At 48.1% G+C, this 70,671-nt stretch overlaps 2 protein-coding genes across 2 annotated transcripts; both read left to right on the plus strand.

Annotated features, from left to right (window-relative positions):
• The first annotated feature begins 26,733 nt into the window (after nucleotides 1–26,733).
• TMEM242 (transmembrane protein 242) lies at nucleotides 26,734–52,037 on the plus strand. The gene is made up of 4 exons (XM_007516737.3): nucleotides 26,734–26,879; nucleotides 28,142–28,242; nucleotides 31,357–31,494; nucleotides 51,422–52,037. Exons 1-4 carry the CDS (start codon nucleotides 26,801–26,803, stop codon nucleotides 51,518–51,520), a joined length of 417 nt encoding a protein of 138 aa, XP_007516799.1. The 5' UTR covers nucleotides 26,734–26,800; the 3' UTR covers nucleotides 51,521–52,037.
• Nucleotides 45,833–46,879, plus strand: LOC132542458 (L-lactate dehydrogenase A chain-like). The gene has a single exon (XM_060205055.1). It carries the CDS (start codon nucleotides 45,833–45,835, stop codon nucleotides 46,877–46,879), a length of 1,047 nt encoding a protein of 348 aa, XP_060061038.1.
• Nucleotides 52,038–70,671: the final 18,634 nt, after the last annotated feature.

Below are 70,671 nucleotides of genomic sequence, written 5' to 3' on the forward strand. Positions count from 1 at the left end.
ACACACACACACATACACACACGCCATGCTACTTAAAGATAGAAACAGGCTGGGGGGTATGAATCAACCTGCCAGTGCCAATGGCCAATGGAGAAACAATTACAGAAGCCAGAACTCCCACCTTTTATAGCCCATACAGAATTTTGGTCCATACTCCCAGAGGGGGAATAACTCCAACTCCATCAGAACCCAGAGAGAGAAGAGAAAAAAGGGAGGGACCTTTGGATGTAGTTATAGGTGTGTGTATGACTTGGGAAGGAAGAGAAGATGGGACCATGTGAAGAAAAATGGGCAAATATAGACAGATAGTTGTAGAAATAATAATTAACCCATATCTACAATTTTAAGGGAACTGCTGTAAATTCTGAATGGGGATTCAGAACTTTGGTGGTGGGAATGGTGCAGAGTTGTCTTCTAATTTTGTAAATCAGTATTAAAGCACTAAAAAAATTAAATAATAAAATAAAGAATAAAATCACAAATACAGGGCAGGGGAGACAGCATAATGGTTATGCAAACAGACTCTCATGCCTGAGGCTCCTAAGTCCCAGGTTCAATCCCCCGCACCACCATAAGCCTGAGCTGAGCAGTGCTCTGGTGTTTCTCTCTCTCTCTCTCTCTCTTCTCTCCCTCTCTCTCTCTGCATCTCTCTCAAAAATAAAATTAATAAAAATAAAATAAAATCACAAATACAAATAACTATATGAAAAAAAGTAATGGATTTGGAGCTATGTCTAATGCTATTTTGGAACTAAAGCTAGTCCGTCAAGCCATTTTTTTGATTGTTATCTCTTCTTTGAATTCAGTGAAATCAAGTCCAAGAGAAATCTTTTCTTGGCATCCTGGATATTTCTGGGAAATCAGATCTCCTTGGAATTAGTAACTCAGTCCCACTGAGCTCAAAGGTGGGTTGCTAGGTCTGAATCAACCCTGAAAGGGCTTTTGGCACAAGTCAACCCAACACAGCCATTAATTGCAGTCTGAGTACTGACTGGCTTTTTTCTCTGTGTTTCTCACTGCTTCGACCATCTCATTTCAAAAGGACATTGGCATCTTGGTAAGCTTGTCTACTCACTCTGGAGAATTTCTCCTGTTTCTGTGGCTGTGACTGCCAGCTTAGAAAAGCTGTGTTCCTGTTCTCCAGCAAACAGCTGCATCATGAAACTAAAGGACATTGGCATCTTGGTAAGCTTGTCTACTCACTCTGGAGAATTTCTCCTGTTTCTGTGGCTGTGACTGCCAGCTTAGAAAAGCTGTTTTCCTGTTCTCCAGCAAACAGCTGTATCATGAAACTTTAGTCCGATCTGGATTTGATTCCTATTCTCGGGGGAAAGGTCTTGATGAGTCTGAATCACAGATGATTCAATAAGATGCAGGGCACAGATAAAGTTACTAGAGACATTCACTTACATAATTTTCTGCTGCTCCTATAATAAAATTTCATCTTAAGAGACATGGTAATTTGTTCTTGTATAGACTTCCCACTGGGTGTAAAATCTTTCCAAAACATAACATAGTAACATACACGTTAGCTATCTCACATCTTTTTCCAGAATACAGAGACGTCTGTTTCTTGACTAAACCTTATCCTTTTCTCATTAAGAAATGTTGAGGACAAATCAGTGTACGCCTTTTGTGAGGATTAGCAGAGATGTTCTGTTTTCTCGGCACCAGATCAAAAGATCGAAGATATTCTTCAACTGGTAATGTTTGCTTTTCTCATTGAGTGAGGGGATTCTTCTGGACTTTCTCCAACAAAAACTTTTCGTATGTGATGAATAGTTACAAGATAAATATTTTTTTCTCATCAGACTCTCACCCACTAATTTTACTGTCTGTTGATGGTTTCCTGAAGCTCCTCTCCTCTCTCCTCCCCTGCCCTCCCCTGCCCTCCCCTGCCCTCCCCTGCTCTCCCCTCCCCTCCTCTCCCCTCCTCTCCTCTCCTCTCTCACTACCGCTTTTCTTGCTATATTATGGTATTATAGTCAGGAAGAACTTTTCCCACATCCCCATTTGTAAATCCACTTATGTGTGCATTCTGCCATGTAAGCCACCACCTGACCCCTGCTTTTTTAAATCAGGCTTTAGTTTCTCTTGGTGGTATTATTATTATTATTATTATTATTTTAACTTGATCAATACTCATCTCTGGCTGATTGTGGTGTGGGTAATTGAACCTGGGGCTTTGGAGCCTCAAGCATGAAAATCTCTTTGCATAACCATGATGCTATCTACCCCCAGTTTCTCTTGGTCTCATAAAACACAGGATGAACTCTGGTCATTTATTTTTCTAAAATAGTGTTGTAGACAGGGCATGATTTTTTTTTCTCAAATGTTTGGTAGAAGTCATTAGCCAATTCATCTGGCCTTGAAATTCTATCTGAGTGAACATTTATGATAAAAAAGAAAAGGGGGCGGGAGTAGATAGCTTAATGGTTATGCAGAGACTCTCATGCCTGAGGCTCCAAAGCCCCAGGTTCAATCCCCCACATCACTATAAGCCAGAGTTGAACAGTGGTCTGTCAGGTAGGAAAAAAAAAAAAGGAAAGAAAGAAAGAAATTCAATATATCCAAAAGATCTAGACTGCCTGAGGATTTGAAGGCTCAGGTTCAATCCCCTGCCCCATTAAAAAACAGAACTGAGCAGTGCTCTGGTAAAACATATATATATATATATATATATATATATATATATATATATATATATTATATGTGTGTATATTATATATTTATATATATTCCTTATGTTCTATTTCCTCTATGTCAGTGTAGGTGAGTTATGATCATCAAAAATTTTTTCAGACTGGGAATATAAAGTCTTTTGTGCACCAGACTTTCATGCCTGAGGCCCCAAAAATCCAGGTTCAATCCCCACAGCCACATAAACAAGAGCTGAACACTGCTCTCATCTTTTCTTCTCCTCCTCCTCCTCTCTCTCTCATGAAAAATAAATCAAAAAATCTTTTTTAAAAGGGAATTTTTCTCTTTCCTTTAAATTGCTGGATATGCTCATAGCATTCTAATATTATTCACTTAACATCTATACACTCATGTTATGGAACTTGGTAGCTGTCTTAGTCTTACTAGGGAGTTACCGATTTCATTATTTTAATCAAGCCACCTGTTTGCCTTGTTAATTGATTGTGTGCTTTCTAGATTATCTAGATGAGCTCTGACCTTTATAGAGCTATTTCCATTTATTTGGGGCGAGGTTAATTTGCTCATCTTTTTCCAGATTCTTAAGTTAAAGTCTCAGGTTGGCTTTAAGTCTTTTTCTTTCTGGATATTGGTATTTGGAAACAGAAATTTCTCTCTCTGGACCATCTTAGCTGCACTCTGCCCACTCGCATCTGTTGTATGCTCATTAATTAGCAGGGTGCAAAGTCTTTGCTAATTTTCTGAGCTCTTCTTTTATCCCGGCTTAATCCAGAAGTAAATGGGCTGATTTCTACATATCTCATAGCAACTGATTTCTAATTAAATTGTTCATGGTCCAAGAACCTACTCTGGAAGATTTCAGTCCTCTTAAATTCATTGAAACACACTTGCTTTTCAGCCCTCTGATCTATCATTGTTTTCAAAAGAATGAGGTTTCTGTAGTTCTTGGATGTGGGCTTTGTTAAATTTAAATCAGGTCCAGGTAGCTGAATGGCTTTTTCTTCTTTTTTTGTCAACTACCTTACATTCTTTTTTTTATTTTTATTTTTTTTATTTAAGAAAGGATAGATTAACAAAACCATAGGGTAGGAGGGGTACAACTCCACACAATTCCTGCCACCCAATCTCCATATCCCATCCCCTCCCCGATAGCTTTCCCATTCGCTATCCCTCTGGGAGCATGGACCCAGAGTCATTGTGGGTTGCAGAAGGTGGAAGGTCTGGCTTCTGTAATTGCTTCCCCACTGAACATGGGCGTTGACTGGTCCATACTCCCAGTCTGCCTCTCTCTTTCCCTAGTAGGGTGGGTCTATGGGGAAGCTGAGCTCCAGGACACATTGGTGGGGTCTTCAGTCCAGGGAAGCCTGGCCAGCATCCTGATGACATCTGGAACCTGGTGGCTGAAAAGAGAGTTAACATACCAAGCCAAACAAATTGTTGAGCAATCATGATTGCTCAACTACCTTACATTCTTATTAATTTCTTCTTTACTTGTTCTCAGTTACTGAGAAGTATTAAAATGGTCAACAACTGGGGGTCAGGTGGTAGCGCAGCGGGTTAAGTGCACTTGGTGTGAAGCGCATGGACCGGCGGAAGGATCCCGGTTCAAGTCCCCAGCTCCCCACCTGCAGGGGAGTCGCTTCACAGGCGGTGAAGCAGGTCTGCAGGTGTCTATCTTTCTCTCCCCCTCTCTGTCTTTCCCTCCTCTCTCCATTTCTATCTTATCCAACAATGATGACATCAACAACAACAATAATAACTACAACAACAATAAAACAACAAGGGCAACAAAAGGGAAAATAAATAAGAAAAAAAATTTAAAGTAAATTTTAAAAAGGCAACAATAAATTTGTCTATTGTCCCCTCCTTTTTTTGCTAAATTTTTCTTTATTGGGGGGTATTAATGGTTTAGACAACAGTAAAATACAGTAGTTTGTAAATGCATAACATTTCCCAGTTTTCCACATAAGAATTTAGCCCCACTAGGTCCTCCTCTGCCATCATGTTCCAGGAAAACATTTTTTTTTCATTATCTTTATTTACTGGATAGAGACAGCCAAAAATCGAGAGGGGAGGGGGTGACAAAGAGGGAGAGAGACCGAGAGACCCCTGCAGCCCTGCCTCACCACTCATGAAGCTTCCCCCTGCAGGTGGGGGGCCAGGGGCTTGAACCTGGATCCTTGAACATTGTTAACATGCGCCCTCAACCAGGTGTGCCACCACCTGAACCTATTGTCCCTTTAATAGTGTCAGTTTTTGCTGCTTGTTTTGTGTGTGTGTGTGTGTCTTTCTCTCTCTCTCTCTGTATGTATGTGTGTGTGTGTGTCTTTCTCTGTGTGTGTGTCTGTGTCTTTCTTTCTCTGTGTGTGTGTGTGTCTTTCTCTCTGTCTCTCTCTATATGTATGTGTGTGTGTCTTTCTCTGTGTGTGTGTCTGTGTCTTTCTCTGTGTGTGTGTGTGTGTCTTTCTCTCTGTCTCTCTCTGTATGTATGTGTGTGTGTGTCTTTCTCTGTGTGTGTGTGTCTGTGTCTTTCTCTGTGTGTGTGTGTCTTTCTCTCTGTCTCTGTATGTATGTGTGTGTGTGTCTTTCTCACTGTCTCTGTGTGTCTTTCTCTGTGTATGTGTGTGTGTCTTTCTCTGTGTGTGTGTGTGTGTGTGTGTGTGTGTGTGTGTGTGTGTCATGGGAGAATGAACCCAAGGCCTCACGCAAGTGTGATGCCAAGGCTGACTGCTTTCCTGCCTCTTTTTTTCATTTTTTTAAGTTTTTTTTAAAAATTGTTTTAATTATTGGACAGTGACAGAGAGAAATTGAGAGAGGAGGGGAGAGTAGAGAGGGAGAGAGGCAGAGAGATACCTGCAGCCCTGCTTTACTGCTTGAAGAGCGACTCCCCTGCAGGTGGGAAGCAGTGGCTTGAACCCGGGTCCTTTGTGGACTGTCTTGTGTGCGCTTAACCAGGCGCCACTGCCTGGCCCCCTCATTTTTTTCATTCTTTACTTCTGAGACAGAGGAGAGAGCAAGAGAAGTTAATATTCCTTTTTAAATTCCTCTTCTGGCTTTTCAGCTATTTTTCTTTGTCTTACATTTTAAGCAGTTTCTCAAGAACTTATACTACACCTACTTCACCTGTCAAAGTTTTTAAAGTTAATATAGTCTAATTTTCAGTGCTTCATATAGTGTAGCTCTGTTGATCTCATTTGTTTATTCATTTGATGTTGTGTTATGGACATTACAAACCATAAAACAACTGCTCACCCAATTTTCGCAAACTAGGACTTTTTAAAAAAATGAATACATCAGGAGTCCCGTGGTGGCGCAGCGGGTTAAGTACATGTGGCGCGAAGCACAAGGACCGGCATAAGGATCCGGTTCGAGCCCCCGGCTCCCCACCTGCAGGGGAATCACTTCACAGGCGGTGAAGCAGGTCTGCAGGTGTCTGTCTTTCTCTCCCCCTCTGTGCCTTCCCCTCCCCTCTCCATTTCTCTCTGTTCTATCCAACAATGGCAACATCAGTAACAACAACCATAATAATAATTACAACAATTAAAAACAACAAGGGCAACAAAATGAAATAAGTAATAAATAAAAAAAAAACAGGGCAACAAAAGAGAAAATAAATAAATGAATATTAAAAAATAAATACTTCAGGGAGTCAGGTGGTGGCGCAGTGGGTTAAGCGCACTTGGTGCAAAGCACAAGGATCCCGGTTCAAGCCCTCGGCTCCCCACCTGCAGGGGAGTCACTTCACAGGCGGTGAAGCAGGTCTGCAGGTGTCTATCTTTCTCTCCCCTTCTCTGTCTTCCCCTCCTCTCTCCATTTCTCTCTGTCCTATCCAACAACGACGACATCAGTAATCACAACAAGGGCAGCAAAAGGGAAAATAAGTAAATATTTAAAAAAAGAAAAATAATAAATACATCAATAACAGTAACAGTAATACCTACAACAATAAAACAATAAGGGCAACAAAAGGGAATAAATAAACATTGAAAAATAAATAAATACATATCTAGCTATTTTGGATTGAGACAGCTCGAAATTGAGAAGGAAAGGGGAGACAGAAGGAAAGAGACTTGCGGCATTATTTCACCGCTCAGGGAGCTTCCCCACAGCCCACGGGCGCCACGCCCCACTCAACTGTGGGGCATGATGGGTCTGACAGGGTCAGCACCCAGGAAAACTCTCTTCAAGGAAGAAGAATTCTGGGAGTGGGTCTTGGCATCCTGAGCAGATCTAAATTGGAAACTCTGATTATTGTTTTCATTATGTACATGGTAATAATGCCGTGTAATTGGGGACGAACAGCTCCTGTTCCCAGATTAGATACAGATAAACAGGGAATGAGGTGGATGAAGTTATGGGTCATCAAATACATAGTTTTAGGAAAAATTCTTAATAATACTTACCTCCTCTTATGAAATATGTTAAAACTCTACGTAAAATACTATCTGCTAAGCCTATTACTCAGAAATACATCACCCCATGAAGTACGACATTACTGTGTAAAACTGCAAGGCCATCTAATCAAAAAGTGAGCTTTGTTCCAGATATTGTTTATGTAAGACTGAAAGATATATAAACTCTCACTGGCTGAATTCCACTGCAGTATACTGTGCCCCAGTATGGTTCCGTAGCCCCCATGTCCACTTGGTCGATTCCAAATTAAATTCCTCCATAAGGATAATTTCTGGAACCATCCATTCCACCCCAGTTCCATGGCTGCCAGTTCTTAGCAACATCACCCCGCCAGATATTCGTTGGGATGCGGCATCATCTAAGTTCATTTCCCACGTCTACGCTCGACCAGACCTGCCAATATATGCGGATATCTTCGCCCACCCTGTCCAACGCTTGACGTCTCGTCACCCAATCTGGTCCCCTACGCCTACACTGAACTTCTCTGTTCCAGACTCTTGGAAACAGAGCTGGCAGTCAGCTGAGGTCAAGAACAAACACCTCATCACAGACCCCTGCGAGTGTCAACCCGGCTTTGACCTGGCACATTATGATTGGGCCCTCCTCAGTCGCTATCGAACAGGCCATGGCCGGTGCGCCGCTATGTTCCATCGCTGGGGAGCCAGAGACGACCCGAACTGCCCCTGCGGCTCCAGACAGACTATGACCCACATAGTCAACGACTGCCACCTCTCCAGATTCAAAGGAGGTCTCGAAACTTTACATCAGGCTCAACCTGACGCTGTTGACTGGCTACGGAAGAAGGGCAAACGCTAGAAGAAGAAGACTGGCTGAATAAAAATTGAGCTCAGATTCACCCTCCAACAGAGTGTGGTGTTCTGTTCTCCCTTGCGTCGACTCCTGACCCACCCGGTGGTGACCTTCGGAGTTCCCTGATCCTTCCTGCTGCTCTTCCACTGTAGCTGTAGCGGTCCGTCCGTCGCACACAGGGACTGGCAGCTTGGGATAGGTGCTTGAGGACTAGCCTTTTACATTCAGCCACACAGTCAATATGTCTGATCTTTCTTCTTCTGTTGTTAATTCATTTCAGTTTACAATAACTGGGGGGGGGGGGAGAGATATTCTTTATCTTAATTTACTTCCACTTTCTGGGGATATTTGTCTGCTTGCTTTTTATTTCTTTCTTTATTTATTCATGAGAATGATAGGAGGACAAAGAGAAAGAGCCAGACATCACTCTGGTACATGTGCTGCTGGGGATTGAACTTGGAACCTCGTGGTTGAGAATCCAATGCTTTATCCACTGCGCCACCTCCCAGACCACTCTGCTTGCTTTTAAGTAGGTTTTATTTATATATTTATTATTGGACAGAGATTAAGAGAAATCTAGAGGGAAGGAGGTGGTAGACAGGGATAGAGGCAGAGAGATACCTGTAGCACTGCTTCACCACTCACAAAGCTTTCCCCCTGAAGATGGGAGCTGGGGGGCTTGAACCTGAGTCGTTGAGCATTGTAACATGTGCACTCAACCAGATGTGCCACCACCTGGCCCCCAGAAAATGGATTTAGATTTCTTATTCAGTGCTTATGCAAAGAAAGTGTCTGGGCACGGTTCCTATTCTCATTTCTGCCTATGAATAAATATCTTCTGAGTATTTTGATATCCTTATTTAAAGATGAGATTTAACAGTTTGTGTCTTCCAGTCTTGAGTTCAAGCCCCTGTTCCCTACCTGCAAACCTGCAGATGTCTTTCTTTATCTCTCTCCTTCTCTCCTCTCCCCTCTCAATTTCTCTCTGTCCTGTCCAATAAAATGAAAAAAAAAATGCCAATTTTTTTTTTTACCACTAGGAACAATGGATTATCACCATTTTTAATCACCAGGAGCAGTGGATTTGTAGTGCCGGCACCAAGCCCCAGTGACTGGAGGCAAAAAAAAAAAAAGAAAGAAAGAAAAGAAGAAAGAAAGGAAGAAAGAAGCTCAGTGCCAGTCAAGAGGTGCATCCACAGAAGTTTCTGGTGGTCAGAGAACTGTGCCGATGGGTGCAGTATGTAACTGGATTTACATACACCCAAGCTCTTGTATATGGTTTTAATCCTATAGTCATAGATGCCTGTGATCTTATAAACTGTTATTAGTATTAATATTATTAGCCTTCAGGATTATCACAGGGCTCAGTGTCTATACCACAAATCCACTGCTGCTAGAGGCCATCTCTCCCCCCTCCCCCATTGTCATTACTGCTGCTTCGGTTGTTGGATGGGAGAGAGAGAAGTTGCAAGAGGAGGGGAAGATAGATAGATAGATAGATAGATAGATAGGGAGAGAGAGAACTGCTTCACCACTCCCCTGCAAGTGAGGAGTCAGGGCTCCAACCCTGATCCTTGTGCCAGTCCTTACACCTTGCTCTATGTGAGCTTAACCCAGTGTGTTATCACCCGGCCCCCTTGTAAACCACTTTAAATCACTAATTTAAAAATAGTAAAGAGAGAACTGCCCTATTATGTCCACTCAGCTCTTTAGAACTACCAGAAGAAGAAGGAAACAAGAAATTTCGCTGAAGTAAACTGTTTTCTTAAAATTTAATTAATTTTTTGTCCACTCAGGCTACGACTGGGGTGTGCTAGTGTGCACAGCTGCACCATTCTTGGCAGCCATTTTTTATATTAGCGATTTAATAATGATTAGCAAGATTGTAAGATAACAGAGGTACAGTTCCATACAATTCCCACCACCAAAGGTCTCCCCAACCCCTCCATTGGGTGGAGCTTAAGGCAATAGCTTCCCTGTTCTTTATCCCTCTGGGAGTATGGAATAAAATCCTTTATTGGGTGCAGAAGGCGAGAGTTCTGGCTTCTGTCATTGCTTCTCTGCTGGACATGGGCGTTGGCAGGTGGATCCATACCCCCAGCCTGTTTCTATCTTTCCCTGTAGGGCAGGGCTCTAGAGAGGTGAGACTTCAAAACATATTGGTGAGGTTGTCATTGGCAACCATTTTTAATAGTGGGTGAGAGAGAAAGACAGAGAGAGAGAGAGAGAAAGCGGGAGAGAGAGAGAGAGGAGAGAGAGGCCTGTGGCACTACTTCATAATTCATGAAATTTCCCCTGCATGTGGAGACCAGGGGCTTGAGCCTGGGTCCTTCTGCATGGTAACTAACATGTGTCCTCTATCAGGTGAGATGACAACTGCCCCCGGGAAGCATTGCTTTTAAATAATAAGAGCAATTTAAACCAGAAACAAACTGTATGTCCCCTAGTAAGTAAATAAATCGTGAGCTCTTTATACTATAGGGCAGTGTACAGGGGGAGAAAAGGCCCCAGGTTCAATCCCTAGCACCACCATAAGCTGTAGCTTAGAAGTGGTCTGATGAGAGCAAAAGAAAAATCTGCAGAGGGAAATAGAAGAATTAGAACTAAAAGTACTGCTTCTCATTCATATCCTCAGGGCTGGGGGGCTCAGTTCACATGTAAATTCATCACCTCCAGGAATCCTGCCAGGGCACTTGATCTCAATCAACTCTTTCAGATGAATATTTACTATCTTCTCATAAAAAGGGAACATGGGCAGTAAAAGTTGCATCTTCTTTGCTTTGGCTTTTAAACAGTGAAAGGAATTTCACTATCTAGGTGTTTGTTGAGCTTAAGGCAAAGATCTCAAAATCTTTTTGCAGGATGAAAATAAAAGAGTGTGTAAGGAGAGAGGAGAGAGAGAGAGAGAGATTGGAGTCTAAATGACTTGGAAAAAGAAAGACTAGTTATAAAAGGCTTGGGTACCCAAGTTAAATCTGAGTAATAGTGATGAGTAATATTCCATCCACCCATCCATCCATCCACTCTTCCATCCATCCACTCTTCCATCCATCCATCCACCTATCATCTGCCTGTCCATCCATCCATCAAGCCATCCAGCCATCCAATCATCTATCCACTCTTCCACCCATCCATTCATCCACCTCTCCACCCCACCATTCATTCACTTATCATCATCCGTCCATCCATCCATCCATCCAATATCCATTCATCTACTCTTCCATCCATCTACTCACCCATCCATGTATGTATCCATGAATCCATCCATCCACCCATCCATCCATCCATCCATCCCTCCCTCCCTCCATCCATCCATTCATCCATCCATCCATCCATTCATTCATCCATCCTTCCATCTATCCATCCATCCATCCATCCATCCATCCATCCATCCATCCATCTCTCCCTCTCTCCCTCCATCCATCCATCTACCCTTCCATCTATCCATCTACCCATCTATCCATCCACCCACTCATCCATATACCTGTCTATAAATCTATCCACTTATCCATCTATCATCCATCCTCAGAGTCCAGGTATGTGTGATAGAACACAGGGTGTAGAGGTGGGTCAGAATGAGTGCCTGGTGCTAAGTGTGGTGACCATCATGTAACTAAGGTCCCTCTCATGGGACAGAGTGGAACCAATGTCATAATGTTGGTGCTAGTGGCGTCAGTCCTGGAGATGAAAAGTAAACCCACTATAGTCTGTTTCACAGAGAAGGAGGCATTTTCTGGAGTTTTACTAATTCACTGCTCATCATCCATAGAAAGAGAGGAAAAGGGGGCTGGGCGGTAGTGCAGTGGGTTAAGCACACATGGCACAAAGTGCAAGGACCGGCATAAGGGTCCAGGTTTGAGCCCCAGCTCCCCATGTGGGGGGGGTCCCTTCATGGGCAGTGAAGCAGGTCTGCAGTTGTCTGTCTTTCTCTCCTCCTCTCTGTCTCCCCTCCTTTCTGGATTTCTCTCTGTCCTATCCAACAACAACAACAGCAATGACAACAACAACAACAACGAAAAAGGGCAACGAAAAAATCAGAAAAATGGCCTCCAGGAGCAGTGAATTCATAGTGCTGGCACTGAGCCCCAGCAATAACCCTAGAGGCAAAAGACAGAGAGAGAGAGAGAGAGAGAGAGAGAAAGAGAGGAAGAGAGAGGAAGAGAGAGGAAGAGAGGAAAAGGAAAGTCCAAAAACAGAGGCTAAAATACCAACTACTTGAAAACAAGAATGTGGTGAATCATAAAAATATCATCATTGTTACTATTTTGCAATTCAGGGAGCACTAAGGCACACCAGGCACAGCACCCAGGGGGCTACATGGAGGGTGGGCAGGGCTGTGGGGTCTCTCCTCTCTCAGCACCAGGCACAGCACGCAGGGGGCTATATGGATGGTAGAGCAGGGTTGTAGGGTCTCTCCTCTCTCAGCACCATGGACAGCACTTGGGGGGGCACATGGAGGGTGGGCATGGCTGTGGGGGTCTCTCCTCTCTCAGCACCATGCACAGCACCCAGGGGTCTACATGGAGAGTGGGCAGGACTGTGGGGTCTCTCCTGTCTCAGCACCATGCACAGCACCCAGGGGGCTATATGGATGGTAGAGCAGGGTTGTAGGGTCTCTCCTCTCTCAGCACCATGGACAGCACCGGGGGGGGGCACATGGAGGGTGGGCAGGGCTGTGGGGTCTCTCCTCTCTCAGCACCCTGCACAGCACCCAGGGAGCCCCATGGAGGGTGGGCAGGGCTGTGGGGTCTCTCCTCTCTCAGCACCAGGCACAGCACCCAGGGAGCCCCATGGAGGGTGGGCAGGGCTGTGGGGTATCTCCTCTCTCAGCACCCTGCACAGCACCCAGGGAGCCCCATGGAGGGTGGGCAGGGCTGTGGGGTCTCTCCTCTCTCAGCACCAGGCACAGCACCCAGGGAGCCCATGGAGGGTGGGGCAGGGCTGCAGGGTCTCTCCTCTCTCAGCACCAGGCACAGCACCCAGGGAGCCCATGGAGGGTGGGGCAGGGCTGCAGGGTCTCTCCTCTCTCAGCACCAGGCACAGCACCCAGGGAGCTCATGGAGGGTGGGGCAGGGCTGTGGGGTCTCTCCTCTCTCAGCACCATGGACAGCACCCAGGGAGCCCCATGGATGATGGGGCAGGGCTGTGGGGTGTCTCCTCTCTCAGCACCAGGCACAGCACCCAGGGAGCCCCATGGAGGGTGGACAGGGCTGTGGGGTCTCTCCTTTCTCAGCACCATGCACAGCACCCAGGGAGCCCAAGGGAGGGTGGGCAGGGCTGTGGGGTCTCTCCTTTCTCAGCACCATGCACAGCACCCAGGGAGCCCAAGGGAGGGTGGAGCAGGGCTGTGGGGTCTCTCCTCTCTCAGCACCAGGCACAGCACCCAGGGAGCCCATGGAGGGTGGGCAGGGCTGTGGGGTCTCTCCTCTCTCAGCACCCTGCACAGCACCCAGGGAGCCCATGGAGGGTGGGCAGGGCTGTGGGGTCTCTCTTCTCTCAGCACCATGCACAGCACCATGCAATAATCAAGGACAGATTATTTCTTTTCTTTCTTTTTCTTTCTTTCTCTTTCTTTCTTTCTTTCTTTCTTCCTTCTTTCCTTCCTTCCTTCCTTTCTTTCTCTCTTTCTTTCTTCCTTCCTTTATTTCTAACAGATTATTTCTTATAAGAAGAAATAAGCCCCTGACAACTAATTGATAACTCAGTTGACTAGAAGCAACTCCATGCACAAAAAGACATTTCAACAACAGAAAGATGCCGACGCTTGACTGCTGTGCTCAAAGCCCTTTCTGACCAGAAGAGAAGGAAAGAAAGGAAAGGAAAAGATAAGGGTTGTTTCCAAAGTTCTTTGAAGCACATACAAAGAGAAGAACTACTTCTCTGCCTCTCTGGGAGAAGCGATTTGTTTTAAGGACAGTTTGGATTACATAATTAATGTGGGGAAAATTGATCTCTAGAACGGTGATGGGAAAATAAGAAATGAAAGTGACCGTCTGTAATAGCAGGTATAAGATGCACATCCCACCCCACCCCCACACGCATACACAGAACTTTTAAAATGAACACTGGTTCTAGGTCCGCTTAGCACTCCTAGGTACAAAGCCATGGCTGAATTTCTTGACATTTACTCTGCTCTTTTACCTTATTTTTAAATCTGGATACCTAAAATGCCATTTCTTCTCAGCTTAAAAGGATTGCTATTTTTATGATGGTTTCCTAGGGAAACAACTTCCCCAGCATGACAACAGTCATGGTTTCACAGGGAATTTGTTGATTTAAATCTGTCTCCCTGGCTGAGCTGTGGATGACACCACCCTGCGTCTTACCCTAGAGGTTTCTGCAGAGCTCACTATGCTGACGCTACCATGACTGCCCTCCCAGCTGGGAGGCAGCCAAGGAAAATCCTTCCGTTTCCCTCTAGAGATTGGTCTGAGGAACTCTGGATCCATGGAGACCAATCTAAGCTACAAAAACGATGGCCACATTGTCAAGAGACTCCTTGAGTCAAGTGTCACATAAAACTGTGAGACCCAAGAGACACATGGTGTTATAACAAGCCTCCCATGATGGCAAGGGAGAGAGCCAATTTTCCTTGACATGGTGTATATGTGTCTTTCCTTTTAATATTTCATTTTATTTATTATGCATAGAGACAGAGAAGTTGAGAGAAAAGGGGGGGTTAGAGAGGGAACAAAGAATGCACCCAATACCACCTCAGCATGCTTCACTTCGACTGTGTCCTGAGATAGCAGGTGTGGAATGTCAACTCTTCAGCTTTATCACTCTGGTGAGAGCGTTCCTAGCTCACAGGACTCCTTAACTCCATTTCCAGTGGCGCACTTCTTTTTTTTTTTTCCCCAAGGATAACTGTAATATTTACTGTAATATTTCTGTATTTTAACCTTTTGATGCTCATACAACTATGTTACTGTTCCTGTCAATTTATTCTCTTTATTTAATGTGTCACTGAGTTTTTGTTTTTTTAATTTTTACTTATAAAAAGGAAACACTGACAAAAACCATAGGATAAGAGGGGTACAACTCCACACAATTGCCACCACCAGAATTCCATGTCCCATCCCCTCCCTGATAGCTTTCCTATTCTTTATCCCTCTGGGAGTATGGACCCAGGGTCATTGTGGGATGCAGAAGGTGGAAGGTCTGGCTTCTGTTATTGCTTCCCCACTGAACATGGGTGTTGACAGGTCGATCCATACTCCCAGCCTGCCTCTCTCTTTCTCTAGTGGGGCAGGGCTCTAGGGAAGCAGGGCTGCAGCACACATTGGTGGGGTCATCTGCTCAGGGAAGGCTGGTTGGCATCATGGTAGCATCTGAAACCTGGTGGCTGGAAAAAAAAAGAGTTAACATATAAAACCAAACAAATTGTTGACTAATTATGAACCTAAAGGCTGGAATAGTTCAGATGAAGAGTTGGGGGTCTCCATTTTGTAGATAGTTAGTAGGCCTATTTTAGTTATATTCCAAAGGGCCCATGACTTTACTAGGGTTTTTTTTTTCTTTTTCTGAGCCTGACATCTGGTATGCAGGTGGATCCAAGTTATTGTCTGGGGAGATGATGTCATGATTGGAAAAAGGACCAGAAAGCTGGATCAGGGAAGAGAATAGCTCCCAAATACCGTAAAGGTGTATCTCTTTCTATCTGAAAAAGTCAGCACTGAGTGATGAAGATCACATAAAAAAAATTCCACTGTAACAACAATAAGAACAATGGTTCCCTGGAAAGGAACTGGGGGGTGAGGGAGATTCCTGGTCCTGTGCTGGAGTCCTCAGTTTGATTATTTTACACACTTATCTAAAAACTACATTGTTCCAGCTTTTCAGCTACCATGTGAAGTGCTGGAGAAACAAGGAAAGAAGACATTGTTTTTGGGCTGGGGGGTGGCTCTGAGGTCAAGGGCAGGACTTGCCTCTGTGAGGTCCTGGGTTCAAACCTCAGCACCACAAAGACAAACAAACCAAGCTATTCTTCTTGCCCCAAGGACTCCTGGTCTAGAAAAAGAGAGCAGGGGTCACAGGACACAGTGGGGATGGTGGTGGGAAAGGCTTGCATGCTGCTTATCCAGACATGGAAGGGGCGGGTGTTTCTCGGCTCAGGAATGAGGGGTCTTTCCCGGAAGAAGCCTGGATATGTTCCCGCACCTTTGATAAGATCGTTGCCTTTGTCTGAAATGGATCTTTCATCCCAGTCTCATAAAAATTGCATGAAAGAACTCACTCGTGAGTCTCAGCAGTGAGAGGTTGACTGAACTTCCTACTACTAGAAGAAGGCTTTTTTCTTTCTATCTGGTAAGCACATTTTTGAGAAATTAAGTGAATGTGTGTGGGGTGGGGGTGGGAGGTAGCTCATCCATCAGCTGATAAAGTGTAGACTTTGCCCTGTGTGAGAACCCGGGTTCAAGCTCCCACCGGCCATATGAGAGCACAAACGGCACAGGGGAAACTTCACTAGTGGTGGTGTGGTCTCTTCTTATCTGCCTGCCTCCCTCTCTGTTCACCTGATAAGGAGAGAGAGAGAGGGAGAGAGAGACTCCAGAAGCAGTGAGACTGTGCAGGCGAAAAAACTCCCAGCAGCAAAATATGAATAGACTATGGTTAGACCTATGGGGTTTACAGTTAACAGTATTTATATACTCTTCCCATATTTGGGAGCTAACCTCTGCCCTGATCCAGCTTTCTAGTCCTATTACCAACTTTGACACCATTTCCCCAGACAATACTGTTAGCCCACCTGAATGTAGTTGTCCAGCTCAGGCAAAATTAGTAAAGTCGTGGAATATACCTAAAATGGACTTCCTAGCTTCTTCCAACATGAAGACACCAACTCTTATCTGCTATAGTCTTACTTTTTGGTTCCTGATTATTAAACAGCTTGTTCTGCTTTGTATCTTAATGCTTTTCAGACACAAAGTTGCAGATGCTACCATGATGCCAACCTGACTTCCCTGGGCAGATGACCTCCTGGAACACCACCTCCCCTGAGCCCTACCCCTCTATGGAAAGAGAAACAGGCTGAGGGTATGGATCGACCTGCCAACATCCATGTTCTGCAGAGAAGCAATTACAGAAGCTAGGCCTTCCACCTTCTGCACGCCATGAAGAATTTTGGCCCCTACTCCCAGAGGGATAAAGAACAGGGAAACTCCCAACAGATTAACAGGAGAAGGATGATTCCAGAGACAACCCGAACTGCTCCTGCGGCTACAGACAGACTATGACCCACATAGTCAATGACTGCCACCTCTCTAGATTCAAAGGAGGTCTAGAAACTTTACTGACGCTGTTGACTGGCTACGGAAGAAGGGCAAACGCTAGAAGAAGAAGAAGAAGATTCCTTGATGAAGGAGATACATAAAGGTGGAACTTAAGAAACAGGGACAGGGGGAGTCGGGCTGTAGTGCAGCGGGCTAAGCGCAGGTGGCGCAAAGCACAAGGACCGGCATAAGGATCCCGGTTCGAACCCCGGCTCCCCACCTGCAGGGGAGTCGCTTCACAGGTGGTGAAGCAGGTCTGCAGGTGTCTATCTTTCTCTCCTCTCTGTCTTCCCCTCCCTCTCTCCATTTCTCTCTGTCCTATCCAACAACGACAACAACAATAATAACTACAACAATAAAACAACAAGGGCAACAAAAGGGAATAAATAAATAAAAAAAAAAAAAAAAAAAAAGAAACAGGGACAGAAAGGTAGAGAGTACAAAATGAAACCCAGACTGCGTGGGTGTATTGCACCCAAGCAAAGAACTCTGGGGAAGGAGGGGTGGAGATGGTACTAGAGCCCCGGGGCAGGATAGTGCAAAAGGATGTAAGTTGGGGGAAAGAGTATTTTGCAGACCCCTGTCATGGGGTGAGGAGAGATTTTACCCATGTCAAGTGAAAATAAAATAAAACAAAATAAGATAAAATACTGTCATGTCTAGAATTAGGATTTGAATTCCGTAAGGGATACGAGGTGACCAAGACAAGGGGTCACAAGAAGTCCCTGAAAGTGACTTCTTCTCTCTCTCTGCCATCATCCTGAATCTCCATGAAATACCACCAAATAAGGCTACATATATAGCAAGGCTGGGGATAGCTTGTCTAAAAGACTGTAAGATGGCTGGGGATAGCTTGTCTAAAAGACTGTAAGACATCTGTTTTGGTCTTTTATTGACACTAATTCAGAATGTGCCTTAGGGACTGCATTCCTCTACCTAATTGACTGGAATGAAGTTGATTATTCATGCCCCCCCTGGGGCTTCCCTGCAAACCCCCCTTCCCCTAAAACCAACAGCTCCCTTTCTTCTCTCAGAATAGGAAAGAGAACTCTACATTGGACAGGGGGGAGTCTTTTTTTTTTTTTTTTTTTTTTTGCTGAAGTAGAAGTAAAACTTTGGTCCTAACTTGAAATTTGGTCTGTGTGATTCCCTCCATGCTTCAAGTGCAGACTGAGTCCAGGGGGAGGGAGAGACTGAGGTGGAGATCTTACCTGGGACTTCAGGTAAAAATCAAATCAATGGGGTTTACAGTCAACAATATTTATACACCTTTCCCATGTTTGGTAGCTACTCTCTTCCCTGATGCAGCTTTCTGGTCCTTTTTCCAATTATGACATCATCTCCCCGGACAATAACTTGGATCCACCTGCATATCCGATATCAGACTCAGGGAAAACAAAACAAAACAAAACAAAAAACTAGTATAGTCACAGGCCCTTTGGAGTATAACTAAAATAGGCCTACTAACTATCTATAAAACTCTTTGTCTGAACTATTCCAGCCTTTAGGTTCATGATTAGTCAACAATTTGTTTGGTTTTATATGTTAACTCTTTTTTTTTTTTTCTAGCCACCAGGTTCCAGATGCTACCATGATGCCAACCAGCCTTCCCTGAGCAGATGACCCCACCGATGTGTCCTGGAGCCCCACTTCCACAGAGCCCTGCCTCACTAGAGAAAGAGAGAAACAGGCTGGGAATATGGATCAACCTGTCAACACCCATATTCAGTGGGGAAGCAATTACAGAAGCCAGACCTCCCACCTTCTGCATTCCACAATGACCTTGGGTCCATACTCCCAGAGGGATAGAGAATAGGAAAGCTATCAGGGGAGGGGATGGGATATGGAGGTCTGGTGGTGGGAATTGTGTGAAGTTGTACCCCTCTTATCCTATGGTTTTTGTCAGTGTTTCCTTTTTACAAATAAAAATTAAAAGAAGAAGAAGGAGGAGAAGGAGGAGGAGAAGGAGAAGAAGAAGAAGAAGAAGAAGAAGAAGGAGAATTCCTGATGGAGTTGGAGTTCAGAGCCCTCTGGTCAGCTTTCCCTATTGTTTCTCCCCCTCTGGGAGTGTGGACCAATGTTCTTTATGGGGAGCAGAAGGTGGGAGTTCTGGCTTCTGTAATGTCTTCTCTGCTGGACATGGGCATTGACAGGTCATGGCTCAGATTATCTATTTATCTGCTGGTTGGGGCTCACATATGCAGGATCCCCCACCCCACCCCGGCGGCTGTTCCATTTAGGCGAACTCCTGGGCATCACAGCCTCTGCCCTTCCCGCATGGAGCTCGGGGCTCCAACCTGGGCTACCTGCACATTGTAAGGTGTGCACCTCACCTGGTGCCTCTCCCTGGCTCAGGCACATCTAGGGCTCGTGGGAGGAACTCAGAGTCCCTGGAGAAACTCGTGCAGATATGGGCAAATGTGACAGCTCTACCCACCCAGCAGCCCCAGCATAAAAAACAAACAGACAAAAAAAGAACTTGCTTTTCCCTCATCAATGTGAAAATGAGCGGTCTGGGAGGTGCAGTGGACAAAGCATTGGACTGTCAAGCATGAGGTTCCAAGTTCAATGCCCGGCAGCACATCTCCCAGAGTGATGTCTGCTTCTCTCTCTCTCCCTCCCCCTCTCCTGTCTTTCTCATTAATAAATAAATAAAATCTTTTAAGACAAATGTGAAAATGAAGTGTCATTGAACAGAAGGATGTGACTTGAGGACCTACTGTGTATAATAGCTGACACTCAGAGAACTGACCAGAAGCACCACAGATGTTGCAAGTGAGAAGCAGAAATGTTCCTTTAGAAGGGGCCTGGTGTGGTGCACATGTTACCATGTGTGAGGGCCTGGGTTCAAGTCCCCAGTCTCCATCTGCAGGGGGAAGCTTCAGGAGTAGTAGAGCAGTTCTGCAGGTCTCTCTCTCTCTCTGTTTTTTTTTTTTTTTTTTTGGTGGGGGAATTAGTGTTTTACAGTCAACTGTAAATACAATAGTTTGTACATGCATAACATTTCTCAGTTTTCCACATGACAGTACAACCCCCACTAGGCCCTCCTCTGCCATCCTGTTCCAGGACCTGACCCCTCCCCCCCACCCCAGAGTCTTTTGCTTTGGTGCCATACACCAACTCCTGTCCAAGTTCTGCTTAGAGTTTTCCCTTCTGATCTTGTTTTTCAACTTCTGTCTGTGAGTGAGATCATCCCACATTCGTCCTTCTGCGATTACCCTGGAGGCGAAAAAAGAAGAAGCAGGACCATAGAAAAAAGTGGGCAAATATATATGTGGAGAGAGAGAGAGTTATAGAAATAATAGTCAACCCATATGTGTGACCTTGGGAGAACCACTGCAATTTCCAATGGAGGGAGTGGGGACACAGAGCTCTGGGGGTGGGAACAGTGTGGAATTACACCCCTGTTACCTTATTGGAAACCAATATTAAACCACTAATGTAAAAAAAACTGGGGAAAAAAGTATTTTTTTTTTCTCCAGGGTTATCATTGGGGCTTGGTGCCTGCACTATGAATCCACTGCTGCTGGGAGGCCATTTTTCCCATTTTGTTGCCCTTGTTGTAGTTGCTATTGTTATTATTGTCATAGCTGTTGTTGTTGTTGGATAGGACAGAGAGAAATGGAGAGAGGAGGGGAAGACAGAGAGGAGGAGAGAAAGATAGACAACTGTAGACCTGTTTCACTGCTTGTGAAACAACTCCCCTGCAGGTGGGGAGCCGGGGTTTGAATCAGGATCCTCACGCTGGTCCTGCGCTTTGCACCACCTGCACTTAACCTGCTGCGCTACTGCCCAGCTCCAGCTCCTGTTTTTTTTTTTTTAAGAGAGAGAAAGGACCTGCAGGAATGGTGGAGTGGTGTAGGCGCGGAACCCTAGCAATAACACTGGTTGCAAACAAACAAAAATATTGTTTTTTAATAAGTAAAAGAAACATGTCTCAGGCATAAATCTAACTCACAGTGTAGCTCACAATGTCCACCTCCCCTGTCTGGTCCTGGGAGCCTCCGTGCAGGATTCCTGGCGGATGCAGTGGGTCATTTCTCGCAGACACACCCTCAGTTAGGCAGCACCTTTGAAAGGTGGAGGCCCTGGATTTTTGTCAGCCGTCTTCTATAGAGCAGTGAGGATGGCCAGCACGGGAGTCTTCTCAGACTCTAGGAAGAATTCAACATGGCTGGGTGGTGGCACAAGTGTGGACATGCGTCATAACATGTAAGAATGCAGGTTCAAGCCCCCAGAACCCACCTGCAGGGGGGAAGCTTCACAAGCAGTGAAACAGGGCTGCATGTGTCCCTTCCCCTCTCGATCTCCCCCTCCCTTCTCAATTTCTCTCTATTCTATCAAATAAGGGGGAAAACTAGTATCTGGACAGTGATGCACCTGGTTAAGCGTACACATTGCAATGTTTAAGGACTCGGGTTCAAGCTCTCGTTCCCTGCCTGCAGGAGGAATGCCTCACAAGTTGTGAAGCAAATCTGCAGTCCTCTCTCTCTCTCTGTATCTCCCTCCTACCTCTCAGTTTCTCTCTGTCCCATTAAATAAATAAATAAATAAAATTTAAGGAGAAAAATAAGTATTCAACTCCATCCTTTCAAATGGAGAAATTTAGCCAAAACCTGGGAGCAACTCATGTGTACAACAGCTGAGTGGCTGAGAAAGCTGTGGTCTATACGCACGATGGAATACTGCTCAGCTGTGAAGAATGGTGAGTTCACCTTCTTCACCTCATCTTGGATGGAGCTTGAAGGAATCATGTGAAGTGAGATCAGCCAGAAAGAGAAGGTTGAGGATGGGATGATCTCACTTGTGGGCAGAAGTGGAGAAATCAGAACAGAAGGGGAGACACAAAGCAGGACTTGGACTGGGTTTGGTGTCTGGCACCAAAATAAAGGACTGGGGTGGGGGCGTGCTTCAGGTCCTGGAACATGATGGCAGAGGAGGACCTAGGTGGGGGTGGTGGTGGCGGATGAGTGTTTTGCAGAAAACTGAGAAGTTTAGAAAAGCCGAAATGAGAAGGACGAATACCAAATAATCCCACTTAGTAGCGGGACTTGAAGTAGGACGGACGGGGAGGGAGAGCAGAGTGAAACATGACTGGACATGGTGTACTGCACCAAAGCAAATAACTCTGGGGAGGGGGGGAGAAAACTTGGGGGGCCTCGTACATAATGAAACTGTACCCATGTGCCAATGACTGCAGTGTGAAGCATTGAGCCCCACAATAAAATAAAATAAACTTCCCTCAAAAAAGAAAGCTGGGAGATTTTACACATATAACCAACAACTGTAGTTACTGTTGACTGTAAACCATTAATTGCAAAAAAAATTTTAAATAGATAAGGGACAGGGCAGGGGGAGGGGTGAGGGAGAAAAGAAAAGCTGTCCGGGTGTTTGGGAGCTGGGAACTAACAGGTTCATAGCTGTCAAAATGCAAAATAGGGGGTCACAGGGTTACTGTGAGCTTGGCGGAGCTGGGCCCGGCTCCCAGCACCAAAATAGTCTGCCTCCCTGGAACTTGCTCCCCCCGGCCAAGACATTTCAGCGGCATTTTCCTAAAAGGGAAATAAATGGTGGAGCTTCTGGTGGTAAAACGGACCAGCCAGCTGTGCAGGATGCAGACGGGGCTTCTGGGGGCAGTTCCCAGGCTGTTGGGGCTCTTGCTCCGGATGTCTGCAGGCAACCTGCTGGCTAATTGTCCCAGACTGGTTCTGGATGGGTCCTGGGGCTTCTAGAACAGGCCAGTGAATGGGGTCACCCCCTGCCACCCCCCCCCCCCCCACGCGCCACCCCACTACCTAACTGTGTGCTCTCTGCTCACACAAAACAGCTCGGGAAGCTTTGCATTTCAAATGTGTTTTTCTTGAAACCGTCCTGGCTGGGCTGCATGGAATGTGGCTCTAATCTCAAGGTCAAGGCCACTCTGTCCTTGAGTTCTGCAGATTCCCTCTGGCACTGAAGCCACTGTCTCCTGGGACAGAGCAAGTCAGAGAATCTGGGGCCAGTCCCCAGGCCCACCCCCTACTCTCTGAGTTCTTCTTCTCTCTGGTGTTTCCAACAGGGTCTTCACAGTGTCAACTATTACAGTCAGAGCAGTAGATTGGTAGGCGCAGCATGAGGGCCTGGTTTGACCCCTGAGTGGTGTGCTGCTTTCTCTCTTTCCCCCTCTCATTGAATAAACAATTTAAAAAAAAAAAAAACATTTTATTGTGGGGGGCTAATGGTTGTTGACATATGGATAAAATTTTTTATCTCCCTGTGACAGGTGTCTGCAAAACATGTTTCCCCCCAACTTTGGTCCTTTTCTACCATCAGGCAGCAGTACCCCAAAACCCTCCTCCCTAATTGGGCTTCTCCCTTCCCTTCTCTCCCCAGAGTCCTTTGCTTTGGTCCAAGACACCACTCACAGTCCACATTACAAATAAAGCTCTTTGCCAGTGGTGAAGCAGTGCTGCATCTCTCTCTCTCTCTCTTTCTTTCTCTCTCTCCCTTCCCTTTCCCTCTTGATTCCTGGCTGTCTCTATCCAATAAATAAATAAAGATTAAAAAAAGGAATTTTGGCTCTGTCACAGGCAGGCGAGTCTCTATGTTCACGGTGAGAAATGGAATGAGATGATGGATTTGAAGCTGTTGGTGCCAGGTAAGAAAATGCTTGGTGTTTCTGCTACTGTCACCATTATGTAGAGAAGAGAGCAGAAAGAAGAAAGAAACACTCACACATGGTTATTTTTTTTCTTTTTTCTTTCAGAACTGAGGGCTCACACATGAACAAATTCACTGCTCCTGGACCTTCTTTCCAGAGAGAGAGAGAGAGAGAGAGAGAGAAAATCTGGGAGAGACAGAAACAGAGAGACACCACAGTACCAGAGTTTTATCCTAGTGCCATGTCATCATCATAGTGGTGCCAGGGTTCAGACAGGGACCTCACACACAATAAGATACATGCCCTACCCAGTGAACTATTTACCCCCAAACCAAGTTTAACAAGTTAGCACTGAATTTATCTGACAAGGGGGTCAGATGGTGGCCCACCAGGTTAAGTGCCCGTAGTGTGAAGTGCAAGGACCAAAGATACTGTTTGGAGCATCCAGACCCCCACCTGCAGGAGGGTAGCTTCCCAAGTGGTGAAGCAGGTCTGCCGGTGTCTGTCAGACTCACATATCATGCCTCAAGGAACCCCAAAGGTTTTTTTTTGTTTGTTTTTCAATTCATTTACTTTTTTAATGAAGGGAAGGGGGGAGAGAGAGATACCAGAGCAATGTTCAATCCTGGCATATGGTAGTGCCAGCAATTGAATCTGGGGCCTTTCTGCTGCAAGTTCTGTGTGTGAACCACTAGGTTCCCCCCCCCCCCAGCCCCAAGGAATATAAAATTTAAGCAAATTCTGTGTAATCACCTGCACAGAAATGTGTACTGTGTTTAAAAAACACAGGGCTAGGGGGCCAGGCAGTGGCATACCTGGTTAAGCGCTGACACTGCAGTGCAGAAAGACCCAGGTTCAAGTTCCCACCTGCAGGGGGAAAGTTTCTTGAGTGGTGAAGCAGGGATGCAGGTGTCTCTCTGTTTCTTTCACTCTCTATCTCCCTCCCCTCTCTCAATCCATTTCTGTCTCTCCTCTGCTGGGATAGCCTGAGGGTGCTTCTTCCCGAGCAAATGCTCTCTGGGTTGGAGAGAACTCAACTGGAGCCAATCTAGGCTGCTGCGTGGGGGAGGGATCAGGAACTCGTGCCGCACGTCACAGGAGATAGACTCTGGAACTCTCAGAACTGGAAAGCAATTCCAAGTGTGTTTACTCGGAAAAGCAGCTTGTATATATACTAGCCAAGTAGGGTGGAAACAGGGTGTGACATAGAGAGGGTGGAGCGAAAAAAGAGATTGGTGAAAATCAGGGTGTGACAAGGAGAGGGGGGGGAGCAAAAAGACATCGTGAACCAGTGGGGATTAAACCAATGCCCTGGAGGGAGGGTGGTGCTTAGTTAACAGTGGTTTATGTAAATAGAACACAGCTTTAAGTGGGATCAAACCAATGCCCTGCAGGCATGCTGGTGCTTAGTTAAGCAGGATTAGAGACAGAAGCTTTAAACTGGGGGAGCTGGCATACTACCCAACACTCCTCAATAAATACTACTAATAATAAACACAGGGCTTGTAACTTTTCATGCCTGGATATTATGAGCCTTATTCTTGGATGGTAAGCTCTAGGCATCTATGATTGTTACATTTCTCATAGGTGATACTGAAAAAAGCTTCTGGAGTTGAGTGGGCTAATACTTAGAGCTGAGTATTTATGGCAAGTGCTCTCCTGCTTCTTTTACCTTCATTTCCTTGGTTGACTCTTACAAAATCTCTCAGGGAGGTCCTCTGTTTGATAGACAAGGGAACTAAGGTTTAGATGGTCTAAATAACTCAACTGAGTTATTAGAGCTGAAACATAGTTTAAGGTCTGACCCAAGATCTGAGTTATTAATTGCATTTAAGACATGTACTATGTGTATTCAATAATCATGGTTATGCTTGAGAAGGCATGTAGCGAGAACCAGAACATCTAAGCAAGAGTAAAGGTCTTCATCCTTACTCCTCAGGAAGTTTGCGGGTTTTTTTTCCCTTTCTCTTTTTTTTTTTTCTAATTAATATTTTGATTTATTGGTGGAGAGAGACAGCTGCAGCCCTGCTTCACCACTTGTGAAGTTTCCCCTGCAGGTGGGGACCTGGGCCTTGAACGCGCGTCCTTGTACACTGTGCACAGCCAGGTGCACCCTTGCCTGTCCTCCTCCACCCCCATGGACTTTTCTTTCAATACAGGATGAGATGGCCTGTAGATGACACTATTTGAAAACATGATGTCAGATGTCTAAGCTGGAAGGTCTAGAAAGATTCTTTTTTTAAGGCTAAAAAAAAATCCTGTTATATTTTTAATCGTTTGCTTTACTGGGAGAAGTGTTGATTTGCAAGACCCTTGCTGGCTCAGGGGCACAATTCCACACCTGCCCACGGGAAGTGTCAACCCACCACACCCTCCACCAACTTGTCCTCATCCTCTCTCAGAGGACACTGGGCCCTCATCACCATTCCCCACTCTTCCAGGCATAATGGATCACTTATGATGACTGTTTAGAAATTTCCCAGCGAAACAAAGAGAAAAGACGGCGGTCTGCTTTAAAAAAAAAAAAATCATTTTTGAGGGGAGTGTGATTCAGGTCCTGGAACATGATAGCAGGGGGGCAGGTAGAGTGTTCTGTGGAAAACAGAAATGTTACACATGTACAAACTACTGTAGTTCACTGTCGACTGTAAACCATTCATCTCTCCAATAAAGAAAAAAGGGAAAGTTGTTATTCTCATTATTATTTTTGTCATTGTTAGTCAGCCTGGGTCCAGGTTTCCCGCGCACCTGCGACCCCTCAGCGCCCCCCAGAGGCTATAGGTTGGGCAATGCAGCGCCCCTCCTCTGGGTGCAGGTCGGTGGGGCTCCCGGGGACAGACTCCGGTGCTGGGCTGCGCGGGAGGAGGGAGGCAGGAGGGCAGCGGTCACTCCCCGGACCTTTATGCAGGTTGCACAGGGAAGTGACCGCGGAACCTTTCTCCTCTGTCTCGCCTACTTTCCAGCCGGAGCGCGTTGCTTCCGCACGCGCTGGGACAGACTTTTAAACATGGCGGGCGCGGGCGGGGAGCGGAGGGCCCCGGGGCTGGAGGCTCAGGCCGCGGAGGACCGGCTCTTCCTGGTTAAAGGCGAGCAGCGGCGGCGGGGCAGCCCGCGGGGTCCGGGGCGGCGATCGCGCACACACGCCGCGTCCTCGAGCCCTGGGGTGGGGAGTGAGGTTGGGGTGTCCCGGGCCGGGATCGCGCTTGGGTGGGGGTCTCCCCATGGCCGGGGTCTGCCCTGGGTGAGATTGGGGTCTCCCCGGTGCTGTGATCTCCCTGGATTGGGGGTCTCTCCAGGGCTGTGATCTCCTTGGGGTTGGGGTCTTCCCAGGGCCGCCGCCCCTGTGGATTGGGGTCTCCCTGTGAGTGGGGTATCTTCGGGGTCACTTGGGTCTCTCCAATGTGGGGGGATTTCCTTAGGGTCTCCTGGGGGGGGGCTGGGGGCTCTCTACAGGACCAGAGTCTCCCTGGGAACGGGGTTTCTCCAGGGTTGGGGGTCACCCTAGGGCTAGAGTCACTGCAGGGCCATGATCGCCTATGGGTGGGTATCGGCTGGGGTCTCCTTGAGGTTGGGGGTCTCTCCAGAGCCGGGGTCCCCCCTGGGTATGGGGGTCTCTCGGGGACGGGTGCATTTTTCTAAGGGCTTAGGGCCTCCCTAGCGATGGGTCTTCTCGGGGTTGGAGTCTCCCAAGAATGGGGTCTCTCCAGGGTGAGGTTATTCCCCTAGGGTTTGGGGTCTCCCCCGAGTTTCGCTATTTCTTGGACTGGGATCTCCCCTGGGCTATTCTGTCAGCGCCAAACTGCCCCACCCTTTCTGCAGTGTCTTTGGTATCTTGTTTTTCTTAACCCTCAGAAAGATTTCTTTTCTTCTCCCTGGAGAAAATTCACTCCGCTGCTTTGGGGAAGGGGAGTCAGAGACCCTACTCTGCCTGGTCTCTGCACTGTGGTTGGATGCTTTAGCGTGACGGGAGGACCCGGAGGGCGAGAGGTCCCACAGATTTCACACCTGCTGCCGCTTGCCATTGACCAGAGTTGCTTAGTTTCTCGACTTTTCACAAGACACTTTAGATGTAATTTATGTTGTACCGGAAACTGGCTTGTGTTTTTTTTATTTTTTTTTAAATATTTTATTTATTTATGAGACAGATAGGTGGAGAGTGAGAAAGAACCAGATATCACACTGGTACATGTGCTGCCGGGGATTGAACCCAGGACCTCATGCTTGAGAGTCCAATGTCTTATCCACTATGCCACCTCCCGGACCACTGTGTTTGTTTTTTTTTAACTCTTTGCTCCCTTCTTCTTTGATCTCTTCTCACCCTCCACTCCCTCTTTCCCAAACCTGACAGGTGGAATCTTCCTTGGTACTGTTGCTGCCGCTGGGATGTTGGCAGGATTCGTCACAACGCTGTCATTGGCGAAGAAGAGGAGTCCGGAGTGGTTCAGTAAGGTCTGTGGTACCCATGTCCCTTCATAACTTTGTTGCCTTTCACAAATAAGTGACAGCTGGTTTGCATAGGGAAAGTAGACAAGGCCAGTCTTTCCTACTGCTTTAAGAAGTGACTTCGGTGGGCAGACAACCTCACCAATATATCCTGCAATCCCACCTCCCCAGAGCCCTACCCCACTAGGGAAAGACAGGGAGTATGGATCCACCTGCCAACGCCCATGTCCAGTGGAGAAGCAATTACAGAAGCCAGAGCTCCCACCTTCTGCACCCCATAAAGAGTTTTGGTCTATGCTCCCAGAGAGAGATAAAGAACAGGGACGCATCCAACAAAGGAGATGGGACATGGGACTGGTGATGGGAACTGTGTGGAATTGTGTCCCTGTTATCTTACAATCCTGTTAATCATTATTAAATCACTAATAAAATTTTTTTTTTTTTTAAGTAAGCCTGTAGGACCAGACAGTGATACACCTGGTTGAGCGCACATGTTATAATGCACAAGGACCCTGCTTCAAGCCCCTGGTCCCCACCTGCAGGGAGGGAAGCTTCATGAGCAGTGAAGCAAGGCTGCAGGTGTCTGTCTGTCTCTCTCCTCTATGGCCCCCCTTTCCATCTCAGTTTCTGCCTGTCTGCTTCCAAAATAAATACATTAAAACAAAACAAAGATATAAGCTTCTTCACAGCCCGTAGATTCATGAGGTTTACAAATTAATCAGCGGTCTTTTTCATTTCCAGAAGCACTTTAGTAGTCCCTTCACCTCTTTCTGCTCTCTCTATTTTAGCAGCTGCAGCTGCAACATTACCTGCAATCAGATGTTTTGAGAAAGAAGACATTCACATGGCTTTCATTGTAGACTACTGCTGTCATGGTCCTGTTTTCATACTAGTCACTGATAGTCCCTTACAATGCCCAATGTACAAATTAAAACCTTGGGGCAGCTAGGCAGTGGTGTACCGGGTTAAGCGCACATAGTACAAATCACAAGGAGCCATGCAGGGAACCCAGTTCGAGCCCCTGGATCCCCACCGGCAGGGGGTTGCTTCACAAGTGGTGAAGCAGGTCTGCAGGTGTCTGTCTTTCTCTCTTCATCTCAGTCTTCCCCTCCTCTCTCCATTTCTCTCTGTCTTATCCAAAAATTCAAAAAAATGGCCACGGGAGCAGTGGATTCATAGTGCAGGCACCAAGCCCCAGTGATAACCTTATAAGATATACACGTATGGGGGGGGGGGCACTGTATATCTAGAGACAGATACTGTGTGTGCTTTTCAGGCATCCACTGGGGGCTTGGAATGGGTCACCTCCCCCTACAAGGATTCAACAAAGTGCTTTCTTGTGCGTCAACAGAGCGAGAGTGAGCGAGAGTGAAAACACATCTGGAGCATACTCTAGTCACAGCAGAACTTTAAATCTGAATCAGCCTTCAGGGACCCCAGAGCCTTGTAGACCACTGGGGGAAAAATGATGTTAATTAATTCTTGATACAACCCTGAGGCATTTCTATCTTAAAATGTTGGGAGGCTGTTCAATTTTTTTTTTTTTAATAGTAATTTGCTACTTAAATAGACTTCTGTCCACCACCCTGGGAATCTTGCTTTTCATTATAACACAGACTAAACTTGCAACCCTAAAGGGCTGGGAACTGATTGACTTGGATGAGGCCAACCCTCACTGCTGTTTTAGGAAAGTGTCATCATTACCAGATGTCCTGTTGGAATGCATCGGGCCGAGTCTCAGGAGAGACAGCTGGAAGTAAGACTAAGTTCTAAACAGACATTCACTTTTCAGTCAGGGGAGACAGGGTAATAGTTCTGCAGAAAGACTCTCATGCCTGAGGCTCAGAGGACCCAGGCTCTATCCCAGGCATCATCATAAGCCAGAGTTGAGCAGGACTCTAGTAAAAAAAACTACAACAAAGAAACTGTGTTGGTATGCATGAGACCCCTTCTGTTTCATTTGGTTTAAATCCCCCCTGCTTAACACTATTCTATTTACATAACCACTTCATTCTATTTACATAACCGCTGTTAACAAGCACCTCCCTCCAGGGCATTGGTTCAATCCCCACTGTTTCATGATATGTTTTTGCTCCACCCCCCCTCCTTGTCACACCCTGATCCCTTCTTTATCACACCCTGATTTTCACCAGTCACTTTTCTCTCCACCCTCTCTATGTCACATCCTGTTTCCACCCTACTTGGGAAGTATATATAAAGACAGCATTATGAGTTTTAGAGTACTGTACTTTGAGTTTTACTTAGCTCGTCTTAGATTGTGCTGCATCCTGCATGAATAAAGAGATACTGCCTACAGCTCAACCATGAGTCCCTGGTCGTCTGTTACCCACTTGTGAAGCCAGCCCGGCGAAAACAACATAACCCGTCGAAAACAACAAAACTGTATGACTGTGAGATTGAAGAAAAAAAAAAAAAAAGGACAGCAGACACATTTTGCATTTGTATAGAAAATGTCAGTCTCAGAAAGGCTGTGGGAGCAAGCAAAATGCCAGGAGAGAACCGGCTGTACACAGTATATGTCTGTGTGGCTAAAATAGCAGCAAAAATATAGATCTACATCGATATATATATATATATATATTTAATATTTATTTATTTTCCCTGTTGCCTTTTTTTTTTATTGTTGTTGTTATTAATGTCGCTGCCAGATAGGACAGAGAGAAATGGAGAGAGGAGGGGAAGACAGAGAGGAGGAGAGAAAGACAGACCCCTGCAGCCCTGCTTCACCGCTTGCAAAGCTTACCCCCTGCTGGTGGGGACCAGGGGCTCAAACCCAGGTCCTTGTGCGTAACGTGCGCTCAGCCAGGTGCACCACCACCCGGCCCCTAGTTTATCTAAAATAATCTGCTACCCTGCTTATTTTAATGTTGTAGCATGGCAGAAGCCCTACAAAGAGTGGTTATTTAAAGGTCCATCTATGTAACAGATATTGAAACAAAACCTTGCCACTGTAGAGACACACACACACACACACACACACACCCTCAGGTGGCCCCAGCTTCCCAGTATATCTGCTCAGAGTCATTAACTGCTAGCGTCGCCCTAACGGTTACTACTTCCATGCAGAGGACTCACCGCAGCCTTTCTGTCTCCTTGCAGGGGAGCATGGCCACCGCCGCCTTGCCGGAGAGCGGGTCTTCCTTGGCCCTGCGAGCCCTGGGCTGGGGCTCCCTATACGCCTGGTGTGGGGTCGGTGTCCTCAGCTTCGCCATCTGCAAGGCCCTCGGCGTCCACAGCGTGAGTAACTAGTGGTCTGTCCTGGACAGATGTAGGGTGATGATTCTGCCTCTGCCAGATGTGCAGACAGCTTGTCAGCTGGCAGGGGATCGGTGGCAGAGACCCATGACTAAATTCTGACTGAATAGCAGAAGCAGCTTCTCTTTGTTGGGAGCTCAGAGAAGTAACTCAAATAACTGAACTCGGTGCATCTTCAATGAGAAATGACAGATCCATCACAGCTCTGTATGAACTGGTGTTCACTCCTCGATCCATAAGATCACCAACTTAGTATGTTGCTTGTCATATGTCATAGGTATACTCGTAAAACCCTTACAATGTTTTTAAAATTATGAAGTTATTTTCCGTTATTGGAAAAAAGCCTAAGAAGCCTGTGTGTTTAATTTATATTCCAAGCTAAAAAAAAAAAAAAGTCACAAATTCAGAATGATTGGTTGTTTTTCTTCTTTCTTTTTTTATTAGTCACTTAAGATTGATTTATGGGAGTCAGGCTAAGCACATGTGGCACAAAGCACAAGGACCGGTGGCTTAAGGATCCTGGTTCGAGCCCCCGGCTCCCCACCTGCAAGGGAGTCGCTTCACAAGTGGTGAAGCAGGTCTGCAGGTGTCTGTCTTTCTCTCTTCCTCTCTGTCTTCCCCTTCTCTCTTCATTTCTCTCTGTCCTATTCAACAACGACATCAAAAACAACAATAATAATTACAACAATAAAACAATAAGGGCAACAAAAAGGAATAAATAAATATTTAAAAAATTGATTTACAAAATCATGAGATAACAGGGGTATAATTCCACACCCTTCCCACCACCAGAGTTCTGTGTCCCCAGTCCCTCCATTGGAAACTATAGTGGTTCTCCCAAGGTCACAGATATGGGTTGACTATTATTTCTGTGACTACTCATATCTATATCTATATGTCACCTTTTCTCCCCTATGACCCTGCCTTCACTTCCTTTCTAAGTCACACCTCCACCTTTTACTACTAAGTGTCCTTTCTTTTATCCTCTTCTCTCTCTGCGTCTTGATGGAATTAGAGTTCAGAGCCATTTGGTCATGGGTTATTTTGTCTTGTTTGTTTTTTAAACAGCTGGTAGGAACTGCAGTGAACCTAACCTTTTTTATTTTATTTATTTATTTTTTATTGCCACCAGGGTTATTGCTGGGGCTTGGTGCCTTCACTGCGAATCCACCACCCCCGGCAGCCATTTTCTCCTTTAATTACAGGACCTGGTGGTCCTCAGAACTTAGGAGATATATCTGTATGTTTTTCCATCTCTGCCCCCATGGCTCAGATGAGGAGTTAAGTGGCATTGGGTGGTTCTTGGTAACTCAGCAAATCCTTCTGAGTATTTTCAGTGTGGGCCTCATCTCCTAACATTATGATGGGCGTGTCAGTGAGCATCACGTCTTTAAAAAAGAGGATTCGCACTGTCCCTCACAGTAGAGCCCGCGGACAGATCTCCAACACCGAGAAGCCTTGCAGAATAATGAACCACTGCTGTTGGGTTGTTGGAAAAGGCAGGAAAAACTCTCTCTATGCAAAAATGCATCGTGATTTCCCTGACAGTGATGTTTGGTCAGACATGCATCTTTCTTCCTTCCTTTCTTTAAAGATGCATCTTTCAAGGCTGTTTTCTTTATTGATTTGTTTATTCGCGGGCCAGACAGGAGTCTTCCCAGGGGCTGTTACTGTGGAAGGCTTGGGTTTGAAGCCTCACTGGCTGACTTCCCAAGCAAATCCACCTCTTGTTATCCTGCACTGCATTTAGAAACTCAGTCATCACTGAGATTGTCTGCAGTCCAGTGCTGGCCACCTTTTTAACCCTTGTCTCCTGCCTCTTGTTGGGAATCGTCATCTCTCTGTGACCAGGGGGGGAAAAAAGGCGGTCAGAAAATACGGGCTGGAAACCAGCCAGGTCTGTGCACTGATGAATTCTCGGGATAATCATTTTAGGTAAAGATGGGTCTGGGGTCAAGGCTGCCTTGAATTTCAGTGTGGCTCAGTTCACGGGACAGGGGCGCCCTCTAGGGGCGGCCACAGAGAGCCGCTGTCTGCTCGGAGCTCCCAGCGACACCTGCTGGCCGGTGCCGGGATGTGCAGACCGGGCTGTGCTTCCTGCCTGCTTTTGCCTGACACTCAGGGCTTTCATTCTCCTCAGAGCCTGTGTGATGCATCTGATACTCAGTGCCAGCTTGCACGGTACCCACTGGTCTGTCATGTGAGCAGAGGCCGTGAAAGAGAGCTCACAGGGCCCGGGCGGTGGTACATTGGGCTGAGTTACAGTGTGTCAGGGCTGCAGGTGTGTCTTCCTCCCTTCCTCTGTAGCTGTCCCGTCCCTCTCAGATTCTCCTTCTATCCTATCAAAGTAAATGGGGGGGGGGGTAAGGAAAAAAAAGTTAAAAAGGAAACAGTGGCTGCTGGGAGCCGTGGATTCATAGTGCCGGCACAGAGCCTCTGTGATCACCCTAGTGGCAGTAAGAGAAAAATTTATTACTTTTAAGGATACATTGTTTTAAAACTCGGATTGACTGCAGTTGGAGGCTTTCTAGATTTCCCAACCTGCGGGGCCTGTGCTGGTAGTGAGTTCTTCTCTCCCGCGTGTCTCAGGCAGAGAGACGGGACACTCCAAAGCCTGAATGCAGGCCAGGAGAGCCGGCCGGACCCGTGTCCACAGGAGACTGGGCCCTGAGCACAGTGGTGTGGTCATCACCTTCCCATAGTCACCCACAGGTGACTTTTTCCTCTCTGTATACAGAGAGTTCAACTTGCCTGGGTGGCCAGCAGACTGGGGCAGAAGGGGCAGATTCTCAAGCCGCTGCCCAAGGCCACTGTGTGTGCTGGGAGAGGGGAAGGTGGCCGCCAACTGCGTTTTTCTTCACCTAGGAAGTCAGTCTTTGCCAGCCTCACTTTAGATGCTCTTGCGACTGAAGTTTACAGAGCGGCGCTCGTTTGCGGGTTTGCTTTACTTTCTCCATGAGGTGAGAGGGATTTGTTTGGCCAGTTTTGGTGTTCCCCGTGGCTCCGCCACTTCAGACCATATTGTTGAGAGAAAGAGAGAGAGAGAGAGAGAGGACAGCAGCAAAGACTCTTCTGTCACCATGACGCCTCCCATGTGCTGTCCCAGGGGAAGCAGGTGCCTCCTGGGAGAGCTGTCTCACTGGCTCAAGTGATTTTATTATTATTATTCATTTATTTTCCCTTTTGTTGTCCTTGTTGTTTTACTGTTGTAGTTATAATTGTTGTTGTTGATGTCATTGTTGGATAGGACAGAGAGAAATGGAGAGAGGAGGGGAAGACAGACACCTGCAGACCTGCTTCACCGCTTGTGAGGTGACCCTGCCCTGCAGGTGGGGAGCCGGGGGCTCGAACTGGGAACCTTACGCCGGTCCTTGTGCTTTGCGCCACATGCACTTAATCCACTGTGCTACCGACTGACTCCCTCAAGTGATTTTTAAAATATATTTATTTATTTATTCCCTTTTGTTGCTTTACTGATGTCATCGTTGTTGGATAGGACAGAGAGAAATGGAGAGAGGAGGGGAAGACAGAGAGGGGGAGAGAAAGACAGACACCTGCAGACCTACTTCACCGCCTGCGAGGTGACTCCCCTGCAGGTGGGGAGCCGGGGGCTGGTCCTTGCGCTTTACACCACGTGCACTTAACCCGCTGCGCTACCGGCCGACTCCCACAAGTGATTATTTTTTAAAGAAAATCATGTGGAGGCCAGAGAGGGGGAGTGGCTCTGTGGCTTGCTCAGGTGAGGCCCTGGCTTCAATCCCCTGCACCGTGTGCCAGAGCTCTGCTCACTCCCTTTCTCTTTCATTAAGGAAAAATATGTTTAGGGTTTACTTTTTAATGAAAGTGGGCTTTGTAGTTTTGACCAGTGTAGAAGAGTAGAGGGAAAAAAGGAAGCACAAGTCACAGGGCCTTACTAAACTGGAATCGGCAAGGAGAAGCTTTTAAAATGGGTGGGGAGACTTTTCTCCAACCAGGGACCATTTGGGTACTTATAATATCAAGTACAGCCATACACAATTATCACCGTAAAAACGAGCAGTCAGGGAGTCGGGTGGTAGTGCAGTGGGTTAAGCACAGGTGGCACCAAGCGCAGGGACCGGCATAAGGATCCTGGTTTGAGCCCCGGCTCCCCACCTGCAGGGGAGTCACTTCACAGGCGGTGAAGCAGGTCTGCAGGGGTCTATCTTTCCCCCTTCTGTCTTCCCCTCCTCTCTCCATTTCTCTCTGTCCAATCCAGCAACAACGACATCAGTAATAACAACAATAATAAAACAGCAAGGCAGCAAAAGGGAATAAATAAATATTAAAAAAATAGTAGTTAATGTTGCTAAGAGGAAACAAAACAAACAAACAAAACCTCCTAGATTTATGTAGTTGCCTTGGCAGGATCAGACCCGATGACTTAGCTCACAGGCTGTTTATGACTCCAGGGTCAGAACCCCCGAGACTCACACACACTCTCTTTCTCTCTCGCTCGCTCTCTCTCCCCACCCCTGGTTTAGAATTTCTCCCATAGCTGTGTTCCTGTGTAAACAGTTCTGCTGTCCTACTGCTCTGGAAATCATTTTCACTAAGTAGCCATGGGGACATCTCTGCACAATTGTGCATCTAAACCTCCATCACTTTAAATGGCTACGCAGCACACTACCGTACGTCATAATTTACACAACCCGTCTCCTGCCGGCGGCATCCAGATGGCCAGTTTCTACAGTGAAGACACCACCAAGAAGTGTCTTTTCCAGTCTGCAGAGACACAAGGAGGGCATTCCTCTCCTTGGTGGAGGGAGTTGTCCCAGAGGCAGGAGAGGTTATAGTTGAGTCAGACTGCTTGTAGAACCGTGTCAGCTCCAGTGGCTAAACAGCCCACCCAGAAAGTTTATACAAACCAGGAGAAAGCTGGGCAGTGCACGCACGTTTCCTCACTCTGTTGCCATTAGTGGCTTCTCCTACCCTGAAATGTTTGCCTGTTAGCTGGGGAGTAATCTCTTCCTTCCTCCTCTGCGTGTCTCTGAGGCCCCTCTTGCCGTAAAGGCTTTTACGGGACTAATCTGTGGTTGGAGTCTCTCCAGCCCACCTAGCCGCTGCCTCTGCCGATAAAGGTTGATGCTTTCTCAAAAGCCCAGAACACTTCTAAAAGCAACACATTAATACATATACATATCATAGCTTTTTTATTTTCATTTTTTAGGATAGAGAGAAATGGAGAGAGGAGTGGAAGATGGGGGAGAAAGATAGACTGCAGACCTGCTTCACTGCTTGTGAAGTGACCTCCCTGCAGGATCCTTACGCTGGTCCTTGCACTTTGCGCCACCTACACTTAACCCACTGCGCTACTGCCTGACTCCCAGAACACATTAATATTTCAAGTATCTCTCTCTCTCTCTCAAAAAATGCAAACAAAGAAACCTTCACTTGATTTTTTTTAAAGTTTTGTTTATTTTTATTTATTTGCCCTTTGTTTGCCCTTGTTGTTTAACATTATTGTGGTTATTGATGTCCTTGTCATTGGATAGGACAGAGAGAAATGGAGAGAGGAGGGGAAGACAGAGAGGGGGAGAGAAAGACAGACACCTGCAGACCTGCTTCACCGCCTATGAAGCGACTCCCCTGCAGGTGGGGAGCCGGGGATTCGAACTGGGATCCTTCAGCCGGTCCTTACGCTTTGCGCCACCTGCGCTTAATCCGCTGCGCTACAGCCCGACTTCCCACTTGATATATATATATATTTCCCTTCTAGGGCCATCTTGGCTGTTCTCTAATAAAAGTCTTGTCTCCAGCTCTGCCTTTGGTAGCAGTCACCAGTATGTGGAGACTCAGGGTCCCCTCTAACTGCCTCATGACCTCTTACACTTCAGTCTCTCTCCTGCCTGCTTTTTGCTCACTTGCAGTTCTGCCACGTTCTGACGTCTGGTGTTAGGCACCCGCATTCCTCTGTCATTGCCCCAGGTTCTCAGACTCACGGGTAAGATGGAGCAGAAACCCCCAGGGGCCAGACTGGGTCTTCCTACTCTCTCCCCACAGCTGGGAGTGGGGAGGCCCAGCCCCTGGCCTGCCTCACTCATTCATCTCAGATGAAAACATCCTGGAGGGAATGCTTGGGCCCCACCTGCAATAAAAGCATGTGGGAAAACCCTTCAGAGCCTGTGACTCTCCAAGGAACCTAAGGAAGGAAATAAGTACACGTACTGCTCCAGTCTTCTCGGCACTGTTCAAAACTGACCTGAGCCTCCTGGCCAGTGATCCGCGGGAAGTGCTTCTGAGCAGCCATTTCCTCCCTGCTCCCTCCCTCGCCCAGTCTCACCTCAGGGCCCCCCCAAGCCCCCTCCCAGCCTCTGCCCCCCAGGAAGCAGGTGACCTCCCGATTCTCCCTCGGGCCCTGCCTTGCTCCCTATCTCCCTCTCTCCGACAGTTACTGTCAGAGACGGCTCCATCTGTCAGGCCCTCTCAGGCCTTCAAACAGCTTAGGCGTCCAGAAAGGTTTTCCAGGAATCCTTTCAGGATTAACTGGAAGCGCCTTGGCCTTGCGCCTCAGTGCTGCTCAGGGCCCGTTGGCTGTGCTGAGCCGCTTGGACCCCCAGTGGGGAGAGGCGGCAGTGTGGCCCGCCCAGCTCAGTTGAAAGCAGGAGATGGGACCAACCTGCCTCCTTTTTTTTTCTGTCCCTAGAATGGGGTGTGTGTGGGCGTGTTGGCATATTGCCGAGAATCCTCTTTTTAAAACCCACCAGTTTCTTTGAAGGAATAAAACAGCCCTCCACCGCAGCACTTTCTGAAGCCACAATGATCAAAGCCCTCTTGTCCCCCAGCTGCCACAAATCAGGCTTAATCGCCTCAAGAATGTCCTCCCCCCGCCTGCTGCCAGGCTGGAGCTCCGTCCTTGATGTCACCTGGGGGGGGTCTCTTTCCCTTTGTTCTCGGCTCTTACACATAGTCAACGACTGCCACCTCTCCAGATTCAAAGGAGGTCTCGAAACTTTACATCAGGCTCAACCTGACGCTGTTGACTGGCTACGGAAGAAGGGCAAACGCTAGAAGAAGAACACTGAGCTTAGGAAATTGGACTCCCACCGACAGTTGTCCCCTAATAAAGTCTCAGAGCATGCTTGCTTGCTTTCTCCTTAAATTTGATTTTAAAAGGTACCTGTTACTGGTGATTCTCCAGCTAACATCCTAAACCTCTGTGAAAAAGCACACAGACCTTGATGTGAACCGGCTCCCAGTCTCCTGCAAGGCCACGTGTCCTCTGCAGTTCCATCTCCCTTACTGAGGTATTCCTAACAGTTTTTAAGAAATCTCTCTCTCTCTCTCTGTGTGTCTCTTCTTAATGTGCCATTTCTCCCACAGTGTTAACTGTGCTGAACAGAGGTTCACTTTATCCAACTGAAGAGTCTGCTAAACCATTCACTCAGCCCGTGTGACTAGATCCTGGCTTCTGTCGTCTGGCTCCTTCTGGAAGTTCTCAATCCTGTTTGCTTCTCGGCTGTCCTTTCCTCCTGGGAGATGCCGCAGGCTTCCGTGTGCCTCCCGCCCTTCCCCTTTCGCTTCCCTCCTTCCCAGGTTCCATCCACTCTGGGGACGCCATCCACATGTAGTTACCGCCCTAAGAATTAGAAAAGAAAAAATTATCTTTATCTATTTGATAGATAGAGACGGCCAGATAGCAAGAGGGGAGTGGGAGCTAGAGAGGAAGAGACAGGTACCTGCAGACTTGTTTCCCAGCTAGAGAAGCTTCCCCCTGCAGGTAGGGGTCCGTGGGTCTAACCCAACAACTTGTACATTGCAACACGTGTGCTCAACCAGGTGCACCACTGCCCCCTCCCCCCGGCCCTAAGAATTGGGGGCATCTTCCTGTCCCAGCACCTTCACAACCTACCTCTCATCCCCCCCCCAGCCTTTGCTGGTGGCCAGTTTTTCCCTCTGCTGTAACATCTAGAGCTGGACTCTGGCTTCTTCCACCTCTGAAACCCCTCTAGATAGTCGAGGTCGTTCTCCTCCTCCTCTCCACTTGCCTTCTTCCTAACATCAAAAAGGTCTCCAGAGAGAGTGGCCTGCCTTCGTCGCCTACTCTTACTTCTCTCTGCCCTCTTGCACCCTGGTCAGCCCAGCCTAGCACCTGCTGGGCAAAGTCAGACCTCGGCCTGTGGGCCTCCGCTTCCCTCGGGGATGAAGTGCACGTTCCTGCAAATGGCTCCCGAGCCCCTCTGAGCCCCTCTGCGGTCTCTCCCCTGCTTCCCCGTTAGCACCCACCCACAAGAAGGCTGCTGTCTGTCTGTGGTTGTCTCATCTGCAAAAGCCCCACTGGCATATGTTGGGAGGGGCAGCTCACTGGGGCCACTTCCCAGCTCCCTTCCAGGGGCTCTAGACAGACTCCTCCATGGAGGAGCCACAAAGAGAGAGTCATGTTTCAGGGAGAAGCACTGATTGGGAGAAAGGAAGGACAGAAAAGGAGAAGAAAGTATAAGCCATGCAGCCATGTAGACCCCTAGAAAGAGAAATATTAAGGCCCTGGCCTGCCCCGGCCTCCCCAGCTCTCTGGTCCCTTCTGGGGAAGGCAGGACCCTCAGGAATGAGCTTCAGCCTCTGTCTCCAGGGTCCCCTCTACCTCCATCTGCATGTTGTGGCCTTTGCAGTCAGGGAGGGAGGGAGCCGGGCAGGATGTGCAGACACACTGGGCTTCTGGGCCTGACCTGGGCCTGCTCCTGGCTGCTGCAGAGGAGGGTGCTGCCCTCCGTATAGTGGGCAGAAGCAGGGAGGGGCCCTGTGGAGAGTGTGAACAGCACTTGGGGTGTGTGTGTGTGGGGGGGTGTCACTGGAGTCCTGGCTTTTGCACTTGACACTTGCTAACCACCCCCCACCCTTTTCTCAGCCTAGCTGGGACTTTGAGGCAAACTAATTTTTTTTACCTATACAAGCTGGCGTTGCTGTTTTGCCAGTTTTCACACTCGACTTCAACTGAACATCACTCCCACATATACAAGCATATTTCTGTAGCTCATTTTGTTTTGATTGGATTTTTTTTTCTGGCAAGTTCATGTAAATCTGATCTCTAGATTTCACATGAGTGAGACCATCTGGTAGCTGTCTTTCTTCTCTACTTACTTCACTAGGCAGCATCCCCTCAGGTTCCATCCATTTTTGGCCCAGGGACATAATATCATTTTTGATGGCAGAGTAGTATTCCGTGGAGTATATATCCCGTAACTTTCCCAGCTCGCTTTTTAAGAACATGTTGTTGCTGAGTAATCTGCTACTTTCTCAAGCTGCAGAGCATAAATTGGGTGAATCAATAAGCCAGTCTCCGTGCACATAGTGTCTGTAACCGTAGTTAGCTGCCACCGGTTCCTACATGTGATTAGGGGTGTTGAAACACAGGCTGACGGAAGTAGATAGCACTGGCGAGCTGGAAGGCCTTCGCTTTTCATGCCTTGTGCCACAGGCAGCTGTTTTGCCTTTTTAATCACGAGGGCAAGCTGATCTCTCTTACAGCACGTCAAAATTCTGTGTCACAGAATGGATTTATTTATTTATTATGTCTTACCAGAGCACTGCTCAGCTCTGGCTTATGGTGGTGTGGAGGATTGAACCTGGGACTTCAGAGGCTCAGGAATGACCGTCTATTTGCATAACATGCTGTCCACCCCACGCCTCACAGAATGTCTTTAAAGAACAAAATGAGGGGAGCCAGGCAGTAGCACAGCAGATTAAGCACACGTGGTACAAAGCGTAAGGACAGGCGTAAGGATCCCGGTTTGAGCCCCCGGCTCCCCACCTGTAGGGGAGTCGCTTCACAGGTGGTGAAGCAGGTCTGCAGGTGTCTGTCTTTCTCTCCCTCTCTCTGTCTTCCCTTCCTCTCTCCATTTCTCTCTGTCCTATCCAGCAACGACAACATCAATAACAACAACAATAATAACCACAACAATAATACAGCAAAGGCAACAAAAGGGAAAATATATATATATTTTTTGTTCTATATATATATATATATATATTGTTCTATATATATTTTTTGTTATATATATATATATATATATATATATATATATAACAAAATGAGATTCTAGTAGTTTGTCAGTAGAGCTTGCCAGGCTGTGTTTCGGTGCTTGAGTGCATGAATGGAAAACTGGAGTCAGTGTGCTTTCTGAATGGACATCAGCCCTTTATTCAAGTCAGAAGACAGAGCTGTGTGGCCCTGTCTTTGTCCTTCCCATAGCACTCTCAGCACTGCTGGCAAAGGAAAATACTCTCACAGTCGGGGTTGTATAAGGCCCCTACATGAGGATCGCAAAAGAAAATAGACTTCAGCACCTCTAAGCCACAGAATTGCTCAGCGCAGTACTTTGCTTTAAAACTACAATTTACAAACTAGGAATTTCCCATCACGCAGAAGTCTTGAGATGATTCTGCCCTCTGCTTGCATCCTGGCGAGTTTAGAGCCTGTTCCAGTTTATAATAGTCACACTGCTTGATTCTTTTTCTCCTCCTCGTCGGCTTTTTTCGTCCTTTTTCAAATTGAGCTTCCAGTGCTAATTGTCTTTGAAAGCTCTGCAAAGAACACAGCACCTTAAATAACTTTGGGGGGTGAAGACGTTCTGTCCTTGCACACTTGCTTAGCTGTGTTTCCAGCACTGTGGAATTGCTGTTTGCTCGGACTTGCTGAAGGTGAGGACTGGTCGTGACATAGCTAGCAAATCTTCTTGCCTGCCATGAACTTCACCTGAAATGTTTCTGTCGGTCTTGCTAAGAAAGCAAGGTGTAGGGCACCTACACCAGGCGCTATTTTCAAAGCTTTGCTGCTGTAATAAGTAATCCCGTAGTACAGCTCAAAAGTAACCGAAGAGCGAGACCTGAGGCCACACAGAGGGCAGGGAGTTACGTTTATTTCACGTTAACGGGTTACAGGCCGGTTCCTACCAGGCCTGCACACGCTCGTCCCAAAGCACCCAGCTTTTCGCAGTTTCACACTGGGCGCAGCACAAGTTACAAACAGTGTCTGTTCTGTCATTGTTGACAGTAAGGGTGAGAGCAGGTTGGCTACCATCAGAGCCCGCCACTCAGATGCTGGAATGGAGAAGTGGGCGTCCACCAGGAGCCTATACACTTCTCATTTCATCACCAGGTGGATTCTCATCTCTGAGCCCCCAAACTTTAGTTAACCCAGTTCTGTAGTTATTTACTAGGACCTTTCCACCACAGACATGCACTGAGTCTGAAGATAGGGAAGTACTGATGGCTGAAAGGTGATCTCTTCCGTAGTGAGCGTCTGTAAGTGATCACACTGAGTTGTGATGAATCACAGTGGAGAAAGGGCCTGCAACTTTAGCAGAGGCTTTCTGGAGTTGGGAGGTGGCATCAGAGACCAAGCGGAGCCTTAGTTGAACCTTCTACGTGCAGTGCGGCTGCTCCTCTTCACTTCCTGCTTCCTCCCTAGTGGGCTCGCCAGCAGCATCACGGCCAGTCCCCCCCAGCAGCTCTAATGAGCTGCATTTGGAATAGTGACTGGTTTCCATTTTAGAAGGATACGGAGCCACCCCAGACAGGAGGTCATTAGTGACCGTCTTGCCACATTTGGCATCACACTTCCTTGAGCGACCCAGATCTGCTCTGAAGATCAAGTACATTTCTTCATCTTTGTTCATCCTTTTCTTAACATTTATTGCAAATAAACTGCTTTGTAGGGAGTCCGGCGGTAGCACAGCGGGTTAAGCGCACGTGGCACAAAGCACAAGGAGTGGCGTAAGGATCCGGGCTCAAGCCCCCGGCTCCCCACCTGCAGGGGAGTCGCTTCACAGGCGGTGAGGCAGATCTGCAGGTGTCTGTCTTTGTCTTACCCTCTTTGTCTTCCCATTTCTCTCCGTCCTATCTAACTACGATGACATCAGTAACAACAGTAATAACTACAACAATAAAAAACAACAAGGGCAACAAAAGGGAAAATAATTTTTTTTAAGTTAGAAAAAACTGCTTTGTTTGAGGTCTTTTATTATTTTGGAGAGTGTTCTCCCCACCCCAATTGATTTAGTCGTCGGTCAACGGGAAGAACTGAAGAGGCAGCTATCATAGATATTTTATTTCTGAAGAGGAAGAAAATTACTATAGCAAGAAACCATCTAGCTAAGAGTCTTTATGTCCTTGAATTTCATCCTCAAGAACACTTATCTTGGAAAATGACTAGATTGGTCAGAGGAATGATCATAGGGACAGGCATCAGGTGGAAACATTTCAGGTTATGACTGGGATAAAAGCTATCAGAAGTTGATCTTCGAAAAGAATCCCCCTAAATGCTAGCCAGCATTAAATAAAGATCATCTCTCTTATTGATTTTTAAAGACTTTTTTTTATGAGACCAAGAGACCTGCTCAGCTCTGGCTTATGCTGAGACTATGTGTGTAGGCCTGGTGTTCTTCCCTGAGCAATCTCCTTATCTAAGTTTTTAAATTCCAATTTGTTTTAAAATTTGAATTAGACACTTTATTTATTTATTCTCTTGTTGCCCTTGTTTTATTGTTGTAGTTATTTTTGTTGTCGGTGTTGGATAGAACAGAAAGAAATGGGGGGGGGGGAGAAAGATAAGACACCTGCAGACCTGCTTCACCCACCACCTGTGAAGCGACTCCCTGGCAGGTGGGGAGCTGGGGGCTCGAACCGGGATCCTTACACAGGTCCTTACACTTTGCGCCACCTGCGCTTAACCCACTGTGCTACAGCCCGACTCCCTTTAAATTCTAATTTTTAACAATCAATGGTTACCATAAGCCTGGCCACCACCATAGACAGAAATCATGTACGTGATACTCTTATCATTCCACTTATCCCAGGATTTGTGACTAAATCCGATTAGACAAGCGACACGAACAGGACTGCAGAAACTCCACTGTTGGCTCGGTTTCCCCTCACCAGCTCATCCATTTAGTGTTCCTCTTGTCTTGTACTGCATTTCGGTTACAAAAAAGATGAAAACAATTTTTCAAGTCCTAAGTAAAGATTAACTTTCTCAAGCATCCCTATTCTAAATCTTAACCTCTCCTCCCCTTCCTTGATGATGAAGGGTCTGTGTAAACCAAGAGCCCCACTAGAGGAAACATTTTGTTCTTTTAGAACAAGGAAAGAAGATGTGGAACCACTGCATGGTCAAAAGTTCTGCTTATAAAGAGGGGGAGCAAGTGCCACCATTTTTATTTAGACATTTGTGTCTTACTGAGTTCAGCAGGGCAGATATGTCATCAGATGTAAAGTCGACAATGTCCTTAAAACACTTAAAAAGGATGTTCCTAAGACACAAGAAAAATGCCATGGGAAGTAAGACAACAGCTAGCCTGTGATTTTAGGTAGTAGTTTGTCTTACTACATTAACCAACAACATGATTTCTGCTGTGATGAAAAGTTGCCATTTTAGTGGTCCGGGAGGTGGCACAGTGGATAAGGCATTGATTGGACTCTCAAGCATGAAGTCCTGAGTTCAGTCCGTGGCAGCACATTTACCAGAGTGATGTCTGGTTCTTTCCCTCTCCGCATGTCTTTCTTATGAATAAATAAAATCTTTAAAAAAAAAAAAAGATGCCATTTTAAGGACATGCAAGACAATTGTTTTAACAGAAGATTACAGTATCACCAGTATTTGAGGCATCTTGTTTTAGGGGTCATTTTTGAGCAGGATTCTCCATCGCAAGCTCTCCTTTGGCCCGAGAACAGCAACCTGTCCTCAGAGTCTGGTGTCAGGCGAGCTCCCAGCGGACCCCTCCCAAAGCTGTCACCATGAGTGACATACAGGCATGGAAGCCTTTCCAAAAAGCCTTTCCAAAAAGTCTCCCAACAGAATACAGCAGGAACCAGGAGTCCCAGATCTGCGGGTGCAGGGAGACTTGTGTCCTTCGCTTTGGCCTGGCCTGCAGATAACTGGACTTTTCCATGTGTGCATCATGGGGGACGAGGGCATTTTTACTTGACCTGCACCCTAAGCATTGTAAGCCCATATTCCAGAGGTCTGGGTTGGCCTGCCACATGTGTTCAAAAGTGAGAAGAGCCCGGTGTTCGGGAGCCTTTGGCTCGGCAATTCTCACCGGTCCTTCCAGACTTACCTCCCGGAGGCGCCACGTGGAAGCCTCGGCCAGGACACGTGACTTGAGCCTGCCGGTGCTTCGCTTGCCCAGTCGCAGTCGCAGGCTCAGGGGGCCGCTTGGAGCGCCCGCTTTTGCGCAGACGCAGTAGCTGCCCGAGGGTGTCCAGCAGCCCGCCGCGTGACCCGGGCCAGCCTCGCGGATGCGCCGTTTCTGACCCTCCCCTCGTCTAACCGTCTAACCGTCGAGGCGCCCCGACCTCCGTCTCCATGAGCCGACTGCTGGCGGCCCTGCGCTCGCCCGGGGCGCGGCGCCGGGCTTCGGCGGCCGCCCTGTGCACGGACGCCAGGTCGGAGCTGCTGCAGCCGTGCGCACAGGCCCCGGCGGCGCCCCGCGCGAAGGTGTCGGTGGTGGGCGCGGGCGCGGTGGGCATGGCCTGCGCCGTGAGCATCCTGCTGCGGGGCCTGGGCGACGAGCTGGCGCTGGCGGACCTGGACGCGGCGCGCGTGCGGGCGGAGGTGCTGGACCTGCAGCACGGCGCCGCCCTGGCCCGCCTGCCCGCCGTGGTGGGCGCCGGCGACCTGAGCGTCACGGCCGGCTCCCGCCTGGTGGTGCTGTCGGCCGGCGCCCGGCAGCGGGAGGGCGAGTCGCGCCTGGCGCTGCTGCAGCGCAACGTGGCCGTGTTCCGCGGCCTGGTGGCCGACGCGGTGCGCCTGAGCCCGGCCTGCACGCTGCTCGTCGTGTCCAACCCGGTGGACGTGCTGACCTACGCGGCCTGGCGCCTGAGCGGCCTGCCGCCCGCCCGCGTGCTGGGCAGCGGCTGCAACCTGGACACGGCGCGCCTCCGCTTCCTGCTGGGCCGGCGGCTGGGGCTGCACGCCGAGAGCTGCCAGGGCTGGGTGCTGGGCGAGCACGGCGACTCGAGCGTGGCCGTGTGGAGCGGGGCGCAGGCGGCCGGGCAGCCGCTGGCGGCGCTGGGCGGGGACCCGGCGCGCTGGGCGCAGCTGCACCGCGACGTGGTGGCCGGCGCCCACGAGGTGATCCGCGGCAAGGGCTACACGTCGTGGGCCATCGGGCTGTCGGTGGCCGACCTGGCCGAGAGCCTGCTGCGCGACCTGCGGCGCGTGCACCCGGTGTCCACGCTGGCGCGCGGGCTGTACGGCGTGGAGGCCGACGTGTTCCTCAGCCTGCCCTGCGTGCTGGGCGGCGGCGGCGTGGCCGACCTGGTGAAGATCCGGCTCAGCCCCGACGAGCGGGCGCGGCTGCGGAAGAGCGCGGACACGCTGTGGGCCGTGCAGAAGGAGCTGCGCTTCTGAGGCCGTGCGGTTGGCTGGCTGGCTGGCTGCGTGTCCGCCGGTCCGTCCGCGGCCCCCGTCCCCCCCCTCGACGCGCACGCGCGGCCTCTGCCGACTCGCCGAGCCTCGGGGTCCAGGTCGTTGCGGTTTCCCGAAAGTTCTGGCTGTTGCCATTAAAGATTTCTTCCTGCCGGCTGCCTCGCGTGCCCCTCTGTGTGTGCCGTGTGTGTCTGTCGGTCCGTCTGTGCCCCCACCCGCACAGTGTGTGTGTGTGTGTCTGTCGGTCCGTCTGCGCCTCCACCCGCACAGTGTGTGTGTGTCTGTCTGCTCCCCCACTCGCACTGTGTCTGTCTGTGGGTCCGTTTTCTCCCCCAATCGCACAGTGTGTGTGTGTGTCTGTCCGTCTGCTCCCCCACTCGCACAGTGTGTGTCTGTGTGTGTGTGTGTGTCTGTCTGCTCCCCCACTCGCACTGTGTCTGTCTGTCGGTCCGTCTGCTCCCCCACTCGCACAGTGTGTGTCTGTCCGTCTGCTCCCCCACTCGCACAGTGTGTGTCTGTCGGTCCGTCTGCGCCCCCACTCGCACAGTGTGTGTGTGTGTGTGTGTGTGTCTGTCTGCTCCCCCACCCGCAGAGCGTCACTTTCCCTGCCCCGCAGGGCCACCCGGAAGGTGCCTGGCCTCACGGTGGGGCAGAGCTGCAGGGCCCGGTGACGGAGCGCGGCAGCCAGGGCGGAAAGGTGCCGGCGAGGGACTTTGCTTCTGAGTCTTGCTGCCTTTCTCTCCTGCTGAGCGAGGAGGGCAGGTAGACGGACACCTGCAGCCGGCCTCACCACTGCCCTGCGGTCGTGGAGCCCAGGGCGGCCCTGCCGGGCTGTGTGCCGCTGACACCGAGCGCTGCGGAGGAGCCGAAGTCACCTTCCGCCCCAGTGATGGCGCCAGTAACCTAGAAAGAGAGAGGCAAAGGCTGTCGGCTTCATGCTCGCCCTCGGACCCTACCACCTGAGCTGCCCTGCCCTCGTCTCTGCGTGGTACCCAGCCACCTGGTACAGGGCCCGGCCGGCAGGCAGGGGCGCTCAGCTGGCAGGTGCTGTATTTGCTGCCCAGCTAACAGGATCTCATTCTGGGCTTTTGCTTTTTGTTTTTGACCTTGCCTTTTTTCGTTTATTTTACTAAGAGGTGCGGCGGGGGCGGGCGGTAGCGCAGTGGGTTAAGCGCACGTGGCGCAAAGAGCAAGGACAGGAGTAAGGATCCCGGTTGGAGCCCCGGGCTCCCCACCTGCAGGGGAGTCGCTTCACAGGCCCTGAAGCAGGTCTGCAGGTGTCTGTCATTCTCTCCCCCTCTCTGTCCTATCCAACCACGATAGCATCAATAAAAAATGGACAACAAAAGGGGTAATATTTTTAAAAGGTTGTAAAAAAAAAAAAGATGCGGAGAGAAAGATACAGCCCTGCTCAGCTATGCCTGATGATGGTGCTGAGAATTGAACCTGGGACCATGGAGCCTCAAGTATGAGAGCCTTGCAGAACCATGTTGCTGTCTCCCCAGCCTTTTGTTTTCAATTTTAAGTGAGGAAACTGAGTCCCCGGGCTCTTCAGAATATAATAGCCGCCACACCCAAAGGCTTTTTCATCATCAGCCCTTTCTAACTGAACATCGTTCTAACCCCACCACTAATAAATAAAAAAGGTACCCCACCAATGTGTCCTGGAGCTCCGCTTCCACAGAGACCCACCCTACTAGGGAAAGAGAGAGGCAGACTGGGAGTATGGATCGACCAGTCAACCAACGCCCATGTTCAGTGGGGAAGCAATGACAGAAGCCAGACCTTCCACCTTCTGCAACCCACAATGATCCTGGGTCCATGCTCCCAGAGGGATAAAGAATAGGAAAGCTATCAGGGGAGAGGGTGGGATATGGAGATTGGGTGATGGGAACTGTGTGGAGTTGTACCCCCCCAACCCTATGATTTTGTCAATGTCTCCTTTCTTAAAAAAGGAAAAGGCCAAAGAACACATAGCTGGTACTCTGCTGTGAAGCCGTCTACCTCCTGTGTGTTAATGCAGAAACCCCCCGACAACAGCCAACTGCCATGGAGCTGGGCCCCAGGGTAACACTGGGTATTCTCATCACCCAGCCTGGGCTGGGGAGATAGCCCAGTGTCAGAGCACAGGACTTGCATGCTTGTCAGAGGCTCCAAAAGTCCCAGGTTCGGTTCCCAGCACTGCCATGTGCCAGAGCAGGGCCCTGGTTTCTCTCTTTCATCCTCTATCTCAAATCTTACGTGAAAAAAGGAAATGCTTAAAATATTTAACCCTATGAGAAATACGTTAAAAGAGGAAGGAGGAGGGGATTGGGCAGTAGCCCAGCGTGTTAAGCGCACATGGTGCAAAGTGCAAGGACCAGCATAAGGATCTCGGCTTGAGGGCCCCCCCCCCCCCGGCTCCCCACCTGCAGGGGAGCCGCTTCACAGGTGGTGAAGCAGGTCTGCAGGTGTCTATCTTTCTCTCCCCCTCTCTGTCCTATCCAACAACAACAGCAATGACAACAACAATGACAACAACAGGACAATAAAGTGGGGAAAATGTCCTGCAGGAGCAGTGGATTCATCGTGTAGGCACCAAGCCCCTGGAAGCAAAAAAAAAAAAAAAAAGAGTAACAATGGGGGAGGGAAACCTTTAAGAACGGAATAAAAATCACTCATTTGAGTCATATAAATACAAAAAAACCCAAAGACGTTAAGGGACATATACTCAATGGAACACCTCTCAGCAATTAAAAAAAGACTATATTGTGACCTTGGGGACAAAAATGGATGGCACTGGAGGTGATTATGCTTAGTGAGGTAAGGAAGTGAAGGACAAGTACCGGGTGACTTCACTCATGAAATATAGAAAATTGAAATATAGAAATACTGAAAATTGAGAGGGCCAGGTGGTGGCGCACCTGGTTGAACACACATGTTACAGTGTGTGAGGTCCCAGGTTCCAGCCCCTGGTCCCCACCTGCAGGGAGAAAGCTTCATAAGTGGTGAAGCAGAGCTGTAGGTGTCTCTCTGTCTCGCTCCCTCTCTATCTCCCCCTCCCCTCTTTGTTTCTGGTTGTCTCTATCCAATAAATAAATAAAAATAAAGAAAAAAAAAAGAAATACTGAAAATAGACTGGGCAGTGGCGCACCTGGCTGAGCACACGTGTTACAGTGCACAAGGACCCAGGTTAGATTCCCCCAGTCCCCACCTGCAGGGGGAAAGCTTTGCGAGTGGTGAAGCAGGGCTGCAGGTGTCTCTCTATCTCCCCCCAGCTCCTTGATTTCTGGCTGTCTATCCAATAAATAAAGATAATTTAAAATTTAAAAATTTGCAGCCTGGGAGTTGGCACTGTGGATGAAACACTGGATTCTCAAGCATGAGGTCCTGAGTTCAATCCCCACCACTGCATGTGTCAGAGTGATGCTCTGGTTCACATTCTCTCTCTCTTCAATAAGTATTCAATAAATAAATCTTGAAAAAGAATTGAAATACATAAACTTGAAAAAGTGTCAACTGTGGTCTGGGAGGTGGCGCAGTGGCTAAGGCACTGGATTCTCAAGCATGAGGTCCTGAGTTCAGTCCCTGGCAGCACATGCACCAGAGTGATGGCTGGTTCTTTCTCTCTCTCTCCTATCTTTCTCATTAGTGAATAAGTAAAATCTTTTTTTAAAAAACGTGTCAGCCCCTATCTAAGTCTTTGGGAGAACTATGGTGGTTATTAGTGTGTGGGGGGGGAATGGGGGTTCAGAACTTTGGTGATGGAGTGGTGTGGAATATAATCTTATAAATCATTATTAAATCACTAATAAAAACAGAATATTTTCCAATCTCCCCTCTGCTCTAACTCCTGGGCTCTTCTGGTTAAACCTTTGATGTAGAGGGGGCTGGGCGGTAATGCAGCGGGTTAAGCGCATGTGGCACAAAGCACAAGGACTGGCAGAAGGATTCTGGTTCGAGTCCCAGCACCCCACCTGCAGGAGGGTCACTTCACAAGCGGTGAAGCAGGTCTTTTTCTCCTCTGTCTTCCCCTCCTCTCTCGATTTCTTTCTATCCTACCAACAATAACAGCCACAGCAAGGGCAACAAAATGGGAAAAACAGCAGTGGATGCTTAGTGCTGGGACTGAGCCCCAGTGATAATCCTAGAGGCAAAATAATAATAGTAAAATAAAATAATTAAAAAAAACTTTGATTCCCCATAATGGCACATAAAATAAAAATCCTAGTTTGTGATTCTTTATTAACTCCTGGACTGAGGTAATTTTCTTCTCACCAGCTTCATTCAGTCATCAACACCATCCGTCTCCATCAGGTTCACCTCTCCCCCCCTGCTTTGTCATCGTGTGTGTGTGTGTGTGTGTGTGTGTGTGTGTGTTCACCAGTACCCTACTCGGCTCTGGCAGAGGGTGGTGCTGGGGATTGAACCTGGGACCTTTGGTTTCTCAGGCATGGAGAGTCTTTTGCAGAACCATGATGCTGTGCCCCCAGCCATCCCCTGCTTTGAACCTTCAGTGACCCACATTATTTTCTCTCCTTTCAGATGAAAGACTTCCGGAGTAAAATGCAGTCGGTGTTTCCAGGCATTCCCAAGAACCCCAGGCCAGCTGTTGAGTGGGAGGAGGCGTTGAAATCCAAGTGAGCCGAGAGTGTGGTGGCTGAATTCCAGCAGGACCCTGCTGAGAGTGGGACCTCAGACACGTCGCCGCAGCAGGGGCAGTGGGGCTGACGCCTCCTCGGAGCACAAGGGCATCATAGACCGCACGCTCACGCTGCTTCCCATCTAGGCATCTGTGTGTCAGCAGAGGGCAGAGTCTTCCCACAATTAGGATATCTATTTAGAAACAGTCATATATATAATACATATAATAATATATATTTATATATATTATTACTATTATTATTTTACCAGAGCACTGCTCTGCTCTGGCTTATGGAGGTGCAGAGGATTGAACCTGAGACTTCAGAGCTTCAGGCAGGAGAGTCTCTGCATAACCATTGTGCTCTCTGTCCACCCACGCCCAACCATACTTCTGTACCGAGTGCATCCTGAGGGTGGATACTTCTGTTTATGACAACAGTTTAAGCCAAGTTTTATACCTTAAAGAAAAAAAAAAACTAGACTAGGTGATGGTCTTTATAAAGGGACTTGAAGCAGCCCTGGGTGTGTCCGCTTACATCCGTCTCCACAGCAGCCTGCATCGACAGTGAAAAGTTTATCAGAACCTGGAAGACACGTGCTTTGGTCGCGCTGACCCAAAGGCCCACACCAGGGCCTGGGAGTAGGGTGCACGTGGCCCTGGGTTCAAGTCAAGTATGTAGGAGCTGGACAGCACCAGGAGAGCTCCATGAATGGGAAGCAGGGCTGCTAGTGGGGTTGTGGTTTCTGTCCTGTGTCTCTCCCTCTCCTCTCTTCACTTTTATTTTGAGGTATTATTATCTTCTGATTCGTTGAGACACAGACAGACAGAGCAAAAGGCAGGAGTGAGCGAAAGAAATCACCACACCAAAGCCCCCTCCAGACCTGGACTTGAATCGTGCTCATGGCAAGGCACCGCACTACCCCAGAGAGCGATTTCATTGGCCTCTTCCCTGTCTCTCTCTCTCTCTCTCTCTCTCTCTCTCTCTCTCGTTCAAGAATACAGAGCAAAGCAAAGACCCAGGGTGCTGCCCAACGATACTACACATGCGTGAGGCCCTGTGTTTATTCCCAAGCGCCACACAAACCAGTCAGGGCCGGGTGGTGGAGTGTCTGGTTGAGTGCATGTGGCACAGTCCACAACAGCCTGGTTCAAGCCTCTGGTCGCCACCTTCAGCGGGGAAGCTTTTTGAGCACTACAGCAGGTCTGCAGGTGTCTTTCCTGTCTCTCTTCCTCTCTATCGTCCCCTCCTCAACTTGTCTCTTGTATAAAATAAATAAAAGTAATCAAAGCCTTTTACAAAATTACAGCTCTCGGGCTGAGGAGATAGCATGACGGTTATGCAAACAGTCTCAGGCCTGAGGCACTGAAGACCCCAGGTTCAATCCTCAGCACCGCCATAAACCAGAGCTGAGCAGTGCTCTGGCTAAGAAAAGAAGAAAAAGGGGGGGAAGTGGGGGGCTAGGTAGTGGTGCACTTGGTTAAGTGCACGTATTATGCACAAGGTCCTGGGTTGGAGCCCCTGGTCCCCACCAGCAGGGGGAAAGTTTCACGGGTGATGAGGCAGGGCTGCAGGGGTCTCTGTCTCCCGCCCCCCCTCCTCCTCAATTTCCCTCTGTTCTATCAAGTAGAATTATTATTATTATTTTTTTTTAATTAAGGAGCACGGCTCTGGTTCCAGGTTAACAAGTTAAGTAAGGCAGGGAACTGACTCAGCAGGAAGAACACACACGTCACCACGCGTGAGGCTATGGCGTCTCTCCTCTCCTCTCACTCTGAAGTGAAGAGAGAACAACACCTGGGCCCCAGGGGCTACTCAGAGGCGCCGTCACCCAGGGGAGAGGCCCTGGGTCCATTCCTTGGCACTGCACTTCTAGCGTTTGTCCTTCTTCCGCAGCCGGTCAACAGCGTCAGGTGGAGCCTGATGTCAAGTTTCGAGACCTCCTTTGAATCTGGAGAGGTGGCCGTCGTTGACTGTGTGGGTCATAGTCTGTCTGGAGCCGCAGGGGCAGTTCGGGTCGTCTCTGGCTCCCCAGCGATGGAACATAGCGGCGCACCGGCCATGGCCTGTTCGATAGCGATTGAGGAGGGCCCAATCATAACGTGCTAGGTCAAAGCCGGGTTGACGCTTGCAGGGGTCTGTGATGAGGTGTTTGTTCTTGACCTCAGCTGACTGCCAACTCTGTTTCCAAGAGTCTGGGACAGAGAAGTTCAGTGTAGGCGTAGGGGACCAGATTGGGTGACGAGACGTCAAGCGTTGGACAGGGTGGGCGAAGATATCCGCGTAGATTGGCAGGTCCGGTCGAGCGTAGACGTGGGAAATGAACTTAGATGATGCCGCATCCCGACGAACATCTGGTGGGGTGATGTTGCTAAGAACTGGCAGCCAGGGAACTGGGGTGGAACGGATGGTTCCAGAAATTATCCTCATGGAGGAATATAATTTGGAGTCGACCAAGTGGACATGGGGGCTACGGAACCATCCTGGGGCACAGTATTCTGCAGTGGAATAGCATAATGCCAGAGAGGATGAGCGTAGTGTGGAAGCACTCATGCCCCATGAGGAGCTGGCCAGTCTTGCAATGATGTTATTCCTCGCGCCCACCTTTGCTGCAGTTTTTATGAGATGTTCGTGAAATGACAGAGTGCGATCGAGAGTAACGCCAAGATAGACTGGCTGGGCTTCATGCCGGATTCTCGTATCGCCAAGCTGCACATTAAGCTCACGCGAGGCCGAGGCATGGTGTAGATGGAAAACAGATGATACCGTTTTTGCAGTGCTAGGGATTAGTCGCCATTTTTTACAGTAATCAGATATCAGAGACATGTCTTTCGTGAGTGTTTCCTCGAGGATGTCAAACTTGGATGCCTGAGTTGCACGGCAGATGTCATCGGCGTAGATGAACTTCCTTGAAGAAGTTTCTAGGAGGTCATTGATGTAAATATTAAATAGCGTAGGAGCCAGAACAGAGCCCTGGGGGAGGTCACTTGAGACAAGTCTCCATCTGCACTGAAAAGCAAAGGCGCCAGGTAGGTTCAGCCCCGGGCCTGGGTGTCCTGAGTCCCATCTTTGATTCACCGATGCTGGTTTTTGCCCTGGTGTCTCTGGAAAAGCTCAGATAAGCAAAGCAGGCACTGGTGGCCCGGTTGGTGGCACAGTGGATAAAGCTCAAGGGTGAAGTCCTAAATTCAGTCCCTGGCAGCACACGTACCAGAATGATGTCTGGTTCTGTCTCTCTGCTTCTCTCTCTCTCCTCCTATCTTCATGAATAAATAAAATCTTTAAAAAATAAAAAGTGGGGGTGGGCAGTTTTCGGCAGTGGTGCACCCGGTTAAGCGCACATAGTGCTACATGAAAGGACACACGTAAGAACCTGGGTTTGAGCCCCCACTCCCCACCTGCAGGGGGGGGCGCTTCACGGGCAGCAAAGCAGGTCTGCAGGTGTCTCTGTGTCTCCCTGTCTCCTCCTCCCCTCTCAATTTCTCTCCTATCAAATTAAAAGGAAAAGAAGCAGCAGCAGGCAGTGGCTCTCACAGCCTACAGCAGGCAGTCATGCAGATAATAGCAATATGGTGGACATCCATTTTCTATAAAGTTGGTCCTGGGGACCCACACACTGCCTAATAGTCAATGTTTCTTGTCTCAGTTGTCAGTGTAAAAATAGCTCCGTTATCGCCTCTTTGAGCAAAGACTTTTCACCAGGCTGTTGTGTCTCCGTATTAAGTATGCAGGCCCACCTCTCTAATGAAACCGCTTCTGGTAAATTCTTCCATCTACACATGACCCTTTCCCGCCGCTGTGATCCCTTTCAGAAAACAGAGAAAATTATGTCTATAAGAATTTTTTTTTTACTGGAGATTAAAATTGTTGAAAGGTGAAAAATCCTTGACTATGCTAATATGTCCAGAAAAATTAACCCCTGCTTATTTTAATAACAATAGTGTGATTCCTCATAGACTTGCTCGGGCTCTAATTAGCAGTCAGGTTTAATAAGGTGCGTTTTGAAATTTATCCCGTCACAATGAAACCTTTTAGTTCTGAAGAGAAACCTGAAATGAAATGTCAAAGGTAAGATGTAGCAGATGGACCGGAGGCCCCACCTTTTTTAGATTGCTTAATTAAGGAACAGGTGTGATCAGTGTCTAGGCTTCATGTGTAACCTCTTAAAAAAAAAAATCTCACAGCTAAAAGGAAAGATTGTACGTGGAGTAGGTAGAAATCTTCCCCACCTTCCATGTTTAAAACTGTACTTCAAGAATAAGAGGAAGGGGGAGTTGGGCGGTAGCGCAGCGGGTTAAGCGCACATGGTGCAAAGCGCAAGGACCAGCGTAAGGATCCCGGTTCAAGCCCCCAGCTCCCCACCTGCAGGGGAGTCGCTTCACAGGCGGGTAGCAGATCTGCAGGTGTCTGTCTTTCTCTTCCCCCTCTGTCTTCCCCTCCTCTCTCCATTTCTCTCTATCGTATCCAGCAACGATGACATCAATAACAATATCTACAACAATAAAAACAAGGGCAACAAAAGGGAAAATAAATATTTTTTAAAAAAGAATAAGAGGGGGAGTTGGGCGGTAGCACAACGGGTTAATTAAGCATGTGGTGCAAAGCACAAGGACCGGCTTAAGGATTCCGGTTTGAGCCCCCCAATAATCCTGGAGGAAAAAAAAAAGGTTACAGGGTTCAAGCGCCACACCACAGCCAGAGCTGAGCAGTGCTCTGGTTTGAAAAAGTAGGGGGGTAGGGGGACAGGCAGGGGGTGGTGCACCCAGTGGAGCACGCATCTTACAGTGATTAAGGATCTGGGTTCAAGCCCCCACCCCCTCCTGGAAGGGAGAGACTTCATGAGCAGTGAAGCAGGCTGCAGGTGTCCCCTTTCCTCTCAATTTCTCTCTGTCATATTAAGTCAAATAAATTAAAATGTTTAGGGGCTGGGTGGTGGTACACCTGGTTGAGCCCACGTTACAATGCGCAAGGACCCAGGTTCAAGTCCCTGGTCCCCACCTGCAGGGGAAAAGTTTCAGGAGTGGTGAAGCAGGGCTACAGGTGTCTCTCTGTCTCTCTCCCTCTCTATCCAACCTTTCCCTCTCGATTTCTGGCTGTCTCTAATAAATAAAGATAATAAAAATGTTAAAAAATTAAAATGCATACTTATAACTTTTTTTTATTATTTATTTTTATTTTATTACCAGAGCACTACTTAGCTCTGGCTTATGGTGGTACAGGGGATTGAACCTGGGACTTCAGAGCCTCAGGCATGAGAGTCTCTTTGCATAACCATTATGCTATCTACCCCTGCCCTACTTTTTTTTTTTTTTTTTTTGCCTGCAGGGTTACAGCTGGGGCTTGGTGCTGGCACTATGAATCCACTTCTGGTGGCCTTTTTCCCCCTTATTTTATTTTATTATTATTATTTTTTATTGGATAAACAGGGAAATTGAGAGGGGAGGGGAAGACAAGAGATGAAGAGAGAAAGACAGACACCTGCAGACCTGCTCCACCACTTGTGAAGTCCCCCCTGCAAGTGGGGAGTCAGGGCTCGAACCCTGATCCCTGGCAGGTCCTTGCACTTCGTACTATGTGCACTTAACCGGGTGCACCACTGCCTGGCCCCTCTTTCTAACTTTTCAAATGAGTGGAAGAAAGACAAGCCAAATGTGATTTTGACTCACCAGGCTGAGTCTAGGTTTGCTCTCTGAACCGGTGAAACTCCCTGAAACGATTCACACGTGGAATCTAGACTTGTTAACATATTTTTCTTAGAGAGGGAATACCTACTGATTTGTTTTCCCAAAGATGTCCTGCTTCCTTTCTTCCTTTGTTTTTCCCCAACAGGGAGGAGATAGTGAGCTTTTTTAGCTTGTCAGGGAGAACGACAAGATAAATCTTGATCCTGTTAAAAAAAAAAATCCTGCCTTGAAAGCCTCCTGAGGGTATTATATACAAATATGTATATGTACAAACTGGAATACTACTCAGCTATTAAAAATGATGAATTCACCTTTTTTTAAGGTGCAAATTTCCTTTTTTAAAAAATATATTCATTTATTTATTCCCTTTTGTTGCCCATTGTTTTATTGTTGTTGTTATTGATGTCATCATCATTTTTGGATAGGACAGAAAGAAATGGAGAGAGGAGGGGAAGACAGAGAGGGGGAGAGAAAGACAAACACCTACAGACCTGCCTCACCACTTGTGAAGCGACTCCCCTGCAGGTGGGGAGCCGGGGGTTTTCTTTCACTTGGTGAAGGAGCTGGTGCCCAGTCCTCATGGGTCCCTGGGCTGCTGTCATTTTTAGCGTCAAAGCAAGATGGTCTCTGCGCAGCCCGGAAAATGAAAACCAGGGTGCGAGAGCTGCTTTGCAAGATGCCTTATGCCCTTTCTACACGAGAAACACCTGTTGCAGCCCAGGGGGCCCAAGCTAGATCCCTAGCACTGCCTAGGCAGGAAGGACGCTCCACTTCTCTCTCTCTTAAAGAAATGAACTTAGGAGGCCAGGCAGTGGTGCACCCGGTTAAATGGTGCACATAGTACAATGCAAAAAGATCTGGGTTCGAGCCCCTGCTTCCCACCTGCAGGGGGGTTGCTTCACAAGTGGTGAAACAGGTCTGCAGGTTTCCCTCTCTCTCCCTCTCTTCCCCGCATCTCTCAATTTCTCTCCGTCCTATTCAATTAAAAAAAAAAAAAAGGCCACCAGGAGCGGTGGTTTCATAGTGCCAACACCCAGCCCCAGTAATAACACTGGAGGGAAGAAAGAAAGAAAGAAAGAAAGAAAGAAAGAAAGAAAGAAAGAAAAGAAAAGAAAAGAAGAAAGGACTTTAGGGGGCTGGGCACATGTCACCAGACTCAAGGACCTGGGTCTGAGCCCCTGCTCCCCACCTGCAGGGGGGACACTTGATGATCCGTGAAGCAGGTCTGCAAGTGTCTATCTATCTCCTTCTCTATCTCCCCATCCTCTCTCAATTTCTCTCTATCCTATCATCGAAAGACAGAAAGAAAAATAAACCTCTAGAAAGGGAATTCTTCCTACCACTCCATACTTTATGGAGAAGCCCCAGACTCATCCATTTGTCATCCAGCCGACCATCGACCATCGTTGACTAAGGCCCCACTCTCATCTCTCGGCTGGGGACCACGGTTTTACAGTCAGGGCCTGCAGGCAGAAGTTGGGCTCTGCAAGCCTGGGGGGGATGGGTACCGGGAAATGGATGAGGCTCCAGTCACCTGGACACACGTGGGGCAGCTGTGGTCCACGATGCCTGCTCCTTGTGGGTATAGGATCCATTGAACTCCTTTCCCCCCTTCATTTTTGTTGCCCTTGTTGTTAGTATTCTTATTGTTGTTGCTGTTGGATAGGACAGCGAGAAATGGAGAGAGGAGGGGAAGACAGAGAGGGGGAGAGAAAGACAGACACCTGCAGACCTGCTTCACCGCCTGTGAAACGACTCCCCTGCAGGTGGGGAGCCGGGGGCTCAACCTGGGATCCCTATGCCGGTCCTTGTGCTTCACACCATGTGCACTTAACCCGCTGCGCTACTGCCCAACTCTCCATTGCTCTAATTTTTAAAGAATTTTTGTATTAGAACCAGTCGTGTCAGAAGTCTCTGCTTTGACATTCCTGTCTCCTGTCTCCAGCCTCCAGAGATATTTGGCCAACGTCAGGGTAAACACAAATATTGGGTCAAAAGGCCCTGCAGGCAAAAGAAGCCTTATCTGACTCCCGGGAACTCTGCCTACCTACATCCTTGGAGGAAGGTGGGGAATTACAGTGTAAACACTGAACCTGTTGTGATCATTAGAATTGGAAAGAACAAGTCTGTGGCCCTCAGCACAGGAAGGTCTGGGTTTGCCAGCTCAGAGAGCTCTCCAAATCAGGAAGCTTAACTCCCAGGGGAGTTGTTCTTATTTATGACTTCTAGCCTGTTAGTGGCTGAAAAGATTGAGGAAGCGGCTTCCCATAGAGACACATAGAGAGCGTAACAAGGCTGCTAAAACGGGGATCAAGAATTGAAAAGTCACTCAGAGGAGAAGTGATACAAGACAGTGACTCAAGGTTAAGGTCGGGGTGGAACCTTCTGGAAGCCAAGGCTGGGATGGAGCCTGGGTGAGTGGTGTGAAGCGGCCGGCACAGGGTAGATTTTACAGGCATTCGTTTCTTCAACAACAGCAAGAGAGTCTGGGGAGAGGGAGGATGTGCTTCTCACAGCGTTTTGAGCCATCAGGATACAGGACACCCGAGAGGACCAGGGCTGGGGGCGGGGGGCTGCCTGTCACATGGACTAATAGTGTCACCATTCTGATCAGCCTTATGGTTCCACACAAGGACACTGGTGTGACCCCAGCTGGTGAGAATGTGGGCCAGTGAGATGGGGTCACCTCCCACTGCTGCAAACAAGAGGGGGTTGTGCAGTGTGGGGCAGGGAGACAGCATAATAGTTATGCAAATAGACTCTCATTCCTGAGGCTCCAAAGTCCCAAGTTCAATCACCTGCACCACCATAAGCCAGAACTGAGCTCTGGTAAAAAAAAAAAAAAAAAAAAAAAGTGTTATAGGAGGTTGGGCAGTAGTGCAGCAGGTTAAGTGCAGGTGGCGCAAAGCACAAGGACTGGTGTAAGGATCCCGTTTGAGCCCCCAGATCCCCACCTGCAGGGGAGTCGATTCACAGGCGGTGAAGCAGGTCTGCAGGTGTCTGTCTTTCTCTCCCCCCTCTGCCTTCCCCTCCTCTTTCGATTTCTCTCTGTCCTATCCAACAACAACAACATCAATAACGACAATAATAACCACAACAATGATAAAACAACAAGGACAACAAAAGGGGAAAAAATAGCCTCCAGGAGCAGTGGATTCTCGGTGTAGGCACTGGGCTCTGGAAGAAAAAAAAAAGTGTGTTCTCAATAAAAACGGATGAAAAGCAAGAGCAGACAAAGACCTGACCAGATTAGCACACCCCTGGGGCCGGCTGCTGGCACCCCTGGTAGGGCTCACACATTGCCACATACAGGGACCCCAGTTCAAGTCCCCAGTCTCCCCTGTGGGGTGCAGGGAAGCCTCATGAGTGGTGAAGCAGAGCTGCAGGTGTCTCCCTTTCTCTCTCCCTCTCTGTCTTTCCCTTCCATCTCAATGTCTGTCTTTATTAAAAACGAGGAAAAAAAAAAAAAGACTACCAGGAGTAGTGGATTTGTCACACAGGCACCAAGCCCCAGCAATAACCTTGGTGGAAAAAGCAACGAAGCAAAGCCCCCCTCTGAAATTCAGAGATTTTACTAGCCCACAGGAGAGCAGAGGTTGTATTGCCACATGCAAATCACCCCACTCTGACATCTGGCTGCCGCCCTGAGGGTCTGAAGACTGCATGGGGTAATGGGAATAAACTCAGTATATCAGAAGAATGTAGCTGACGTGATGATGTTTGGCTAATGACAGTTTTATTCATTTTTACCCTGATGGGGTTTCCCCCCTTAGAAATGTATTCTGATCTTTATCTGTGTGATGTATTAACCTCCTGTTTGTTGTGCCTTAATACTCGTGAAAGATTGGGATGGGCCCCCCCCACTTGACACTGCCCCAGCTCAGGGTGTCCTATGTGTTCCCACCTGACCTCTTCTGATCAGCTGCACGGTGACTGGCTGTGGTGACTTTCTCTCCATCTGGGACGCGCCTAATCTCAGGGCCCTGGCCACTGGCGAAGGTCCTCTCAGCCCGTGTGTCGGAAAACACCCTGCCTGACTGGAAAGCCCGCATTTGCCAGCCTCTCCTCCCGGGCTGGTGCCTGTCTGCTGCTGGTTTCTCGAAGGTCTGACCTGGGAAGAGGCAGGAGCCATCCCTCCCTGGAGGGCTTCCCCAAACACAGAGTTGCTCTTGCCCTTGTTGGGGGACGGGGGTAGTGGATGACCAAGTCTCACTCTGTGAGCCTCCTTGGGTCTAGGTGCCAGGAAGCTTAGTGTAGGCCTCCTGTCTCTTCTCCTTATTCCCACCCCCAGCCAGAAAATGTCGCATGTGCTTTTTAAAACACCTACCCGGCCCAGGCTTAAAACTCTATTCCATTTTGCCAACGACATTTTCCCTCGCCTTAAACAGCCCAGTGTCATTTCGGAGCTATGGAACTTGTGAATCTGCCTTTAGACCATCAAAGCGCTTTTTAAGGGAATGCTCCACTCTGGAGGCTTTGGGACTTTCTGGACCTTTAAAGTTCTTTCTTTGAAACGTGGGAGTTACATGTTGCCAAGGATAAAGATAGCCAAATACCAGAGGCTAGGGGTGGGCTGGGGACAGGAAGTCGGTGACATTTCACTGTGCAAAGTGGAATTCCTCCTCTTGGGTATCTGCTGGGGAAGCACCCCTGAGCCCTGCTGCCATTCTGTCAGGGGGCTGCCTGGGGACAGACACCCCTGGAGGAAGGACATTAGTGACCCCGACCTCTGCCCCTGCAGGCAGCCTGGGAGAGGGAGGGGCCTGGACGCCCAGATGTCTGCTCCCTGCTCCAGCCTCTCCTCCACCTGACTGCTGAGGCCACAGGATGCAGGTGAGTGCAGGGGTGAGCACCTGGGGACAAAGGCTGGAGTGAACCCCTGGGGGACGGTCCCGCTGCCCAGGAACGTTCTCTGAAAGTTAGAAGGCTGGGAAACTAGAGGACCTAGCTGTTCCTCAGTCTCTCTCCCTCCTCCTTCTCTCTCCCTCCCTCTCTCTCTTTCCCCTTTCTCTCATCTGCACACCTCTAAAGCATGTACTGTCCTCTCTTTTCTATCCCTGCTTCATCTCAATCACCGCTGGTCTCCCTGAAGACTGGCTGTCTGCCTCTTGTGACTCCTCCAGCCTAGAACCTGACCAGCAGAGCTTGAAGGGGACCTCTCTGCCCTTTGCCCTGTGTCCTCCTGCCTCCCTACTACAATTTCTTTGTTTAACAGGAAAAAATCATGGAGCCTGGTGCTGCTGTTGAGGTCGGAATGAATAGGCAGAGCCAGGGAGAACACAGACATCGCTGCACCATGCTGGAACACCGGTTCTTCACACACTCATGTTTCCCATGATGTCGGGGGAAGGAAGCAAATGCTGCACAGGGGGGAAGTGGGCGTGGTGACGGGTGTGGGTGTGGCTTAGAAAGAAGTGAGGGCGGGGCTTGGGAGATTCTAGAAACTGGTGTTGTGGGCGTGGTTCTGTCAAGCTGGGAGCATCTTTCGCTCACTGCCCACGTGTTCTCAGTTTTCCCGAATAAAGGTTAAAATAGCCGAGACTCATGCTTCCTCCTCCATTCTTGGTTGAGTTCATGTGGGATGAATCTCTCACCTGGTGGGGAGCAGACTCGGCGGTACTCCCCACAATACACTGGCATGCTCAGTGGAGTGCACGCCTTACTATGCACCAGACCTGTGTCCCCTCCCGCAGGGGGAAACTTCATGAGTGATGAGGCAGTCTGTCTCTCTGTCTCTTACTCTCAAAAAAATAGGAAAAAGTGACTGCTGGGAATTGATGGCATTGTTATTTTACTTATTTATTTATTTATTTATTTATTTTTACCAGAACACTGTTCAGTTATGGCTTATGCGGTGCAGGGGATTGAACCTGGGACTTTGGAGTCTCAGGCATGAGAGTCTGTTTGCATAACCATTATGCTGTCTACCCTCCGCCCGGGAATGGTGGCATTGTACAGGCACCCTAGTGATAATCTGGCAACAAATAAACAAATAGAGAAAAGAGAGTTATTTATTGGAATTTATGTTTCAGGTAGTTGAATCAAACACTAGTAGTGGACATGCCCTTCATTGAAAAGAGAAAGTTGTCTTTAGGGGGCTGGGCGGTGGTGCACCCGGTTAGGCGCACATAGTACTATCCACAAGGACCTGGGTTCTAGCCCTCTACTTCCCACCTGAAGCAGGGAAGCTGGTGTGGCAGGTCTGCAGGTCTCTCTCTCTCCCCCCGACCCTATCTCCCCCTCCTCTCTCAATTTCTCCCTGTCCTATCCAGTAAAATGGATTTCTGACGGTCTCTATCCAATAAACAAATAAAGATAATTTTAAAAAATGAAAGAAAACAAAACTCGAAGTGTCTGTTTCACCTGTCAGATTTCAGGAGGGATGTTCCTCAGTGTGGAGACTAAGTGCTTCTGGAAAATTCCATGGTGGGTTTTCAATGCTGTGATCTCTGAGCAAACCTTAGGGTTATGTCCTAACAGCTTTAAATAGAGTCGGCCCGGTTGATGTATTGTCTTTTACAGAAATGTACCCTGGGAATTTATCTTAATGAATTAATTAGAGTTGCTCACAAAGATTTATCTTCCAGAATGTTCACAGCAGCATTTTTTACGGTGGAGAAAATTTGGGAAAGACATAAATGTCCCTGACGGAGGATTGGCAAAATAGATAGGGCCCCAGACTGCTACTGAGATTCAAATTTTAGAAAAAGTAATGACACGAAAAGGCCCAGGATATCATAAATTGTAGAATCTGCTTATAAAATGGGACACTTTATGAAAGAAGGTCTTTCTGGGCTCCAAAATCACAGATAATTTCTTATTTTTCAATTCTTACCTCTGTGCTCCCAGATTAAAAAATTTTTTTTTTCCTTGTCATGAACACAGTCTTAACTTTTCAAAGTTGTTGTAATGGGCATTCTTTTTTTTTTTTTTTAAGATTTTATTTATTTATGAAAAAGATAGGAGGAGAGAGAAAGAACCAGACATCACTCTGGCACATGTGCTGCCGGGGATTGAACTTGGGACCTCATGATTGAGAGTCCAAAGCTTTATCACTGCGCCACCTCCTGGACCACAAATGGACATCTTTTTAACCTTGTACTTTGAGAAGGACATAGGTGACCGAGCAGTGGCACACATTACAGTGCTCAAGGACCCAGGTTTGAGCCCCTAGACCCCACCTGCAGGGAGGGGGAAATTTTATAGTCAGTGAAGCAGGGATACCAGTCTCTTGCTCTCTGTGTGTCTCTCCGTCTCTTTCCTCCTGTCTATCTCACCCTCTATTAAAAACACTGCAGGAAAGGGTGGAGCTCTGCTGACTGAGACCCAGTGATAACCCTGTGGCAAAAACAAATGAGCGAAAATATAAGAAAAGGCCATACGATGGAGGGTGGACGATGGAAGGTGAGGTCCAGAGAGGGTATGAATTCAGTACTGATGCCTGACTTGAGTGGTGATCTGGTTCAAACAGACAAGATGAAAAGAAAGAAAGAAAGAGAGAGAGAGAGAGAGAGAGAGAAAGAAAGAAGGAAAGGGAAGGGAAGGGAAGGAAGGGAGAAAGAAAGCAAAGCAGTGAGGGTTCTGGATGGTCCACACCCTGTTAAGCACACACAGTACTAAGCACAGGGGCCTGAGAAAGGATCCGGGTTTGAGATCCACCCCACTCCCCACCTTCGGGGGGGGGGGGGAAGCTTTACAAGCAATGAAGCAGGTCTGCAGGTGTCTCTCTTTCTCTCTCCCTCTCTATCTTTCCATCCTCTCTCAATTTCTGTCTGTCCTATCCAGTAAAATGGGGAAAAATGACTGTCAGGAACAGTGGATTTGTAGTGTCACCACCGAGCCCCAGTGATGACATTAGAGGCGAAAATTCATTAAGTAATGAGTTCATTAAGTAAGCAATGAATAAGTAAGTAATGGGTTCAATCCCCAGCACTACCTTAAGCTGAGCAGGGCTCTGGTCTCTCTCTCTGTTATCTCTCTCATAAAAATAAATAAATAAAATATGTACATTTTAAAAAATATATCTTTATTGAATAGAGACAGCCAGCCAGTAAGTAAGTAAAGAAAGAACGAAAGAAAAGAAAGCCGTGAAGCAGTGCTGTACATCTCTGTGTCTCTCTTCGCTCGATTTCTTTCTGTCCCATCAAATTAAATATTTTTGTAGTTATTACTGTTGTTGTTATCGATGTTGTCGTTAGATAGGACAGAGAGAAATGGAGAGAGGAGGGGACAACAGAGAGGGGGAGAGAAAGACAGACACCTGCAGACCTGCTTCACCGCCTGTGAAGTGACTCCCCAGCAGGTGGGGAGCCGGCGGCTCGAACCGGGATCCTTAAGCCGGTCCTTGTGCTTTGCGCCATGTACACTTAACCCACTGTGCTACCGCCTGACTCCCATAAAATTTTTTTAAAAGGGAAAAAGTGGCCATCATGAATAGTGGTACCAAGCCCCAGGTAACAAGCCCCAGAAATAACCCTGGTGGTAATTTAAAATTAATTAATTAATTAATTAATTGAAATCGGGCTAGGGAGACTTTATAATGCTTCTGCAAAAAGACTTTCCTGCCTGAGGCTCAATGTTCCTAGGTTCAATCCCCAGCACTACCTTAAGCCAGAGCTGAGCAGGGCTGTGGTCTCTCTTTCTCTCTGTATCTCTCTCATAAAGATAAATAAATAAAATGTGTACATTAAAATTATCTATTGAATAGAGACAGCCAGAAATTGAGAGTGGGGGGGAGAAAGAGTGGGAGAGAGACAGAGAAACACCTGCAACCTTGCTTCACCACTCATGAAGTCTCCCTCCCTCAAGTGGAGGCTTGAACCCTGGTCCTTGTGCATTATAACATGTGTACTCAACCAGGTGCACCATCATATGCCCCCCCCAATTAATAAAATATTTTTAAAATAAATAAATGAATAAATAAATAAATAACCTTGAATAGCCAGCCACAAGCTTCTATAGCTCCGGCCTTGGAGAACTGGGTAACCAGGGATCTGAATAACCATGGTCTTGAGCAGCTGTCCCCGTCCTGGGACATGGAGCTGGGGGGCATGAGGTCATAGGCCGCTCTGCCAGTGACCCTCAGCCCCCACGTCCTCAGGAAGGGCTGGAGATGACCTGTCCCCTCAGCTGCCACGTTCCCCAGGCCCCTGGACATTTCGTTTCTTCTTCTCTTCTCCCTCCACTCCTCCCCCTCCTTCTCTTCATTCTCCACCTTCTTCACCTCCATCATCTCTTTCCTACCTCCTCCTCCTCTGCTTCCTCCTCCATCTTCACTTCTTCCTCCTCCTCTATCTCCTCTTCCCCTACCTGTTCCCCCCTCCATCTCCTTTTTTCTTTCTTTTTTTCTCCTCTTTCTTCCCCTTCCTCCTTTCCTCCCTCCCTCCCTCCCTTCTTTTCTTTGCCTCCAGGGTTATTGCTGGGGCTTGGTGCCGGCACTATAAATGCACTGCTCCTGGTGGCCATTTTTTTTCCATTTTATTGGACAGGACAGAGAGAAATTGAGAGAGGAGGGGGAGATAGAGATAGATAAATAGATGGATAGATAGAGAGATGGGGGGGAGAGAGAGAGAGGGAGAGGGAGAGAGAGACACACCTGCAGACCTGCTTCATTACTTGTGAAGCTTTCCCCCTGCAGGTAGGGAGCTGGGGCTTGAACCCAGATCCTTGTATGGGTCCTTGTGCTTAGTACTATGTGCGCTACCACCACCCAGCCCCTCCCACTCCCTCTCCACCATTTCACCACCCACCACATTTCTTGTAGGTATATGGAGAGAGGGAGAGACCTCGGTTCCAGGGCTTCCCCACGCGGTGCCAGGACTCAGACTTGCTGCTTTTCTCTCATTTTCCTCTGTGTGTCTCTCCCACATCCACCTCTCTCTAAAAACAAAGGTTGAGGAGAATTTGGGGGCTGTGCTGAAGAGGTGCTCTAAGCATCATGGGATTCTCGCTCCCCCACATGTGAAGTATATTTAATAAATCCTTTAAGAAAATGAACAGAGGGGCTGGGTGTGGTTCACCTGGCTGAGTGCACACGCTACCATGTGCAAGGATCTGAGGAGAAGAAGTAGCAGGAGGAGGAGGAGGAGGAGGAGAAGGAGAAAAGAAGGAGAAGGAGAAGGAGGAGAAGGAGGAGAAGGAGAATGAGGAGGAGGAGGAGGAGAAGAAGGAGGAGGAGGAGAAGAAGAAGAAGAAGAATGAGGAGGAGGAGGAGGAGGAGGAAGAGAAGAAGCTGAACTAAGTGCAAGCCACCAGTGTCCTTCCCGTCCGTCCCATCTGTCCCATCCATCAATGCCCAGGAGTCCCAGCAGGTGACTGAAAGGTGAAGCCTACCTCACTTCAGGACCAGGGGGAGGAGTTTGAGAGACGCTCTCTTGGGGCTGCACACACCCCACACGGATGACACTCCCCTTCTCGGAAATAGCAGTGCTGGTGGCTCTTGCCTGAAGGACTTGTGTTTGCTCCAGAGCATCTTCCAGGGGCTGCATCCAGGTTCATGATCCTCAAGTCTGCGGGAGACACCGCTGTTTGCAGCAGACAGAGATCTGGCCAGCAAGGTGCTGAGTAGATGCAGAAGCCCAGATACAGCTCCGGTGCCAGTTATCTGCCCGGCCCTACATTTACGGGGGCGAGGAGCACAGCCCCTGTGTGTGCAGAGGACCAGCCAAGACAAGTGAAGAGAGCCAGGGAGACAGCTGTGCACGTCAGAGCACAGGACTTGCATGCCACGGGCCCCAGAGACTCAGTCCCTGGCTCCACGGTAAGCCGGGAGTTGAGAGATACTCTGTCTCCCCCACTTCCTTTTTCTGCCTCCCTCTCACATGAAAATAAGTGAAAAATAGTTTGAAAGATTGGTGACCTGACTTGATGTGAGATAGAGATGTTGATTTATGATACCACATATATACTGACACCTATAAAAGTCAAAGTTCCTTGCGCCCAACCTGGTTGGGCGCACACATCACAGTGTGCAGGGACCCGGGTTCAAGCCCCCACTCCCCATCTGAAGGTGGGAAGCTTCACTAGTGGTGAAGCAGATCTGCAGGTGTCTGTCTCTCTTCCTCTCTCTCTCTCCCCGCTCCCTCTCGATTTCTTGCTGTCTTTGCCTGATAAAGATAATACTGGGTTTTTTTTTTTAGAGTTTATTTATTTATTCATGAGAAATGACAGGAGAAAGAGAAAGAACCAGACATCACTCTGGTACAAGTGCTGCCGGGGGTTGAACTCGGGACCTCATGCTTGAGAGTCCAAAGCTTTATCCACTGTGCCACCTCCCGGACCACGAAAGATAATAAATTTAAAGAATAATAAAAATATATTTTAAAAAAGCAGTGGCGGGGCCAGGCAGTGGTGCCCGTGGTTAACGTGTTAACCATGCTCAAGGGCCCAGGTCTGAACCCCCACTCAACATCTGCGGGAGGCGGGGGGTGGGCTTCGTGAGCGGTGAAGCAGGGCTGCAGGTGTCTGTCTTTCTCTCCCCCTCTCTGTCTTCCCCTCCTCTCTCCATTTCTCTCTGTCCTATCTAACAATGACGACGACATCAGTAACAACAATAACTACAACGACAGGGGTAACAAAAGGGAAAATAAATAAATAAATATAAAAATTTTTTTTTAAAGATGGCTGCCAAAGAAACAAACAAAGCAAAAGGGCAGTGCAATTCTGTGAGCAGAAATGTGTAAAATAGAAACAGCGGGTGAGGCTGCGTTCACGTGAGGCTTTGTGTGATTTCAAAGACAAAACGGAACTTTCGGTAAGATTTCAGCCACTCCCACCAAGATTTTTTGATAAAATTTCAGGTGCATCAGCCAGCTGAGTTGGGGGTCCTTGGAGAGAGGTCCCCTTCTCCTTCAGAACCTCACAAAGCACCTCTCTGTGAATACCAAAGGAACCCGAATACAAGGATACTTCTGGGTCAGGCCACGGCTGGGATGTGGTCTCTGTTTTCTGGGTCTCAGTCAGCATTCACTCGAGTTGCCATGGCTGCAACCTGCCTCGACTTCTCTCCCGGCCTGGGTGTCCTTCAGTGACTCCATGATCTTAGCAGGACTAGTTTCTTTCTAGAATGGCCAGATGGGAAGGTCTAGACGGTAACTGAAGCAGGGCCGTTGTTTGCTGGGATTCCAGAGACCAGGACAGAGCTGGATATTTGGTGCCTTAGAGAGACGACAAGCAGGTAGGTGCCACCCACAAGAATGCTGGGACTGTGACGAGCTCATGGAGCTGGAACTTTCTCCCGGGGAGAATCGAGACCAGAACTCAGCCGGTAGTGAAGGCACTGCTTGTACGCCCGTCTGGCTTGTTTATAAGGCTCGCTTCCTCTGCTTCTTGGATGGTGGACAAAGACAGGAACTGATATCCAACATTGCTGGATGGGAAGGAAGAGATTTTTGGACAGTTTTCGAATGAATGAATTTCAGGGCGAAGCCATTTTCTTTTCACGACAAAGGTAAGTTTAAGAGTCTGGGGTGCAGACCTACAGAGGGGGAAGCTTCACGAGCAGTGAAGCAGTGCCACAGGTGTTTCTGCCTCCTTTTCTTTCATTTATTTTCCCTTTTTGTTGCCCTTGTTGTTTTATTGTTGAAATTATTATTGTTATTGGTCGTCATCGTTGTTGTTGGATAGGCCAGAGAGAAATGGAGAGGGGAAGACAGAGAGGGGGAGAGAAAGATAGACCCCTGCAGACCCGCTTCACTGCCTGTGAAACGACTCCCCTGCAGGTGGGGAGCCGGGGGCTCGAACCGGGATCCTTAAGCTCATTGGTCCTTGCCCTTTGCGCCACGTGGCTTAACCTGCTGTGTTTTTGCCCAAGCACTGCTCAGCTCAGTCTTAGGGTGGTGCAGAGGATTGAATCTGGGACTTCTGTGGTCTGGGAGGTGATGCTAAAGCATCACTCTTAAGCATGAGGTCCCAAGTTCAATCCCCAGCAGCGCATGTACCAGAGTGATATCTAGTTCTTTCTCTCTCCTTTCTCAAAATAAAATCTTTTTTTTTTTTTTTTTAAAGAGTCTGTGGTGCAGTCCAGCACCTCATCTAAACAATCATTCCGTTAGAACTTTTTGAAAGAATCGCTTCAGTGGTCTGGGAGGTGGCACGGTGGGTAAAGCGCTGGGTTCTCTATCATTAGGTCCCAGTTCAATCCCCGGCAGCACATGTACCAGAGTGATGTTGGGTTCTTTCTCTAGCTTTTTCATGAATAAATAAATTTTAAGAAAGAATCGCTTTATTCCTTCTTTTCCAAATGTGCCCCAGGAAAAGCTGACACTGTCAACCTCCAGCAAGGTCTCTGCGTCATCTCTCAGCAGATGCTACCTAGTAATCTCTCTTCTGTGACGTTAAAAAAATTCCAAATACCAAAAGATCCAACTTGAGATCACCATTTTGAAATGTTCAACTTGCTTTGCACCTTCCTCTCTTGTACTCATTTAAAGTCTGGGCATCCTGTTAATTTCTGAAAAAAAAAAAAAAG

Source organism: Erinaceus europaeus, chromosome 13 (genome assembly GCF_950295315.1).
Source record: "Erinaceus europaeus chromosome 13, mEriEur2.1, whole genome shotgun sequence".
Taxonomy (NCBI): domain Eukaryota; kingdom Metazoa; phylum Chordata; class Mammalia; order Eulipotyphla; family Erinaceidae; genus Erinaceus; species Erinaceus europaeus.

Coding starts and splice junctions, on each gene's coding strand:
- LOC132542458 (XM_060205055.1), top strand. CDS start 45,833: ATGAGCCGACTGCTGGCGGCCCTGCGCTCGCCCGGGGCGCGGCGCCGG.
- TMEM242 (XM_007516737.3), top strand. CDS start 26,801: ATGGCGGGCGCGGGCGGGGAGCGGAGGGCCCCGGGGCTGGAGGCTCAG. Junction 28,243..31,356: donor GTCCGGAGTGGTTCAGTAAG/GTCTGTGGTACC, acceptor GTCTCCTTGCAG/GGGAGCATGGCCACCGCCGC. Junction 31,495..51,421: donor AGGCCCTCGGCGTCCACAGC/GTGAGTAACTAG, acceptor CTCTCCTTTCAG/ATGAAAGACTTCCGGAGTAA.